The 60,948-nt window shown below is 41.8% G+C and overlaps 3 protein-coding genes across 12 annotated transcripts; 2 read left to right on the forward strand and 1 right to left on the reverse strand.

Annotated features, from left to right (window-relative positions):
• Positions 1-8,244: 8,244 nt before the first annotated feature.
• Positions 8,245-19,078, reverse strand: nudt13 (nudix (nucleoside diphosphate linked moiety X)-type motif 13). 4 transcript variants are annotated; one of them, XM_088323270.1, is made up of 10 exons: positions 18,796-19,078; positions 17,595-17,655; positions 17,416-17,529; positions 17,211-17,353; positions 15,731-15,838; positions 15,554-15,660; positions 15,364-15,489; positions 10,820-10,931; positions 9,662-9,816; positions 8,245-9,175 (listed from the first exon to the last, which is right to left on the reverse strand). In XM_088323270.1, exons 3-10 carry the CDS (start codon positions 17,487-17,489, stop codon positions 8,972-8,974), a joined length of 1,029 nt encoding a protein of 342 aa, XP_088179396.1. In that variant the 5' UTR covers positions 17,490-17,529; positions 17,595-17,655; positions 18,796-19,078; the 3' UTR covers positions 8,245-8,971. The 4 variants fall into 4 exon arrangements, with proteins under 4 accessions (XP_088179396.1, XP_088179395.1, XP_088179397.1 ...); XM_088323269.1 differs by having other exon boundaries at positions 17,595-17,686; XM_088323271.1 differs by lacking the exon at positions 17,595-17,655 and having other exon boundaries at positions 18,764-19,078.
• LOC148346851 (ribonuclease P protein subunit p30-like) lies at positions 18,903-37,995 on the forward strand. Of its 6 annotated transcripts, none has more exons than XM_088323273.1 (12): positions 18,903-19,198; positions 19,354-19,412; positions 19,482-19,538; positions 23,312-23,377; positions 25,457-25,528; positions 25,602-25,691; positions 33,126-33,242; positions 33,336-33,365; positions 34,752-34,789; positions 35,742-35,821; positions 37,040-37,123; positions 37,189-37,995. In XM_088323273.1, exons 1-12 carry the CDS (start codon positions 19,084-19,086, stop codon positions 37,251-37,253), a joined length of 873 nt encoding a protein of 290 aa, XP_088179399.1. In that variant the 5' UTR covers positions 18,903-19,083; the 3' UTR covers positions 37,254-37,995. The 6 variants fall into 6 exon arrangements, with proteins under 6 accessions (XP_088179399.1, XP_088179401.1, XP_088179400.1 ...); XM_088323272.1 differs by having other exon boundaries at positions 18,914-19,198; positions 19,479-19,538; XM_088323276.1 differs by having other exon boundaries at positions 19,121-19,270; positions 19,479-19,538.
• Positions 37,996-48,330: 10,335 nt separating this feature from the next.
• LOC148346852 (uncharacterized) lies at positions 48,331-60,308 on the forward strand. Of its 2 annotated transcripts, none has more exons than XM_088323266.1 (5): positions 48,331-48,686; positions 52,563-52,704; positions 52,860-52,912; positions 52,976-53,063; positions 56,184-60,303. In XM_088323266.1, exons 1-5 carry the CDS (start codon positions 48,528-48,530, stop codon positions 56,930-56,932), a joined length of 1,191 nt encoding a protein of 396 aa, XP_088179392.1. In that variant the 5' UTR covers positions 48,331-48,527; the 3' UTR covers positions 56,933-60,303. The 2 variants fall into 2 exon arrangements, with proteins under 2 accessions (XP_088179392.1, XP_088179393.1); XM_088323267.1 differs by having other exon boundaries at positions 48,539-48,686; positions 52,802-52,912; positions 56,184-60,308.
• Positions 60,309-60,948: the final 640 nt, after the last annotated feature.

Genomic DNA, 60,948 nt, shown 5'->3' on the forward strand with positions numbered 1-60,948 from the left:
GACCCACAGTGTTAAATATGTTGAAATGACATCTGAGCCCTTTGGTTTTACCTGTGGTGTTCTGCAGGGTTCAGTACTTGGCCTTCTTCTTTACATGCTTCCATTAAGTGATATTATTCGCAAGTATAATATCAGTTTCCATTGCTACAAAGATGGCACTCAACTATATCTTCCGATGGAGACATCTTCCACACTAAACTATGGAAATTTGGAGGCCTGCCTCACTGAGATAAAAGAATGGATGTCACTCAACTTCTTGCCCCTTAACTCTGAAAAGACAAATGCTAGTTATGGGTCCATCTAAATGCCGTGACTTGTTCTCAAAAACGTCTCGAAACATTGACAAATATAATATCACCCAGAGTGACTCAGTCAAAGATTTAAGTGTCATATTTGACCTCGATCTGTCCTTTAAAACACACGTTAAGAATATTACTCGAACAGCTTTTTTCCATCTTTGCAATATTGCTAAAATTCGCCCTATACTGTCTCAATCGGATGCAGAGATTATAATTCATGCGTTTGTTACCTCCCGTCTCGATTACTGTAATGCACTACTCTCTGGTCTTCCGAAATCCAAAATCAAGAGCCTTCAGCTGGTACAAAATGCTGCAACGAGGCTTTTAACTAAGACAAGAAAGTTTGATCACATAACCCTGATTTTAGCTAACCTGCATTGGGTCCCTGTTAGCTTAGGATGCAATTTTAAGGTTCTGCTGGTAGTATACAAAATCATGCATGGACTAGCTCCCTCATATCTTTCAGATTTAATTTCATCCTATGTTCCGGTCCGGAGTCTTTGCTCTGAAAACGCTGGTCTACTAGTGATCCCAAGAGCCAAGAAGAGATCCGCAGGTTTGAGAGTGTTCTCCATTCGGGCCCAGTCCTGTGGAATGCTCTTCCCCCTGAGATTCGATCTGTAACCTCAGTGGAAATGTTTAAATCTAAACTTAAAACACACTTCTATTCTATAGCATATGACTAACCTACATTTTATGTTGACAATATCTGTGTATTATTTGCCCTCATGTAGGTTTAAGATGAGGGGATGTGTCATAATAGTCTGTAGTTTGCAATAGGCTTTGATCTGTGCAACCCATAGAGACTCTGTGATTAAGGGCTATACAAATAAACATGACTTGTCTTGACTTGAAGCCTTTGAGGAATATGGACAGCTTTAGTCTCTTTCGAAAGGTAAGAGCCCGAAGTTTACAACACAAAAACTTTTGCAAAAGTGTATTTTACTTTTGTGTACGTGTTTGTCTTGCGACCCCTGTTGAGGGATGTGACCAGGGTAGATAGTAGATCGATAGATAGATAGTATTTTACCTTGGCCAATTTTTAGACATTGTGTAAGTGTTGGAAAAAATAGACTTCTCTTTCCAGAAGTCGGATCAGATAGAACGTCAGGGGGTTAAAGTATTTAAAGAGCACACCTGACGCAGTTTTCAGTAAAGTGGTTTTCCATGCCCCTCGAAGTTGTTTACGTCTCGTCTTTTAAGATCATGTCAACAATCGAAATAGGACTACCATATAGTGAAATAGCCGTTACAAATATAATATCAAATGCGCCAAAAGAAAAGGCGAATAAGGACTGTGTCGCGAAAAATGTGAGCCCTATATTTGACAGCACACGACTCGTGTCTCAATGAGACGGCTCTTGGAAGTGAATAATTAACATAAATTAAAATATTTACAAATGTACAAAAAAAAAATACTTTCCACCTTTTTTATACTTTTCTATACAAATTTAAAGTCTACAATACAGAATCCCTGAAAAAAACAGTGTCATTCGGGAACAAAGGCATAGTTGTGAACTACATGGTCCACCACTGTAGATGGATGGATAGTTTATTCACTGTAATATCAGAGTCTGAAATAACGTCTGCTCGGACGCACAGGACGTGCATCTTTTACGCCGGACGTACAACTTACACAACGTCTCTGCCCAGGTGGCCAACAACTTTTTCAAGAGAGAAAAATATACATACAGGTTATATATATTTCGTTTTTATTTTTTTTCAAATCAAACGTTTGCTTTATTCCGATTTCAAGGTCAAAGAGCCTGCTGTTTTTAGTTAACCAAGCCAAAAGAGATGCTTCTCGAAAAATAGACGGAATTCCCATTACTACAACAAAGGGGTATGCTGGGAGGGGTTGCTCTGTGGAGACTGACACACACATTGTGTGCTATAGGGGGCAGGAGAGTCCACATTTGTTTCCGATGACATACACGATATGAATGAGATAGGATCTGCATTGCCCTGACTGCCACTACTGTGTCAGGACCAGAACGGAGACAGGATCCACTTGCGTTGCGTTTTATTGGAAGAAAGAGAAAGGGTTGCGCCCATGATCCGGTGATTGCTGGACGCGGGAAGCAGGTTGCTCGGATACTCGACTTGTGCTCCAAAGGCAGAAGTGGAGTGATGGAGGTGTCGGAGACGGAAAAACGATTTAGTAGCCAGGACAGGAGAGCAAAAACGTGGTCGGGAGCGAGTCGTAAGCCAGAAATGGAGAGAAGACGTGGTCAGGGACAAAAAGAGGTCGAAAGCCGGGACGGGAGAGTTGACGTGGTCAGGATCAAAAACGGGTCGAAGCCGAGGGACAGACGGGAGCAAAAACGGGACAGGTGGGAGTCAGGGTCGAAAAAGGCTTGCCTAGTGTTAACTGCGGTTCGCAGACGGACTGACAAAAGGGGAAAGACAGGACAGGGTACAAATACTGTTCGGGAGCCTATCAGAACCCGCGTCAGTTGGCGCCAAAGGAGCGGGCACAGCTGAATCCCATCAGTAATCTTGACACACTTCTCCATCCAGTTTTCTTTAGGTGGGCAGAGTGTGTATGTGAGTGGGCACTGACGATCACGTATTATTATATTAACTTCATATAATATACAGTATGTGTTTATGAATAAAACATTTTAAAATAACCTTTGTTGGGAAATGGCAGGGTGGAAAACATTCAGAGATACTACTCAAGAAAGCAAGCTATAATTAGAATTGTATAGCCATGCAGTCATTACGCTGTATACAGCCATTACGCCCGTGGTGAAAATGAGTTAGACACCCTTGCTTTAAGATGCTAAAAATGACTTTTCACGATTTGAACTTTTGCTTTCAACCTTTTGCATTTTCAAGCCCCTAATGGTCACAGTCAATTCAATAAAAGCAAATATTTGAGAATAACCTGTTTTGGGTGTGTAAATAGGCCCCTTAAATTTAAAGAAGGTGCAAAGTTAAAAACACCACAAGATCACCTTCATGGTTGCGAGACAAAAAAAAGAAAGACATGAAGCTCTGGAGGACAGACAAAGAAAAAAGGAAACAAAAATCACGAGAGTGCCAGTGGCTTGAAAACAAAGGTTTACGTCCCATGAGCAAGTCGAAGGCCATTAGAATCCTCAGTGGGACTTCTGCGGCTTGAAGATGCTCCACTTCAAGTCCAGCCCACATGCCAGCTGGATTGCCTCCGTTGTGGAAAACGCATGGATCAACCTGGAGGGACGGGAATTCCAGCTCTTTATCGAAAACCGAGTCTTTCGGTTTGGCAACCCTCAACTCAGGAGCCTCATGTGGCTCTTTAGCACTGTTTACAAATTGAAAACAAACACATGTTTAAGTGATTTCTGATTTTTGTCAGTATATAGTTTGAATCACACTTAGGGACATAATTTGTGATTTGTTGCACAGGCCCGAGGATGGGTGTGTTGGTTTAGTAGAAAAAAATGAGAGAAGAGGAAGCTGCTTGTGACATTTGCGTCTCTTTTTCAAATTCAGCTAATTTCACTAAATAAGCAATCTCTTTTGGCATAGCTCACAAAAAGATCGCTTTCAGTGAGGCTCACTTTAAAGCAGTTGTGGGTCGTTAGGGCCTGCAAAGCCTTTTCTGTTACCCTAAAAAAAAATTGAAATTGTGGATATTACCAGTGTCTGAAACTTATGACAAAAAGTTAGCGAACAGGCAACTTTTCAGAGTTGAGACCGATCCATTTTTTCCCATTTATGAATAAATATACGTGCAGACAAGGTTATATTGATTTTTAAATAGATTTGTTCCATCAAGTGGGTTTTACAATGATCAAACTTAAAGTAAGATAATTTCAAGTCCCTGTTTTGAGCATTTCTTTGGTTATTCGGTATTGAAGTGTTACTGTAGTTGTATAATTTAGCCTTTTGTTTAGTATTTGAGTCAGATTTTTTTTTTTCAGTTCTGAAGGTTTTTTTTTAATAGTTTTACTGTGGTTTTATTTTTGTACTATTTCTGCACTAGTTTTTTGTAGTTCCATAGCATTTCTGTCGTACTATTTTAATTGTATTTCGATGGTATAATCAGTGTCTGAAACTCATGACAAAAACTTACCGGACACCAGGGCAGGCAACTTTTCAGAGCCATAAAGTTGCCTGCCCCGTTTTTCACAACTTGAAACAGAATAAGACGACTAATTGCAAAAAACTCATTGTTGCAAAGTATTAAGGATTGATTCAGAATATATAACAGAACAACACTTTAAAATTAAGTTTATTATAAATCTACTTAGAACATTCATTGCATATATATGACATTGCTGTTTTCCATCTGCCGTCAGTATGTACCTGTATTTACTCATCTTCATTCATGCAATGTTTGCGTTGCGTCGTCTGCTACAAGCCACGTGAACTCCTCTTTCCGCGATGCTTTTAATGTACGTTTACGTTTTGTAGCGTCATAAATTTTGTTAGCTTCTTTTGAATATTTCTTCTGGGGCTGAGGTTTTGGCTTGATTCCTAACCACTTATCCAATCTTCTTGTGTTCTGTGTGTCTACTTTGGGAAATGATATGCAAATGCACGACCTTATAACGCTCAAGATAGTCCGGAAGCACGAAGTTAGTCGATGCAGGCTTCTGATTGGCTGCCGAGTATGCAAGTTGCCAAGTGAACCGAAATTCCGAAATTTCCAAACCGAACGAAGATTTCAAAATATGAATAAAGCAAACGTTTGATTTGAAAAAAAAAATATATATATTTTTTTAATTTTAGTTTTTTTCTTGAAAAGTTGTCGGTCATCCGGCCGGAGACGTTTTGTAAGTTGTATGCCCGATGTATAAGACGCACGCCCCGGGCGTCCGGGTAGACGTTATTTCAGACACTACAATAGGCCAATGCGCCGTATTGAACCAAGGAGTGCACACTTTAAAACAGTGCGCCAAATTGGCGTGGAAATACAAGCGACGTATGGACTGGGAATAGGCCGGTTCAAACCCTCTTAAACTGTTGCTGGATGCGCTGTTGTTGATATTTAACGTGCATAAATGCTATGCCAAAATGGTTTGGGGTAATATTAGCTGTGCGCTCCCATGCATTTGATATGCCCCCTGAGACTCATGTCTGGTCACGCCACTGCTACAGAGAATCCCTCTAATATCACGATGTTACTCAAAAATGTAGGTGTCAATCGTGTTAAAAGTGTTCATAATACGTGCTAATATGGTTAAACAACACGAAAGCAGCATAGACCAAATTACACGAGAAAAGGGGTGAATCTGCTTTTTGGTTCATCCAAGGATGAGAAGAAATGACAACACTCTGCTGACACCTGCTGAAGGAAATGCATTTCTGCAGGAGAGAACGTTATTTTTCACAGCAGCGGCCACGAGGTTTGATACTAAGAGACTGCAATTTCTTACGTCGAGAGTAAAATAGAAACGTCTATGATGTCATTGATAATAGTGATAGCCTCTGATAGGCATTTCAGCTCAATAGAGAACCGGCTCTTTCGGCTTGGCTCACCAAAAAGAGCGGACTCGCACTGATCACTGCATGGCTCTGTGGCTAGGACCTTGGCTCGGCCTCTTGGCTGAGAGCAAGTGTCTCGTTCCCTTGGCTTTGTAGCGTATTATGATTTTACCGATAACGGATAATTGATAAAGAATATAGAACAATAAACCTTACAAAATCCCCCCCCCCCCTTTCGAATCCCGGGTGACTTTTTAGATTGTATTATTGCTTTAATCCATATACTGTATTATCAATAATAATGTAATATTGTATTTTGTTTATGTAACAAGATATATTTTTTTTAAAAATGTAAATCTCATGTAATACAGTGGGACCTTGCTACTTCGCGGTTCAACGTTCGCGGCTTCAGAGCTTCGCGGTCTGTAATGGTTAAAAAATTATTTATTTATTTATTTTTTTGAAGGGGCGTTGCTACTTCGCAGATTTTAACTTTTTGCGTTTTTTTTTCGGCGGAACGTCAGCGGACGCGGGATAAGGCGGCCGGTGATGTGCCCAAATCCGACTCCTATGCAAAATCCTCCCCCCCTCGCGTGAACGCGCATTCTGCTGCGCTTCCAACAAAAGCGATCGTATTCTATATAAAACGCATATTGAAACAATAATGCGAGCTAATTAAAACAATTAAGCGATCGTAGTCGATATAACACGTTTATTTAAACAATAAAGCGCGATCGTATTCTACAAAATGCGGCGGGGGTCACTCCCGGGCCGCGCAATGGAGCGAGTTCGGCGGACGCGACGTCACACGGCGAGACGCGAGAAAAGGCGGCGGGCGTGATCGTCCGACGACCCCAGTAGCGCGACGACAGGCAGCCATCCGCACGCGGCGGGTGAAAGGCGGCGGACGTGCACGGGACCCCCGTAATTGGGGAATCCCCCTCGGCCGACGACCCGAGCACGGTGTTATGCCGAGAAATGCATCCCTGCCGAGAAATGGTTGTAGTAGCAGGAGTGACGTGTGCGCGCTCCCGCGACAGGGGATGCAATTCTCGGCAGGGATGCATTTCTCGGCATAATACCCCCCCCTAACCCCACAGGTCCCCCCAGCTACCCCTTTCCCCCGCGGCCGACAGACGGGCCATCGAGGGCCGTGTAGCGCGCGCGTGGGCGGCTAACAGCGGCCTCCGCGCCAAGCGCCCGACCCGCTCGGCTTGTCAAGCGCCCGACCCGCTCGGCTCGTCGCGGTGTCGTGCGTATCGCGCCCGAAAGTACCCGCGCCGCGGGTTAGGGGCTTGCTCGCGGGAGCGACCGAACGGTACTTACGGTGCGGCGCAAATAAAAACCCTGTCGTAAAGCGGTGCAGATAATGATGAGATTTTTTTTTTTGAAGGTGCGCCGCTACTTCGCTGATTTTCACTTATCGCGGGGGGTTTTGGTCCCCATTAACCGCGATAACCGAGGTCTTACTGTAGTTGTGGTAAAAACAAATGATGTGTGTGAGCAGTGCAACCTTTCCAATATTACATTAGCCATTAATATGTAAAAAACTAACTCGTGTTCCCAGAAAGCCGGCAGAATGTACAGGGGCTTGCGAAACTATTTGGCCCCATTGAAATTTGTAACCTTTTGGCACATTTCAAACTTCAAAAATAAAGATATAAAACTGTAATTTCTTGTGAAGCATCAACAATAAATGGGACACAATCATGAAGTGGAACACACTTTGTTCGATATCTTAAACTTTAAAAAATAAAATAAAAAACAAAGTAGTCGGTGCGGAAAATTATTCAGCGCCTTTTCTTTCAGTGCAGCAAACTCTGTCCGGGAGTTTAGTGAGGATCTCGGAATGATTCAATGAAGATCTAAATGACTAACGATGATAAATGGAATCCACCTGCGTGTAATCTAGTCTCTGCATAAATGCTCCTTGGGATGTTTAAAGCTTGGGAAATCGGTTTGTATCCAAATCCAGCTTTAAACTTCTCCACAACAGTATCCTGGACCTGCCTGGTGTGTTGTTCTTCATGATGCTGTCTGCGCTTTAAACAGACCTCTGAGACTATCACAGTGCAGGTGCATTTATAGTGACTTGATTACACACTGTATTTGTAGATATGAGACAAAGGCTCTGGTATTGTTCTTATTTTATAAATGTTAGCAAATCATCTAACGTCACACAGTGAAATAAAATGTGCTGAAAATATTGATTTTGTCTGGAGAGAGGGTTTGGCAGCTTTGCTGAATTTTGTCTTAAAATATATAGTGGGACTCTCTCAAAAAATCAAATCAAATCAAAATATTTTGATGTAATGCCTCTTTAGGTAAAAAGATTCCCGACCCCAGCTTATACATTTGCCACAACAGCTTGTCAGCCTCTGATTAGCAATGCTGTCCATACAAAAGAAAAAATATGACGCAAGCACTTTGTTCTATTCCATGTTCTTCTAGTCATACATTTCTATTAAATAAAGTTTTTTCAAATATTGGACTATATGAAGCTTGTTTTTAAAAATATATAACACTGTAACAACTGTACCCGTTTATAATGTTAAGGGATGAGAAAATGGACCAATTACAGCACTGGTTTCAAACAGGCAGCCCTGGGGCCAATTGCTACCCCCAGGATGACAGTCTGAGGGCCCCACCTTAATATAAAAGGTTAAAAGGACAGTGTTCTTTGAAAAGAAGATAAATAAGAAAAGTAACAAGAAATTAAAAAAGGAAGGAAAAAAGGACAAAAATGAGATAAGATAGAAGACAAAAAGTAAACAAAAAATTATTTTTCTTTCTCCATTTTCATGTTGCTTTATTTTCACATACTTCTCTTTTTATCCCCGTTTTCCTTTTATGCCTCTTTTTCATATTTTCCCTTCTTTTTGTAAGTCTGAAAAAGGCTAGGTAAAAACGGGAGTAAAAAGGGTGCTTTTTGCTTACTTTCACAGTCTTTGTAGTTTGTAGCCTTCCTTGTATTCTTTTTTTTTTGGTGGCGCTACACATTACAGTGACATCTAGTGGACAATTATAACACACTGTCACTTTTAGAACAGCGGAATATTTTTATGAGCGCTGTTTTGGGGGAAAACCACATTTGGTTCAATCTCACCCGGATCCTATCTTCAAAGGCCCCCAACTCAATTGAGTTTGAGACCCAATGATTTACATGATGACGTTTGTTGGTTATTTTACGGTTTCTGCTCTTGTAAATGTTGCTTTGCCGGGAAGAGATTCCCGCGGATGCAAATGTGGTGCGGTTAAGCCAGCCCGTCCCCTCGCAGACGCTGTCCCTCGATCCACTCAGCAATCAGGTGATGCGCCACAGTGTTTTTTGGCGGCAGCCATGGCGCCTCCTCAGGTGCCGAGCGTCTGCCACGCGGGGCCTTTACATTCAGCGCCACCTTTGTTTCCTCCAAAGTGAACCAACGGGCATCCTGCAGTTCTGTGTGGTCCACGGAAAGCTGCGGGACACAAATTGAAATTATGTATTGACCGTTTTTCCCAGGGATGGTATGATATGCTTTGCTCACAATTGTATACTAAGGTGCCGGTTTGATTTAGATTTTGGTTCTTGATAATTGCGATCCAACAAATATCAGATTTGTTTATCAAAAGGGGTTAAGGTTTCGTATATTATCTCTCTTTGTAAATATCTCAAGTTTCAATGTGGGTGAATGTGGCTTACAGGCAAGTGCGGCTTATGTATGTACAAAATGCTTTTTCCTTTAATAATGTACTAGGTGTGGCTTATAACCAGGTGCGCTCTATAGTCAACATTTTACGATTTATATACGATGAAAATCTTTGAAGTAGCGAAACCATGACAAGTAAACTGTGATACAGCGAGGGGTTAATGTATAGGCTGAAATACGCTTTCAATTACGGCAGGAGGTAAGAAAGGCATAAAAACGACAATCAGGCAAGGGACAGAAGCGTGGGCGTCTAACCTGGGTGTGGGCGGGGTTTACACGGGCGTGGCATCCCAGCATTAAGGAGCTGCGTGGGTACGGCCAGTGCTGCGAGGAGCTGTACAAGATGGCTTCCACTTCCAAGCCCACCTCCTCGGCTACCTCCCTGCACAGTGCCTCCTCTAGGCTCTCGCCTGCAACACATCCATGACCAACTTTCAAAGTTTGCCTGATACCTTACTGCTCCTACGACAAGACTACCAAAATTAAATTTTCTAAGTTGGGATTCAACCAGAATTAACAAGATTTATTCTACTAGGAGAACCGAAAGTAATAAAAGTTATTGTCTGAAAGGCATTTTCTAGACGCTATTGTTGTGGAATGTGGATAATATCTAATGATAAGTATGTAGGCATCTGGTGAAAGTCGTGGGATGACGTTGTTGCAAGAGGTTGCAAGCTGATATGCTGATGAAGCCGGGCAGACGACCTTCACGAGATATCTTAACTTTATTTTAGAACACTATAAAAGCCAATGTTGAACGTCTGGGACTTTGAACGTGTCCCGAATGCAATAATGCGCCTTCCCTTTTTGCCATATCTCCTCTCTGCGTATTTTTTAGGGCGACGCCCAACAACCTGCTCTCCAAAACTATGTTCAAGACTCTTGGTCAAAGTTCCAACCAGTGCATCTAACGCTGACCTGTTTTCTTATCGGAGGAATTTGTGCTGGCGTTTTTATGTGGAGTTTGTGGATACGGCTGAGGAAAATGCCTGATTAACTGAGGTTCTACTTCAACGCCCAATGCCATCTTGGCCAACAGACCACAACGCTCAACAACACCCTGAGCAATCTGAAAACTGACCTTCACAGCAAGTTCAACAAGTTCGAGGTCCTCAACGTCAAAATGGAGAACAACGGCTAATCGACCAGTTTGACTGGTTTTATTGGATCAAGATCGACTTTTGGCTCTTCCAGTAGAAATCTAAAATTAATTAGTGAACACAAATGTTCAAAAATGAGGGTGAGATGTCTCAAAGCAAATGTGAAAGCTAACATGAAATCAACAACAATATGTTAAACATGATAATGCAATTTAATATTTTACAAATTTAAATATTTATCTTGTGTGATGACGAGATGTGATTTTTAAAAAAATGAAAATGTCAATCAATCAAAAAGTCATTGACTACTCACCCATGTCACAGAATCCGGCCAGTGCACTGTAGAGGCCAGGTGGGAAGGAAGCCTGCCTGGCCAACAAGCAGCGTCGTCCGTCTGACACCAGCACGATGACCACCGGCGCCATCTGGAGGACCGGCACAAGACACATTTTCTTTTGCCCCAGCTATATTAAAAACACATCATTTGCAAACAATGTTGGGGCTAAGGAGTTAGGTGCTACCACTACAAACTGGGTTCGTACATCTTTTTCATGGCCAAATTCAAGCACTTTCAACCACTTTTAAGGCAATTTTTTCAAGTACCTTCTAAGGAAGAAATCCAGCCAAACATCGGAAGGTTCTTTTGTTGTTGGCTTTGATGAATAAAATAAAGTCGCTAGCTTACTGCTAGCACATAGTTTGTACAATTTTTATCTAGTCAACTCATGTTTATTTGTACAGCTCTTAATCACAAGGAGTATCAAAGGGCTGCACAGACCAACAGATTATTGAAAACCACATAAAATTATTACATCATCCCTGATCCAAAACCTATAGGAGGCCAAGGAAAAACTCAAAATCCTCAACGTGAGGAAAATGAAGAAACCTTGAGAACGGACTGCACGTGACGTAATCCCCCTTGCAGGATGACCAGGCTGCAAGGGTTGTTGCAAGAACAAATAATACACATATACTGTATCTTAAACGTGGAATATAGGTCATTCATAAGCTAGAGAATAGAAGTTTGTCTTGAGCAGAGATTTAAACAGTTCCACTGAGGTTGCAGATCGAATCTCAATGGGCAGGGCGTTCCACAGCACCGGAGCCCGAATGGAGAGCGCTCTCGAACCTGCGGATTTCTTCTTGCGTCTTGGGATCATTAGTCGACTGGTGTTTTCCGAGTGAAGGCCCCAGCAGTAATATATGTGAAAATTAAATCTGAAAGATATGAAGGAGCGAGTCCAAGCATGACCAACAGAACCTTAAAATCACATCTTAAGCTAACAGGGAGCCAATGCGGCTTAGCTAAAACCGGGGTAATGTGATCCAACTTTCTTGTCTTAGTTAAAAGCCTCGCTACAGCATTTTGTACCAGCTGAAGGCTCTTGATTTTGGACTTCGGGACACCAGATAGTAGTGCATTACAGTAATTGAGACAGGATTTCTATGATCTTTTTGTGTCAGTGGGCTACAAGAAACTTTCATGAATTCTTCCATTTTTCTTCAACAATGCACAGGCAGCTAAAATACGTATTATTTCCTTCCAAACTAGAAAGTGTAATACTAGACCCATCTCATTAGCTGCACCGCTTATCCTCAGTAGGGTCGCGGGGGTGCTGGAGCCCATCTCAGCAATTATCGGGCAGTGGCAGGGGACAACCTGAACTGGTTGCCAGCCAATTGCAGGGCACACGGGGACAGACAACTCACTCGCTCATTCACACCTAGGGACAATTTGGACCGGCCAATTCACCTGAAATGCATGTTTATGGAATGTGGGAGGAAACCGGAGTGCAAGGAGAACATACAAACTCCGCACAGGAAGTCTGGAGCTGGATTTGAACCCACGCAGGAGGATCCCATGACTTGAACTGTGCCGCACATGCGCTAACCACTGCGCCGCCGTGCTGCCAATATTAGACCCAATCTCCACAATTAGACCACCCCTGAATTAGTCATAGAGGGAGATCATTACAGCTAATGAACTGAATCTTAATTGAATGCATCGCACACAGTACTTGTAATGAATTTTTGACTTTGAGCCAAGTATGTTTACTGTTTAAGTGCTTCGTGTAATGGTAGTTTGAAGTCCGTGCAGCTCTTTGAGACTTTTTGTGATTAAAGCCTATACAAATAATCATGACTTGACTTGACAAACACGGGAAGGGCTTTATAGGTTTTGGGTAAAAATGGAGTTAATTGAGGATGAAAAAAAGTGTGTACGAAGCAGAAGAAGGAGCCAAATGATATAGTTTAATGATATTGATTTCTCAGAAGCAGAATGTTTTAAGCTTTCAATCTTGGACACTGACAAACCTTTACTTTTGGTTTTACTTATTTTATTTTTTTACGTGTTTTTCAAAAGATCTGTGTCTTTATTGGTTAAAATGGAATTGCACAGTTGTTGTAGAGTTGTCCCTATCTCCCTCTTTCCCCCCTCTGTCTCTGATGATACCCACCTTGTGAAAAAGCAACCGGGGGCAGAGCCACTGAAGCAGGAAGAAGAAGGTTACAGCACCGTAAACAATGGCAACTCTACTAACTCCCGACATGCACGCGAGTTAAGACCACTGATAATATTGAGATTCTTAAAAGTTTGTAGTACAAAAATGTGTGTAAGATTAAGACAGAGCATAAAAAGTGTAGTTAACTTTTTTTAGGGAAGCACGTTCAGGTAGAGACTGATATATTAGCTTTTATCATAACATTACTTCCTCAAAAAGCCCATGGTTTGTAATTGAGTGCATAAGAAGGCTGAGTGATCAGCTGTTACCATAACATTATTTTTCAATCTGGCTTTAAAGCACGAATGCCCGCCTGATCAACCCAATTTTATGCACTATTATTTTAGGGTTTTAGGAAATATTAGTTATGTAAGTTGTGTTGAAATTCCAATGTATTTACTGTAAAATGTTTCACAGAGCTGTTAAACTTTTATTTGAATTCATAACAGATGTCCTTTGTTTTGTTTTGCATTGTGGAAAAATGTTTACGCCATTTTTTAAAACTTTTCCAGCAAATGAATATTGGCTCCAAATATCGGCCTCCTCTTAATACGAATATTTGATATCGACAGATAGATTTGTATGTCATCTGCATAAAAATGAAAAGAAAGGTTTTGTCTAGCAAAAATTGACCCAAGTGGTAGCATATAAAAAGTGAGTAAAACCATTACATTTCAGCAGAGATTTTGTTATAATCCATCACTGGAGAAACATCTCTTTGACACAATGAAAAGTATGTCAACAAAGACAATGGCTTTCTGGAAAGACATCCTCTGGTCTGATGAGGCAAAGCTTAATTTGTTTGGCCCAGATGGTGTGAAGCAAGTGAGGCGGCAACCAAGTGAGTAGTTAAAAAATGTTTGTGTCGTGCCTAAAGCATACCTGTCAACCTCCACGGCTCCATGTCCGTACAAACAGTCGTATTTTCCCGTATAAAATAATCGTACACTATCTCTTTTTTTTTTCCCTGAATGATGCATGATGGGAAATCCCCAGGCGGCAGACACATGCGATTGAAAAATTTGTTTTTCCGTACAGATTTCCTTGTACGTCGAACTCGTCTTAAATTGCATAAAAAACGTACTTTGTACGGCAAAACCGTACAGGTTGACAGGAATGCTAAAGTCAAGCATGGTGTTGCGAATGTCACGATTTGGTGCTGCATGAGTGCAACTGAAAATGGGAATTTGCATTTCATTAAGGTAAACATTAACTCAAGCATGTACTGTGAAATACTTGATCAGAGAATAATCCTTTTTCAGGAAACTGGGCCGCAGGCCAATCTTTCAGCCTGACAATGACCCCAAATACACTTCTAAGATGACCAAAGCTTTTCTTATGGGGCTATGGTTTAAGAGGATGGACTGGCCAAGCATGTCTCTAGATCTACACCCAATGGAACATCCTTGGGATATCCTCTGGCGGAAGGTGGATAAGCACAAGATCTTGAATATCCCCCAAGTCAGTCATGTTGTCATGGAGGAGTGGGAGAGCAATCCAGAGGCAATTTGTGAGGCTATGGTGAAATTCATGGCCAGGAGGATTAAAAATGGTTATGCAAAATCATGGAGGCCAAACAAAATATTGAATTTCAGGAACTTTTACTTTAGGTGTACTCATTTTTGTTACCGGGGTTTAGCTACTAGTGGCTGTGTTTTTTTTTTTTTAAGAGAAATGTGAAATTAAACAGCTATACAAGCTTTAAATTGACTACTATAAAACATGTAGTTATCAATGCACCATTTCTTTATTGTGCTGATCGTCAATTGCCACAACAGGGGTCTCCAATGATTATCAAACTGAGAGCCACTTTTGTTACCAATTATCGTAAAGGGCACCAAGTATAATCTACATTTCTGAAATAACAACTTATCATCTTATTACTCGTATTAAAACTGTTCTTCTGGCACAGGGGGTAGAGCAATCTTCTTGGGACTGTAAGGTCAGAGGTCCGATTCATGGCTTCTTCAGGTTAACTGCTGAAGTGTGTTTGGGACAAAACACTGAACCCCTAAGACCAGCCATAAGCAGGTAGGTGCTGTGCATGGCTGGCTCCCTTTTGGTGTGTGCGTGTGTATGAATAGGTAAGTGTGGTAGACATTGCATAGAGCTTTGGGAAGTCTTCCGTACCTTGAAAAAAAAGTGCAGTCCATTTACCTTAATGTTATAACTAAGTTGTCACCACGTTAATTATTGAAAGTAGCCTTAAACAGACTAAGTCAACCACTAAAGTAAAAATTTCAATAGAAAATCACAAAAACCCAGCATTGGTGAGCTATTTTCAGTACATGTTTGCGGGCAGCTCAGGTGTTGTTCGGAACCTCTGCTTCAAAACCACTGTCGGCTCCTTTACCGTAGGATAGGAGACGGCCCCAGTGGCGCTGCAGGTCCTGTGACTCCCCGCCTGGTTCCTCCACGTCAGCTTCCCGCTGGCCCCGCAAAACCTGTTGTTCTCGTGCCAACGCAGGAGGGCCTGACCCTGAATGGCCACGAAATGGCATGAGCCGGCCACCAGCTGCGAGAACAGGGTTTGGCAAACGCACCTTCGCCACCAGGGGCGCCTCTGTGTTAGGCAGTAGGAAAAATGACTTCTTCAACTCCAAAAAGGTTCCGTGGCACCACTTTTCAACAGAAGCCCGGTCGAGCTTTCCTGTCACATAAGACAAAATTCAGCAAGAAAAGCAGACACCCTTGTATGTTTGCATGTGAAGTTTTCTCACCCACGTCGAGGCAAAACTGGGCCCGCTGGTCCTCACAGGTGCCCATCAGAACCGAATCCTTCAGCAGCGTCTCATTAGCACCGAGCGACCGCAGCATGGCCCGTGCATCTGAGCACACACGAAAGTCTAATACGGTGGCGGCTGCCCGACTCAGGAATGACAACATGTCGGAGGAACAAGTACCATAATTTCCGCACTATAAGGCGCTTTTGATTACAAGGCACACCTCCAAAAAAATAATCTTTTGTCAGGCATGACAATGATTCAGTCAAGTCATGTTTAGTTTTATAGCCCTTAATTACAAGAAGTCTCAAAGGGATGTATATACGACAGACCAGTGTTGGGCATGTTACATTAATAAAAATAATTATGGGTTTGCTGATTAAAGGCCATCTTCCCCAGTGCCTTTGCCTGACATGCACCCCATATCATTAGGGACTGTGGAAATTTTGAGGTTTTCTTTAGCCAATCCTCTTTTTAAATCTCATCGGAACGGCACCAAACAAAAGTTGCAGCATCATCACCTTGTCCAAAGAAGATTCATGACTCATGACTGAAGATAATCTTAATCCAGTCATCCACAGTCCATTGATTGTAACTCCTTAGCCGATTGCAGTCTTGTTTTTTTGTGTTTAAGCGTCAACGATGGTTTCCTTAAAGCTTTCCCATATGAAAATCCCATTTCTTTAAGGTGATTTTGCACAGTTCTGTCACACACATTGACTCCAATTTCCTCCGATGTCCTCTTTATTTGTCTTGTTCTGCATTTTCCATTTTCACGACATATGGCCTTTAGTTGTTTGTCTTCCCACGCTGTTTGTACTTGGTTTACAGTACACAGCTGACTGTGAACAGCCCACATTTTAGGCAACCATACGAGTAGAGTTGGCCAATTCAAGAAGTTTGACGATTATGTATTTGATCTCAAGGGACATCTCTCTTTTTGGAGCCATGTTTATGCCAATCCACTTAGTCCAGGAACCCTCCAAGGTGTGATAACTGCACTGATTTTAACTGATGACTAACAAGCAGACTTAATTTAAACCCGGAAAAGAAATTGACTGTGTGTGTCCTAATTCTATTCAAAATGCACTGATTGAGTGATTCCATATTTGATTCCCTGCACTTGCTCTATAAAAGGTAACATCTACTGCTATTGCAATGTTTCAGCTTTATTTCTTTTAGTGTTTCTGAATGCCAATATATTGCACTTCAGAAAACCCTTAGAATTGTATCATATTCTGACTATTTTCTACTGAATAAAATGTCTGAGTGAGGGCTTGCCCAAAACTGGAGATTCCATACTTTTTGGTAGGGGTTGTATACTGTATACATTTCCAATTTTATCCACATGTAAGGCGCACCGAGTTACAAGGAAAACTTTCAAATTTCCGGCTAATTTGCGGTTTTTAGGTGAGCTCAATATTTCGGAAAAAATGCCTTTTCTCTTCCAGATAACGACAGAAGCGGCATACTCTACCTGTGTACTCCAGAGGCTTCCCGCTAAAGATTCCTGCATTGGTCCTGCATAGCAAAGGATCAAGCTGATGGAAGAGGAGGAGTCTTGCTGTCACCAGCGCTGCCAAGCAGGCCTCGTCGTCCTGTTGCAGCTTCTTGGCCTCCCTGACCAAACAAGCAGTCAGGCACCATTAAACGGGCCACGCGCCCGCCATCGGTCGGCCAACCTTATCCTGGAGACAAAGCTCGATCGGCGATGCAGCGCCACAAGACGTGAAGACGAGGTCAAAAACTTCAGCATAGCCCCAGAGAAGTCAAGTTGTGTGTTTGACCCTTGTCTCCTGCAATGGAGTGAAATTTTCACGATGTTGTGCAAAAAGGTTTAATTTATCACGTCTTTCCAGACCATGTTGTTTATCTTTGAGGGGTTTGCCTTAACCCCTTTATGTTTCACAGGCAGGGCGTCACTGTTGCGGAGAAGACGTGTCAGAGTGTTACCTTTCAAAAGAGACCAAAACTGTCCATATTTCCCAAACGGTTCGAAAACAGCATTCAATTTACTTTGTGTACCATCTTAGATTGGCTCTCCCTCCCAAAAGTGTTTAAAAAGTATTCCCCTCGTGTTGTCATGGGGTCAGCAGGCGAGCAGATTTTTGGTATGCAGGGTGTTAAGTCCACTCTGCCACAATGGCCCATCAAATGAATGTTCAACGTGAACAGTTCCTATCTGGGGCTATGGATAAATAAATACTTTTGCCAATATCTCAAGCATGTCAACGCCTGCATCGACCAGTCGGCAGAGATGGGAAGCTGCGTCGTTGCTGTTATGGACTTTTTGGACTAGTTTACAGGCTTGAGGTGTCGTTGCTGTCATGCACTTTGTGGACAAATTTCAACATGTTACCTAGTGTTCTCTTTTATTGATGTTTAATATGTTTGTGTACTGTGACTCAATGCTAAATCCATTCCACCCTGGTCATCCTGGAAGGGGGATTATCCCTTGCAAGGCCCCTTCTCAAGGTTTCTTTTTTCCTCATGATGAGGTTTTGAGTTTTTCCTTGCCCGTATGTTGGTTTGAGATGAGGCGATGGTGTAATTGTAATCCCTTGCAGTCATTTGAGACATTTTTGTGATTAAGGGCTATACAAATAAATGTGTCTTGACTTGACCCAACACAAAGGAAAGAATCACATACATATCACATATCATTTGCACATCGTGAATATTTATTATATTCAAAGATTTAACCCCCCAAAAACCTGATCTTTGGACAAGGTGTTAGGTAAAGACTACCGGGTATGTTATACATTTGCAGGTGTACAACATACATTTGTATGTATTTTTGTTTATTAAGTTATTTGACCATCACTTGTATTTTTCCCAAGTAATTATTTGGATGACTACTTTTTACCTCTATTTGAGTCACGTTATTCAGAGGTAACAGTACTTTTACTTGAGCAGAATTGTTGGCTAATCTTCCCACCTCTTTTTCAAACCCAAAGTAGTTTGTGACCTTAGCCAGACGCCCATTTAATTCTTAAAATAAAGACATGCTTCTGTAGTCAAGAAACTCGCCAAAAGAGTACGCTTGGACAGGAAAAACTCACGATCAGACGACTCAAACGGGATTCCTTCAACCTTGTTTTTAACCGTCGTTACTTCTTCTTCTCGCGTTGCAAACAACTCGATGAATTGTTTTCGCCTCCTGCTGGTTAATCACTTCTCTACTATTATTCATAGGTAACGTCAAAAATATACATGATAATCGGTCAAGTTTGTTGGCGGGTTTTCTTTAGCTTCGTCTTGTTTTGCGTTTTCCTGACTCGAGTTTTTAACATTATCCTGAGCTTCATCGTACACAAAAACTCAATTTCCCAGGATACATTTCGGTCCGCATGTTCGGCTCCTCCATCGTCTTAGAAATCATCATGTCGGTCTTCATGGATTTAAACTTGACTTTCTCGCCAGATGTAAACAACATGAGAAAACTCGTCGAAACGGCAGCTCATTGTGAGTCTAAACTGACACTAAACTTAACCCAAATGCTTCGACTTTTAGTCAAGACGATGATTTAAGCTAACAGTAAGCTTGACGCTGCAGTCCATCATGGATCTTTTATTGAGACAACTATGATCTTCAACATTTTGTTTCGGCTTTTCATGCAGTGGGTTTCTCTACAGTAGCCATCAACTACACGTTTGAACCTTCCAACAAGAGAAAAGAAGTGAGTTCACCGTGGTCATATAAAGGCGTGGATTTTTATTTTAAATTGAAATATGTCATCTTTCAGCAGAAGATTCCGTCACCCAAACCTATCAATGAATTCATTGATTGGCTTCCCGCCGTTCAGGTAATTTGGTAGCATGGCTTGGTGCATCCATCCACCCATTATCTGCACCGCTTATCCTCAGTAGGATCGCGGGGGTGCCGGAGCCCATTCCAGCAATCCTTGGGCAGTGGGCAGGGGACACCCTGAACTTGTTGCCAGCCACAGTCATAGAGCACAGAGAGACAGACAACTCACTTGCTCATTCACACCTATGGCAGGGATGTGATTTTTCCGCTAATTCGCGGAATTCCGCTTTTTTTATCTCCAAAAATAAAATTTTAAAATTTCCGATTTTTTAAGTGGTAAAAAATCCGATTTCGTCTCTACAGCATTCCATTTTAGTGTTTCCGTAACGGAAATGAAACGGATCTTGCGATTGGTTATAGTCTCCGTGTTGACCAATAAACGCGCTTGTTATAAAGGCATAGGAGTATGCCATTGTTCATTTCTCACACGTTTTTGCCGGGTGTTTAAAGAAAGATGTCCGTGATCGAACGCAAAGATGCTCCGCGAGTTAAGAAATTGATAAGATCGTAAAAAACAAGTTTCGATGGGACTGGTTAGAGAAGGAATTATCTACAAATGTTGGAAAGAAGACTGTGTCGAATTTGTTCAGTGACTTTATTCGGAAGATCGATCGTGCCGGGAAAGCGCTTTGCATTTTGTGCCATGATACCATTGACTATGGTGGGAGAGGTTTCAAAGCTCTTGAAAGTCACGCAAAGAGCAAAAAACACGTGAAAGAACTCCAGTCAAGAACAACAAATTATTCCATCGCTGGAAGTTTCGGTGCCCAAACGAAAACTCCAAAACTTTACGGCCTCCATCCCTTATTGACATCACAATCGGAAGCGGTAATAGAGAGACGTGATCCACCCCAACAACCTGTACCAGTTGCTGATAGATTCGTGAATTTTGAGGTAGGTGGTAAACTTTTCAAATTTATTTGACAGTTTTCCCCTTTTTTTCGAAAATATTATAACGTAATAAAAATGGCCATAAATATTTAACAACTACAATAATAGATTTTCATGTGTACATTACACCAACACTTTACTGTAGGGCCTATAATTATTGTATTTTCATTGATCAAATATTCAGATACGCTGCTATTAAAAAAATAAATTATAACATTTAAAATATGATTTAGGAAATTTAAAAATAGCTGTCATCGTTGGTCACCAATGTCCTTGATGAGTCAGAGCTGGGGAACTATGATCTCGAGGTGAGAGAATACCAGTTGGACAGTGAGTTGCCAACACCTTTGGACTCAGAGGGGAAGGCAATTGCACTAGATCGTTGGTGGGCTCAAGTCTTTGCTGTTGGAAGATACCCAACCTTGGCCAAGATGGTGAAGGCTCTCATGAGTTGCTTCCATGGGCCGCAAGTAGAGGGGGCTTTCAGTGTCATGGGTGATGTCCTGAACCCCAAAGCATGCAGAATGGACATAGCCACATACAGTTCTATCCAGACTGTGAAATATGCCCTAAGAGCAAGAAAGACCACCTCTGTCAGCCATTTTGGAAGGAAAGACATTCTTATGGATCCTGTGCAGTCCAAACTGTGCCTAAATCTGAGGACATGCTCCAAAAGGTACAGGGAGGAGAAGGATGCAGAAGCAGCTATGTTGTCTGCAAAACGAACAGAACTTGCTGTGAAACAGGACACCCAAATGAGCAAGGCTGCCTCAAGAAGAACCATCAAAGCTGCACAGAAGCAGGCTAGAAAGACCCATTCCAAAGCAATAAAGTCTAGGAGGAAGTAGTGTTTGTGTCATGTGAATGGATTGTGCTCAAGAATGAACACTTGTATATTCCTGTAAATATGTTGAATGTTTCAATGAGTAGAAAATAGAAAACAATATTTGTGATATTAAGTGATGTTATAATTCATCTAGAATGTGACAGAAAATATAAATTTGAGAACTTTGAATGAATTTCATGTTTCTGCATGGCCAGTGATTTAGTAGTTCATTGTGTATGCACATGACTCCGACAGATAACATCTTCTGCTTTAACATAGACATTTGTGGTATGTTCTAATATGAGTTACTTTTCATTTGGTCATGATACAATTATTTGTTCATGAAATTTGAACTCTTCAACATGATTTATGTGTTAACTTAGTAATCACATTAGTTAGATATGATGATATTCTCAGTGATAGTTTTTAAAAGCAAAGGCAGTCCAATGTTTTTTAATGTGACTGATTTTGAGTTGACTTAAACTGTAATTTTATATGGGATAGTTCAATATACATTGAAAATTTATGCTGTTGTTTTGTCTATTTCTTTGTCATCTGAGTGCATTGAAAGTACTTAAAAACACGGATTACCCATGAGCTCCGGGGGGCTTCGCCCCACTTGTCCCCCCACCAGGCCACTGCCCTGGACCTAGCTGGGTGCCCGCGGCCCCCAGACCCCCGGCTAATTTTCAGATAAGTTCACTTTGGTCAAATCACATCCCTGCTATGGACAATTTGGACCAGCCAATTAACCTGAAACACATGTTTTTGGAGTGTGGGAGGAAACCGGAGTGCCGGGAGGAAACCCACGCAAGCACGGGGAGAACATGCAAACTCCACACAAGAGGTTCGATCTCATGACCTCAGAACTGTGCCGCACACGCGCTTACCACTGCGAAGAAATCTCTTCGATATTGGCGATAACACGTCACCCCCGTTTATGCCAAACCAACACCTTTCGGTACATATCTGAGTAGTAAAAATTCAAGCGCCTTATCAGCGTGATTCAGTCGTAATGTCTCTCAGTGAAAGCTTAATTTATTTTGAATTTGTACTTTCCGCTGCCAACATTTTTAACATAGCAAGCACACCGGTCTTTGCTTGTCTCCCTCCAAGTGCTCCGGGAAGAGATTTTTGTTTGTCTCTTTAAAATAATTGAGAAGCACTGTAATAGCCCGGACGGACAACTGTACTGGTTCCAGGCTTGATGAGTGTTACTGTTATTAGAGGAAACACGTGCGTCAAAATTATTTTAACAATACCCAGTAATTTTATGAAAAATGGACAAGACAATTGACAACATTTAACATAAGTTGTAGGAAAATAACACCTTTACTTGGTTTAATGTGTTGGATGAGACATTCTAAATTGGGTCAATCTTGGTTTAATAACCCTGTTTTAATTTTCTTTTAAATTTAATGACCAATCATCTACTCACTTTGACTATTAAAACTATTTTCAGTTGCAAAATTTACTTTTATCCGCACCGATAGGATTTTATAATCAACCTAAATTGAGTCAAAACGAAGGTTTTGGTTGAAAAGGAGATAATTGTCTTTTCAAGCAACGTCTTGCTATGATAATCGCAGGTCCTGTCTGTCGTTTACGCTGGCGCGCATGTTCTGCGTGGTAGCGGCACTCACTGTGATGTCATTTTTATTATTATTAAAACTTAATTGAAACAAGGGATTACAAATCTTTGTTCGCTCATTAAAATAATTGATTTTATCTGATGTGTTTCCAATTTTTTAAATATCATAGCTTCTCTTTATTTACTTTTAATGTGTGTTACATAGAGCTCGCAGGTTCGATCTTCGGACATCTGAAAATTCATTAGGAAGTGAAAGCACAAGACCCATTCAAAACACTCGAGCAAGTCCACCAAAAGAACTTTACCAGCCAACACATGGCACACTTAGGTTCTCTATAAAGGAGGACTTTCAAGCAAGTGTCCAACAGTCAAGCGTGGACATTGTTTACAAGGATACAATTGATTTTTACTGGTACCTGGAATGTGAAACAATTTGTAAATACTTTTGCGTGTGTGGCAGGGTCGTTCCCGACCAATTCGAGTGCTGAACAGACTGACGATGGTGCTAGCCGAGCCCAGTTACTTTGTAAGTCCAACTTATGTTTCTCGCGCACGTGTTAAAATTCAGGGTGTCACAAAATTAAAATCACATTGTAGAAGATGATAACTTACTGTAATTGTTTTATTCTTTCTTCATAGACTGAACTAATTGAACCGAGTGATGGCCGCCAGACTTGACTTTAATTCATTTTAAAATGCTCCTGGAAGTATGAAAACCCAATTTAAATTAAAAGTTAAAAATTAACACGGTGGTCTAGCCCCACATTTGGATTCTCAGGTCCCCAGTAGATGCAATTGGGTCTTTTGATTGAACTGTTTACATTGAAGGTGGCCTCATTACTCCACACAATCTTAGTGATGAATTCCATCTTTGTTTCAATGTTTCCAAATACCACTCCGGTCTGAATGATCGCCATTAACTCTTTCAGTGCCATAACGTATGAATACGCTTTCAGTGGCATTGTCCTTGTGTGCCAAAACATAAAAAACGTTTTTTTTTTTTTTTTTTAAACCATTAAGGATTTGGCACTGCTGATCAGTGAGTATCAAGCCTCTGAATGTGGCTTTGATAAGAACTTTGTCAACACTTAGTGCCTAGTTTCTTTCCTGTGTCCACCGTATGGCAGTGTGTAAGTGCCGGCCCATATGCCGAGTAAACGCAGTGTGATGATAAAAGCGAATATCTTAAGTACAAAAAGTTAACACTTCAAAGCTCTATTCTTTTTAAATAAGAATATACGTTGACGTTCTTCCAGAAGACTTTTTATAGACGACCAGAAGAGTCCCATCAGCTTCTTAGTAACTCCTTTTAGTGGTTCTTTGTTAAAGGGGCTGGACGGAATTTGAAACTCTGTTATTCCCTGCCGCCATCTCCTGGCTTAAAGTCATGATCAGGCTACACGATTTCAGAAAAAAAAGGATTGCAATTTCAATAAGATTTTCTACTTTAAAACGAACGTGCATTTTCTGTGGTAGTTTCTTACCCTCTTGTCTTCCTTGAGTACAAATGACCCACCACTGTGTTGTTAAAAACCCAGGAAAATCCTCTTGAAGTATATTTTATTTAACTTTAAATGTTATGACTTTTCCTAGATTTTCTCAAACAATAAAAATATTTTTTAATTACATTTCCATATAATTGTATAAAAAAGTACAAAGTGTTCCTTAAAAAGAAGAAAACGCGAGGGTTAATCATATTGACGTGCTTTAACCTTAAGAAAACAGTTCATTCTTCTGGAGAGCTTTATTATAAGTTCTTAAAAAAAACAATGCAGTGTCTTGTGATTACACAATCGCAATACGTCACATCGCCATATCAATTAGATTTTGGTTAACTGTGCAACCCTAGTCACAGCTTTACTCAGCTCGTTCATAATGCAAGTGCAAGTATGTGCATTTTTGAGACACACTCGAATAAACTCTTCTTTTTTTATCTTTCTTGTGGTCTCGGTTGGTGTTTGGACTTTAATAGAAGCAGGCCTTTTTTTTTAGTTTCACTGTTTTTATGCTACACTGAAAAGAAATTTCAAGGAATGAGCATGACATCCTCCCGGCTCTTTTTCCTCAAGCCTATTGTTTTTGACCAAACAGCTTTGTCAAAGGTAAGATTAAAGCAGATAGGCGCCATGGAAAATAAGGGCATTGTAAGCACATACTTACCTTTAAACTCCCTCCTCAATTTTTTTTGCACTTCTACTGCCTTTTCATGCTTCCACTTTTAGAATAAATTTCTTCTCTTCAAAGTTAAGTCTGGCTGCCATCACCAGGTTCATTGTGTTTTGTCTATTAGATAGACAGATAGATAGATAGATACTTTATTCACCCCCGAAGGGAAATTCACATTTCCAGCAGCATCCCTGAGCTGAGAACAATACAATAATAAAGCAAAAAGAATACAATATACAAATACCCAGTGTGACGTGCAAATACCCACTGTAGCATGTTATATAGAATAACTAAATAGTGCTACACAGAATATATATTGCAATAAGATTCGGTAATTTTAAGAAAGAATACATTTCTGTGTTATCAGCTGCTAAAATATATTTAAATGTGCGTTTTTTGGGACACCCTTAATACTCAAGAAAACTCTTTTTGTGTGCAGAGGCCCAATCCGAAGTTGTATTCAGACTTTGACCTACTGGCAATCCAACCAACCACGGAGAAAGCTTTTCACGTAAGATGCACAAAATGAAAGAGACCAGTAAGAGAAGCGCTCATTTGGTATTGTTCGGTTTGTCCGGCCGCAGGTGGCATGTACACAGTGGGACGTGGACATCATCAGTGTGCCCATGACGGAAAAGCTGGCATTCTTCTTCAAGAAAGCTCCAGTCAATGCGGTGACGTTTGAGATCTATCCAACACGCACACACATTCCACTTGAGATGAGACGATAAGGAGAGAAGACATCAATGGATTTTGAGCTTGCAAGGAGAACTGGGATAGAAGCCTTCAGATTAGAAAGTACCGCCCTAAAGAGTGTGGAAATCAGACAACAGCAAAATGATTGCCTGATAATGAAAAACAATGAACAAAGGTGTGCAATAACAGTCAAAGTAACAGACTGGCTGCAAATGAATTCCCCCTTTTAGGTGTCAAATTTTAAAAACATAATAAACTTACCAACTTGACTTAGTGCAGTGCTTCTAAATTAATTTCTTTCACGTCCCCCCTCAGAGGAAGAAATCATCTCTTTTTTACTGATCACATAATATTGGTAAGGACAATACAATGATTTCTTGATTTTGGTGGTAACATGTGACTTCTGTTCATGCCAAGTCTATATCTCTTGGCGCAGTTTGAAAAAAGTCTTAAGCGGTTTAACGTGATTGGGTTGTCAAGTCTTAAAATGACAGCTTAATGTATTTGGCTTTGTGCTGTCCGCTGCCAACATTTTTAAAATAGCAAGAACAACAGTCTTTGTTCGTCTCTCACGGTGTTGTTCCCAGTAAAGTAGTACGTACGCTTCGTCAAACTTCCTCGTCTTAGCTGTTGGGAGACTTTTGTTGGACTCTTAACCCTGTCCCTTTCGCCTGTCTCAACATCTGTGTTAACCCCTTAAAGCAGGCTGTTGGAACGTTAATAAAGTCATGCCTTCCCAATGTCAGTAGTCAATGAAAGCTTAAACTCTTGGGGTTCAAGACGCGATGACAATTTCAAAATATACTCTTCAAAGAAACCTCAAGATTAGTTTAAAACAGGATACCTGAAAACTATAAAGCCGGCGTAACTCACCCAAAAGTGCTGCGAACTACTACTCCTGACACGATTTCTCGAAAATATAGTGTAGTTATGATTAAGGAAGTCCAGTAAATCCAACAGTGTAAAATATTTACCCCAAAACACGATACCGACATATTTAAAAAAACAAATCAGCCTCAAACCATTCCTGCAGTGTTTGACGATCTTTGTTGTAATCCATCTGTTTGGCTCCTTTACTCCCCTGTAAAAATAGACACACGTCAGATTATTTTGATACTTCCGTTACCCTCAACCTGCTTGGCCAATTGCAAGCTTTTTTCGCAGTCCTTAGCCTGTGACAACCCATCAGAGCCTGTATTGAAAATAAATAAATAAACGTCATTACAAATTCGGCTTCAAAAGTCTTTGGCTAATAGTGACTGATTCAGATGTGGATTGACACATTGGTTAGCCATTGAAATTCCCAATGTAAATAGAATAGAATAGAATATATCTTTATTGTCATTGTTACAAAATGGGTTGAACATATTATAACAACGAAATTGTACGTGGCACTCCAGTTATACATTTAACAGTGAGGATAAAACAAAAAGATAAAGGGACAAAGAAGATGAGGTTATAATTTACACAATATAAAGGAACAAAGAAGAAAAAGGTTATAATTAACACAATATTCACACAAGAAATATGGGCATGTAGGATGTTACATACAGTTTTGGGATCGTATTAGTGCAATATGTGTTAGTGCAAAAATAGTCAACATTGTGCAAAGTGAGCATGGGGAAGAAACTGTCTCTGAGTCTGTTTGTTTTTGTTTTGTGTGACCTGTAGCGTCTGCCGGAAGGCAGGAGGTCAAAGAGGTGGTGGCCGGGGTGAGAGAAGTCCTTGATGATGTTTTTTGCTCTGCTGAGGTAGAGAGAGCAGGCAATTTCCTCCAGACTGGGTAGAGAGCAATATGAGAGCAATAGAGAGAAATATGTACACATTTACAGTGTGTATTAAAATCAGAGCTGAAAGCCAATCGTGATTCATTATTATTATTACGCCAAGTGTGCACAATCATCAATTGACTTCTATAAAAAGAAGTTAAACATTTCCAACTCTTTTTTTTAATTTCTCAAAATGGGTTATAGTAAAATAGTAAAAGCTTTAAGGCTGTGAAGTGGTCATCTCCAAATGGCAACTTCTGGAAACGCCTCGACATACCATAACAAATGTGTACAATACAATGTTAAGTTCTTCAGATTGTGGTCGAATTTGACAAGGAAATAGGTTAGCCATTATCTTACCTGTTTTACACCGAAACTGCTCATGCTACACTCGTGAGAAGGCATTTGATTGGGGGGGAAAAAAAAAAAGAAAATCAGGCGACAAAGAAAACCTTGTACTACTGTGTGTCCTACTCTATCCATCCATTATCTGCACCGCTTATCCTCAGTCGGGTCACGGGGGTGCCGGATCCCATCCCAGCCATCTTCGGGCAGTGGGCAGGGGACACCCTGAACTGGTTGCTGGCCAGTCGCAGGGCACACAGGGACAGACAAGCCGCTCGCTCATTCATACCTAGGGACAATTCAGACCGGACATGCATGTTTTTGGAATGCGGGAGGAAACCCACGCAAGCACGGGGAGAACATGCAAACTCCACACAGTAGCTTAAATCCCATGACCTCAGAACTGTGCCGCACACGAGCTAACCAATGCGCCGCCGTGCTGCCCGTGTTCCTACTCACATTACTCAATTTTTAGTAGCATTTGCAGTATATATAGTGTTACTTTTCAAGAGACCATAACAGTACATATTCTCTACCTTTCAAGTACAGCATTCAATTTACTTTGGGTACCTCTTGAATTGGGATTTGAGGCAGATTTTACTGTAAGGGGTTAAATATTGTTTTTATCGGGTTATCAAGTGTTCGTTTTACCTCTGAAAAGTGATGGGACCCTGGGCCTCGCATGTTCCAAAATCTATGGGTCCCAACAGATATCTGTGGGTCCCCAAAATTTAGTGTTGTATTGAAATTGTAAATCGGCGACAAATGTAGAATATAAATCTATATATTCATTCAGTTTTAATCATCACAGTTAATTGGTAATACAAAGCAGTTATCACTTCAAGAGTTTTCAGTTCACAAAAATATTATACATTATACAAAATAATATTGCTGAAATATTAGTCTATATATTAATCAGATTCAGATCTACTTTATTGTCATTCTAGTACACGTGTATACAGAACGAAATGTCGATACATCTGACCCGCACAGTTTCCTTGAATGTACAGATATAAATAAAATGTTGTATTGAGTTGTAGTATTGAGTGCTAATAATATACTAAATAACTATGGCTATGTATAGTATTTTACAGTAGCGCAAATAGTGCAAGAGGAGTAGCTAACCAGATGTGCAAAATGTGTCGTCAGGTAAACAAGTCAGTTAAACAGAACAATAACACTGTAACAATAACGCTGTAAGTACAATAGTGCAGAGAAACAGATGTGCAAGGAGTGGCTAGCTATAAAGAACTCCCAGTAGTGCAAAAAGTCAAACAAAACCCACAGATGTACAGATTAGCAGCAGTTTAGATTCACTGTGTTTGAGTGACCATTTAACAGTCTAATGGCCAGGGGGACAAGACTATTGTGGAACCTGGTGGTCCTGCACCGCACACTGCAGTACCTCTTCCCAGAGGCTAGCAGAGTGAACAGTCCATGATGTGGGTGAGAGGGGTCCCTGATAATGTTCTTAGCTTGGGATAGGCAGCGCTTCTGGCCAATGTCCTGAATGGAGGGAAGAGAAGTCCCGATGATTTTCTCTGCTGTCCTCATCACCCTCCTCACACTACCCCAGTCGGTAGCGCTGCAGCCTCCACACCACACAGAGATACAGCTGGTCAGGATACTCTCTATGGTGCCCCTGTAGAATGTGATGAGGGAGGGTGGGGGCAGGCGGGCTCTCCTCATCCTCCGCAGGAAGTACAGGCGCTGCTGTGCCCTCTTAACCAGTGATGCAGTGTTCACGGACCAGGTGAGTTTGTTTGTGATGTGCACCCCTAGGAACTTGATGCTGCTGACAACCTCCACAGCCTTGTTGTTGATGAAAAGTGGGGCATGGTTGGGCTGTTTTTTTCTGAAGTCGACAATGATCTCTTTAGTTTTGTCAACATTCAGGACCAGGCTGTTGTCCCTGCACCAGCCCACCAACTGCTCCACCTCCTCTCTGTAGGCCAGGTCGTTGTCGTCCCTGATGAGGCCCACCACTGTTGTGTCGTGCGCAAACTTCACGATGTGGTTTATGGCGGACCTAGGGACGCAGTCGTGTGTCATCAGGGTGAACGGCAAGGGGCTCAGGACACAGCCTTGGGGGGAGCCCGTGCTGAGGTTGATGACATCGGAGATGTTCTGACCAATCCGCACTGACTGGGGTCTGTCAGTGAGGAAGTCCAGCAGCCAGTTCCGCAGGGGGGTGTTGAAACCAAGGAGTCTCATTTTGTCTACCAGGTGTTGTGGGATGATGGTGTTGAATGCTGAACTGAAGTCCAGGAACAGCATCCGCACATGGGTGTTCTTCTTCTCTAGGTGTGTCAGGCTCAGGTGAAGCGCAGAGGAGATGGCATCCCCGGTGGAGCGGTTTGTCCGGTAGGCGAACTGAAAGGGGTCGAGTGAGGAGGGGAGACTGGAGGTGATGTGCTCTTTAACCAGTCTCTCAAAGCACTTCATTATGATGGGAGTCAGTGCAACGGGCCGGTAATCGTTGAATGATAAGATCTGGGGTTTCTTTGGCACTGGGATGATGGTGGCAATCTTGAAGCATGATGGTACTGTGGCTTGGTCTAGCGAGGTCTTGAAAATGTCTGTTAGTACACAAGCCAGCTGATCGGCGCACTCCCTAAGGACCCGCCCTGGAATGTTGTCCGGGCCTGGAGCCTTCCGTGTGTTGACCCTTCTCAGGGTCTTCCTCACGTCAGTTAAGTCCAGGTGGAGCGCTCTTTTGTCCTAATTTGGAACCGCTTTCGCTGCAGGGGTGCTATTTTGTGCCTCGAACCTCCCAAAGAAGTTGTTGAGGTCATTCAGAAAGTCCATGCTAGTGTCCTGCACTGGGGCGGTGGTTGGCTTGTATCTGGTGATGGCCTGAATGCCTTTCCACATATCCCTGGTGTTGGTTGTGGTGAGGAAACGGTCCTGGATTTTTTGACTGTGCGATCGCTTTGCTAGTCTGGTAGCACGGTTCAGGTTAGCCCTCGCTGATCTCAGCGCCTCCTCGTCACCAGATTTAAAGGCAAGGTTCCGTACCTTTAGCAGTTTGCGTATCTCAGCAGTCATCCAGGGCTTCTGATTGGCACGGGTGCAGATGGTTTTGGTATTGCTGACGTCTTCTGCGCATTTACTGATGTAGGCTGACACAGACATGGCGTACTCATCTATATTTATTTTGTTGTTGTAAGTGGCAGCCGATTTAAACATGTCCCAATCCGTGCATTCAAAGCAGTCCTGTAGTGCCTCCATTGCCCCCTCAGTCCACACCCTCACCTGCTTCACTGTAGGTTTTTCTCTGGTCAGCAGGGGCTTGTATGCAGGAATTAGCATAACAGAAAGGTGATCTGATGAGCCAAGGTGGGGGCGGGGGGCTGCTCTGTATGCTCCTCTGATGTTTGTGTAGGCCAAGTCTAATGTGTTCCTACCTCTTGTAGCAAAGTTGACATGCTGGTGGAAATGCGGGAGAACTGTTTTCATGTTGGCCTGGTTAAAGTCCCCCGCCGCAATGAAAATGCACTCGGTGTAAGCATGCTGCAGTTCACTCACAGTTCGGTAGAGAACGTCCATTGCCTCCTTAGTATTAGCGCTGGGTGGCACGTACACGGCAGTAATGATGGTAGCACTAAACTCCCTCGGTAGGTAGTAGGGTCTGCAGATCACCGTCAAAAGTTCAATGTCTCGTGAGCAGTGATTCGAGATTATCTTAGCATTTCTACACCAGTTGTTGTTGGTATAAATGCATAGTCCGCCACCCCTGCTCTTACCGGTGAGCTCGCCGCTTCTATCAGCGCGGAAAGCAGTTAGCCCCACAATGCTAACAGCGTCATCCGGGATAGATGAGTTTAGCCATGTCTCAGTCAGAATTAAAGCGCAACAGTTCGTCATCTTGCGGTTCGATGTAAGTTCCACTTGTAAATGGTCCAGTTTGTTGTCCAGGGAGCGGACGTTGGATAGGAAAATGGATGGTAGAGGCGTTTTGAAGGGTTTAGCCTTCAGCCTAGCCGTTAGCCCGGCCCGACAACCTCGTTTCCTCCCCCGGTCACAGCGCTTCCTCCTGCCACTTTTCTTCGCTGCTTTGTAGGCCGCTGGGTCTTGTTGACGTAGCACTCCAGAGTGATCGTAGAAATGAGCGTTGGATTTCTGGATGTTCGCATATCCAGCAAAAAACTGCGATTGTATATTAATCTGCAGTTAGAGTTGTCTTTGTTCGCCCTCAAAAACTGAGTCGAGGACTGGGGTTTTTGACCAAAATGTGAGAAACTGTTGGGAGCAGATGCAGCCGCAGCCGTACAGGGCGCCGCCATTTTGCATTTTATGCAGTTTTAATCAACACAGGTAATTGGTAATACAAGGCAGTTATCACTTCAAGTTTTAGTTCATATATTCTTCATGGTTTGCTGTCCCGCCACAGTTGTAATGCCTTCTCAAGGACCAATTGCAGCAACGGAATTTCCATAGCTAATTTGTGGTTTTCATTGTCGTGGTGCCGATCGAATGTGCTCTTCTGAAAGTTCGTATTGCGAAATGATTTATGCAATCCAGTTTTTTTGTCACGCTGGGTACACGCATCACAGAACATGTAGCCTCCATTATCATCCTCCTCATAGCGTAACCAGGAATATAATTGAGTCCATTTTGGCAGAAAAGTCCTTTTCTTGCTAGGAGTATTCTTTTTTTTTTTTTTTTTTCGTCGAATCTTTCGCTTCAACACACGTGCTTTCCTTGCCGGAATTATTGCCGTTGTCACTCTCTGCATTATGTTTCGACTTATTACTGACACTGATAAATGACCAATTTTGTGTTGATTTTTACCTAATACTGTTTTTTCGGAGGCATACTTAACTTTCACTCGACGACAAGCACCACAACAATGACGTAATCTCGAAGCAACAAAATCTCGTTTGCCGAGATCGGCGTGCAGACGAAACCTTGAACCGCGAGACCAAAACAACAATGGCGGATCTGCCTGACGAAAAGTTTGGAGTGCGATAAATCTTTGTCAAAAAAAATGTAATCGGGTAATGATGTCAATTTTGTGTCAAAAAAGTTGCGTCCTGGGGACGCACGTTGATTCAACACTATGCGTCCCCAGCACAAATGATGCGTCTAGGACGCGGGGACGCGGGCAAACAAGAACACTGGGTTATTTGACGGTCAGCTACACTTCATTTCTCCACTCCATACTCAAGTTACTCTGTGCTTGATGTACTGCATGGAGGCTAAATGTAGACAAAACACTCTTCCTATGAGAACGCCACCCTCGTATAGTGGAGGTGCAGTTGAACTTAATGTATGTATGTGTGTGCGTGTGCGCAGGCGGTGCAAAGGGGGCTTGCCTTGGAATGGGTGTACGCCCCCGCTATTCGAGATGCCACCATGAGGCGCTACACCATCGCCAACGCAGTGAACCTTGTGCAGGCGTGCAAAGGCAAGGTGAGAACGTTTCTGCGCTGTCAAATCACACCACCAATACTCGAATGACGGTGAATGACTGCCGCCCTCCCTCCCTCACTTGTCGTCTTTTAGAGCTTGCTGTTGTCAAGTGCTGCGGCCAAGGTGAGGAGCCCGCCGTTTACCGTATTTTTCAGATATATGTCCCTCCGCAGCAAAAAAATGCATAACTCAGAAGGAAAAAAGAAGTACAAGTCGCACCGCAGTATAAGTCCCATTTTGGGGGGATATTTATTTGATAAAACCCATCACCAAAAACATACATGTCATTTTCAAAGGCAGTAAAAATAAATGAGAGTAACGGCGTGAATAGGTTTTCACGGTTAATTTCAGTAAGGACTTAACATATTAAGAGTTATTCCGATAACTGTAAGATGAATAACATTTTTACCAAACTATAATTTTCACTCAACCAGCTCGGTGGACTTGGGGGTAGGGCGTCCGCCCCGAGACTGGTAGGTTGCTGGTTCTAGCCTCAGCCGGGTCATACCTAAAGACTTGCCACATTGGTACCCATTGCCTCCCTGCTTGGTGCTCGGCATTAGGGGTTGGAATTGGGGGAGTTTGGTCACCTAATGACTCCCAACGAAAAGTTGCAACTCATCAGTTGGGTGGAGCGAGGGGGCTGGGAATCCCCTGCTCTATATCAATCTCCTAGAAAGAGTCAAAATGTGAATGTGTTCGTGACTCTAGCAACATCCCACTTGGGGGATAGGTCTCATACACATATACACAGATATATATTAAAAAAAATGCTCTCAAAAACATTGACTCGAATTAAATCTCACCCAATGCTGCTTTCGTCTTCCGCTTCTAAGTCGCTTAGGTCATCATCACCCCCACTTTCTGATTTTCACTTTTTTCAGCTTTTAATCTGTAGAATATGATTTCCTTTTTGCTACTATTTTCATTCAGTTGTTTTTATAAATTGTAAAATCCCTTTTGAGCAAGCTGAAAATATTTACTTTGGCGAAATGACGCCTTATCTTCTGATCATTCGCGTCCCGATTGGTAAGAAACGGTGGCGTACTTTCGCCTATGGCATTATTTTCAACTTGCTCCAAAGTGGTTTCTATACAAGGTGCAAATTCTCTTGTGCTTTTTTGTTCTATTATATTTCTCCCAAAAATGAGTTACAAAGTCATTTTAGTGACGTTTGCGAGAGTTATGTAGGCTAAAGGGGAGGGGGTGGGCATTTGTCAGCACAGCAGGGCAAGGATGAAATTATGAACACAGGCATAGAGCGCTCTCTTATCTTTTTTTTGTGAAAATCATATACACACGTGAAATGTTATATACCTGGTAATGAATGATGTGTCACTAATTTCACATTTAAGTTGTAACGGAGTATTATCAAAACCCCCGGCAAAGCTACAGTATAATAAAAAAATATGACTTAAAGTCCAGACAACATGGTAGTTTTTTTTTTTTTTTTAAATCCTGCGTACGTGTGCACCCGCTCTAATTTTTCAAGTGTTTGTGTTTGTTCAGCCTCTGGAGCTGCGAGGACCGCACGACACCATCAACATGTATCCTTGATCCCAGTGCTGCAACTAAGAACTCTTTAAATAGTCGACCTATCACCGACTATTGAAACGATTAGTGGAATAACTGGATAATTATATGTTTTTCTTAATTTTAGCATTCAATTGGGTTAATTATGTGGCAAATCAAACAAGAAAACATTGTACGATGATGAATACATACTGAACGTACTGCGGATTCGTACAAAATTATGACATTAAAATGCCCTGTATGAAACCAGTTAGGCACAGTGCTCGGTCAGAAAAGACATAAACCCATAATTAAACCTCTGTCTATTTATAGGGACGGGCATAAAAATAATAACTTACATCAAGTTAACATTTGTTATTCCTGTCAACCAAGAACGGGCTCATTTACAGTAAGGCTGGTAGCTAGATTTGATCCCATGAGAACTGCGGCAAACGCGCTAAAAACTCATCCGCCATGCCGCCCATAATGCTCAATGTTTTATAGAGAAATATATGCGTATTAAATATACACTGTATTTTATCAACACCGTATTGGCCTGAATGTTACTTGAAGTGAGTTAGACTGTTTTGTTCAACTGTCCGACCTGTTTTCTTTTAAAATGTTCGTGAATCACTGAGATACTGCCATGATACGCAGGGTCTGCTTTGCAAGTCATCTTTTTCCTGACTTGCGCAGGCTAAAATTCTTGCAAATTTTAGAAGTTTCAGTAGGCATGCTTGATGTTGACGTCGCCATTTCTGCTTGTCACCGCTCTAGACAGTAGACGTTGTTGAACATGAACGACTACCAACAGAGATTATAAACATGCAAGATGCCTCACACTGTTAGTTCTCAATGGAATTTATCGTCGACTATTTTTATCATTGATTTAGTCGTTAACTTTAACTAATCGTTGGAGCCCTACTTTATCCTGCCCATGGCTGATCTTGCTCCTGGCTAATGTGCATTTTCCTGACGCCTCCTCAGATGCTCTTTGATAGGCTTATCAGATGAGGCCGCCAGGCGCTCTATTTCCTGCGTGTGTCGCTCCCTTTTAATGCATGCAGGTAGGTGCACAAAGAGAGCAAAGTACGGAGATCCCTTGGTTTTTGCAGTTAATTGGGACCAGAACCATCCGCAAAAAGAGACAATCTGCAAAGTAGCGTCATATCTTCTACTTACGAACCATCGTTCATAAGTTGAATTTGTTCGTAAGTCTGTTAAGGCTTGTATAAGTAACCTGTATTGTTTTGTTCTAAAAAATAAATGTTTCATAAAATAGCTCTATAAAGAGAATAAAGTTAAGTTTAACTTACTTGTGGAAGATGCGCTTCAAGAGGTCCACTCCCGTGGTAAAAAATGGCCAAAAAAAAAGCATTCTGACCATTTTCTCAACCGCATCATGCTTTCTTATACCACTTTCATTTAAAAAAAAAAAAAAACGGCTTGCCACTTTACACCAACAATATGGAATGGATACATGAGATACTAAACAATAAAAACATCAAAGTTCTTTGCGTGCTAGACATACAGTACATCTAGTACTGTATGTTTACACCTGAACTATGAAGTAAAAGTTGTTTGGGGTGTCTGCTGGGTGACCTCTCACAGCACCACCACAAGCCCTTTGAGTCTCCTTTTATGTGTAGCTACTGCATCTATGTCCTGTGCTGTTTCTCTATCAATTCGCTTGTTAACTTGTTCGATCATGCCCCCTGCCCTTCCTCCTTGTAATTTTGCCGGTAGCGGCAGAAAGAAGCACTATAGTAATGTCCTGTACTTGGAAAAAGGTGCACACAATACAAAATCTAACTTAACAGCAATGCCCGGATATTTTTCAAAATCCCGAAAAAATGTTCGTATCTACCATTTTACGTAAGTCGAACGGTCGTAAGTTGGAGAGCGTCTGTAGTCCAATTTAATTGATGGATTTGTTTTCAATAAAACAAGCAGCTAACAGCTAGAGACCGCTATCCTTCCTAGTATGTTTTAATTTGGAGATGTTGACTAAGTATGCCCACTGTGGCTGTTTGACTGACAGCAGCCTATCATAATCGCGCATGCAGACAGTCACGCCCACCCAATACACACATACAACTTTCACCATGCAACACTTGCTCCGTGTTTTCTCTGACGATAATGAACGATATTTCGATATCAATGACAATTAAATTGTAGATCCGCAAATGAGTTAACCATTGGTAACAAAACCGCGAAGTAGCAAGGGATCTCTGAATGCACACTGTCTGCATCAGTCAAAAGTTAAACTGTTTTGGTCGCGGCAGAAACCAGGAAGACGGCGGGTGGAGTCATTTTTACCAAGAGGACCGGGGGTGGCATCCCCGACCCGCAGGAGGACCTCCCCCCTCGTACGTGATGTCAGGTTGGATTCTGGGAGGGGGCAAAACAAATTCAAAGATGTTTTCTTCTTCAGAAGGACACGCGGGCGATGATGACGTACCTCCTGCCAAGCGGCTCAAAAGTCAGCTGACAAACTGAGGACAAGATCCCTATGATATCTCAAGTGTAATTAAGGGGCACTGTAACTCACAGCCTTTTTACATTGTTGCAGAATGTATGGAATTAATACAAAGTCTTCCTCTATATATTTTTAGGGTTAGTACGGGTGCTTGAAATGTGGGAAAATGCTTGAATTTTAATGGTGTGTTTCCAATGTCAGGAAAATGTTGGGTGAAGTGCTCGAAAATGCGTGACATACTACGCTTTAAACAAGTAAAAGTTAAATAGTGAAGTTGGGTATAAAAGGGGGAATTCAGCAAGAACATCTCTCTCTCTAACTCTCAATGGTTTCCCCAGTCTTGAGGAACCTGCAACAGAGCCAACAATATCTTAAAAGACTCTTTCAACTTGGCAACCACTTATTTGACCTGCTGCCCACTGGCCTTAAAGAGACATTTAAAAATGCTATAATTTTTCAGTGCTTGGGCATCCCCTAATACGAGCTAGTTCCGCCCATAGTCTTGTGTCAAGAATTTTGGTTGTTGTTGGAATTTAAAAAACATTAAATTTCTTTTTTAATCTGTAGGCATTTTTAAGGGAGGAAAGAAGTGGTCTAACACATGGGCGTAACCAGACTGTTTTGGGGAGCACCCTCAAATTGAACCCAAGCTCTGCATTTTGTATTTTGAAAACTTTTCCTCACTGAAGTACAGGACAGTCTTAATTATGATGAAAAACGCTAGATAGAAAATGTTACAAATAAACAAAAATGTAAACAACGCAGCGTCGTAAGTACTCCACTGCTTAGAAATTGTTCAGTCCATTTGATTCCTAACACCACTCTTTGGCCCAATCCCATTCCTCTCACTTGGCCCTGACAACCCTCCAGTGAGGTCCCTCCATAGGGAAGTCCCCTCGGTGAGTGGAGTGCAAAGTGAAGATTGTCCCCTAAGAAATTGGACGGTACTTGCAAGGTTCCACCGAAGTCCAGTAGATGGCAGTAATACGAATTGGCTGGAGACCTAAGTGATGTATTGGCCTACGTCACATGTAAACAACTTGAGTCTCAACCTAATGTGTTGGTTGTTGAGTCAGTGCAACGTTAAAAATGCCCGGTACAGCTGTGTTACTACCGATTGCCTGGAAGCCCATCACCTTTTCCGTGTCTCCAATCAACGGAGGAGAAATGCGCGATATTGAAGACTGCTTCGGCGCTATGTAGCACTGATTCATCTTTACAAGGTACGTCTACTTGTTAAAAAAAAATGACCCGTTTGGTCAAATACAGTAAGGGTTAACGTACAACGCACGTTCACATAATACCCTATGTTTGTGTAGACATAAATGACAACCTACTTATTAGTATCCTAATGCCATTTTATGACATATAGTAGGGGTCTTTAATGTGTGACACAATGAAAAGTAAACAAACACAAGAACAGTCCACCTGACCCTTAAGCTGACATGATCGTCACCAAACTTCCCTGTAGGACCCAAACACCTTAGTTCAAAAGGAATTTAATTCAAAAGAGTTGTCATTGGATATAAAAAAAAAAAAAGATCATTTCTACATTTTTTCATGATGCATACCTAACAGTAAAAGCTGTCTTTTTCTTTTTTATGCCCATATTTATGTCCAAATTGTTTATCTCATCTGTTGTGTTCCAGAGTGGCCATCCCATAAGCATGGACAGGAATGTTCCCATCCTGTGCTTATGGTTCGATGAGGAGTCAGAACTCATTCAGGACTTAAGGTTGAGCAAGAAGGTCATGTGGGCCGGAGCTGCTGAAGAGGGAACAGGACCATGTCCTACCGTGTGGTGTCACGGGTCTTCAGGGATCCCTGGTTCACCGTACACAGAATTGTCCACAGTTAATATGGAATACATTGCCCAAAAGCCATGTTTCAGGCTCTGGAAGTCAGACCCACATTTGCATCCTGTGCTTTTCTGCATTACTATTCAATAAACGTCTTTATTTTGAGTAAAGCCTTGGTGGTTTATTTCATAATGATGTGAGATACTGTGTGTGAACTATTTGACTGTTGGACAGAAAACAACTACAAATCACTCTGGGTTAAATAATAGTTTACTTTCAGAAAAACAAACTCACATTGGGCCGAAATACATAATGGTAAATAAATAATGTGTCACAAAATGTAACAAAAATATTCCAATACTTCCATAAAACTGGAAAACACAAACTGGAACTTCAATGAATTCTTAATAAAATATTTTCCTTTTATAAAACAAAAGGAAACATTGCAGAAATGTCACAGTTCTGGAAATTTGTCCACGAGCTTCCCAAAAAGAATCAGGAACTGCTCAGTTTTGGCCTCAGTTTCTTCGTGCCTTTTCTTCACTCTGGCAGACTCCTCTTTCAAAAGGTCAAGGAGTGTATTGTGCTTCCTTTTTTTTCTGGGTGATTTGGCGTTTGGCGCCGGAATGGAAGATGCCGACGACGTGCCCGGTGGTGTGGATGGTGTGGTAGCTGTGATGGTGGCCAGCTCTTCCACGGGACGTTCTACATTGGCCTTTAGGTTGGGTGGAAAAAACAAGAATTACTTAATGCTGGTTATTGTACAAAAACAACTGTGTATAGGATGCTGAACAAGTTGATGTGAGACAGGAAATTATAGGTTGTGTTCTGGAAAATGATTTGATAGTGAATAGATGCACAAACCTGACATATTATTCTTATGGCTTCTATTGGCCAGCATCTCATATGCTTTAGAATTGTCTCTACATTTGGACAGCATTTTGAGAAGGTAATTAGTTTATTTAATATATGTGTACAGAGAAGGCAGTGGACTATGTGATAGTTGTTAGTTTAATCCGTATTTCCAAGTGAAATCCGTATTTCCACGTGAGACATTACTCATGATGCATGATGAAAACTAATGCATTCTGATCTCACATGAAAGAATCATATTGTAAATGAAACACGACACCTGAAATTGTGTGCAGTAAACAAGCGCATATATCCAGAACGTTACTGTGTCTATGCTGCTTTAGCGACTGGCCATGCAGATGTAAAAGCACAACTCGTTTAAGATAAAAACAGGCATAGGCCGAACCGTGATTTTCTGCAGTTATCCAACTCTACTATTTGGAGTGTGAAGAGTAGTTTGCAGCTCCCTCGGTAAATTTGCAGTATAAAGTAGCGATTTTGCAATGTTCACGTTTTGCGCGAAAATATTATTTTCTATTGCATTTACGTCTATGTAACGACCCTCTTTCATGCACGACACAAGGTTTCACAGTCACTCGGTTTATTGCCTGCATTCAGTAAACAAAACAATACAAAAAATCAGGGCATCTGTTCACGACTGCAATTATCTTCAGCACATACAAATTCACTGAAGCTACGGCAAGCAGACAACATGCGAGCACATTAATAATGAAACTTAAATAATAACAATGAACATAACTTTCCCAGGTACCTGCATTCAGTAAACAAAACAATACAAAAATCGGGGCATCTGTTCACGACTGCAATTATCTAAAACGTTAAAGATACAAAAAAACGGGTCATCACTCAACAGGCCGCACCTCATGGCGTGTTTGCATCAAAACATGTTGCATCATCGTTTCAAGCTGTATTACTTTACTTCTTATTTAGTGCTTTTTTTTAATAGACATCATTTAGCACAACTTATATATCTTTATATACAAAAATAATTTGCGAAAGCAGCTCATATATCTAGCAAAATATGCATTTTTTTATCCAACTGATTGGGCACATCTTACTGTGGTGTCGTGTAATACACTCCCCTTCCTGCGGTGTCGCTGTATACTAATGTGCAGCCTTGTACTTGTGCTTGAGAACTACAGAGGAAGAAGTTAAGTAAACACTCTATGAATGTACCGTCCGTGCCTGTCTTGAATGAAATGAAATGTAATGATGAATGAAATGATCTGCATTTATATAGCGCTTTTCAAGTCAATGGCCCAATCCCATTTCTCTCACTCGGCCCTGAGGACCCTAGAGTGAGGTCCCTCGAAGAGGAGTGTCCTCCGCGAGTTGAGTGCAAAGTGGAGATTGTTTGGACAAGACTTGCAAGGTTCCACCCCTGTCCAGGAGATGGCGGTAATATTAATTGGCTGTAGACCTCAGTGACGTATTGGTCTACGTCACATGTAAACAACTCGAGTCTCAACCTGTAGTGTGTCAGTTGGAGAGTTCGTGCAACGTTAAAAATGCCCGCTACTGCTGTGTTATTACCGATTGCCTGAAAGCTCATCATCTTTTCCGTGTCTCCAATCAACGGAGGAGAAATGTGCTATACTGAAGACAGCTTCGGCGCTATAAAGTGCTGATTCATCTTTACAAGGTACGTACACTCATTAAAAAAATGACCCGTTCGGTCAAATACAGTAAGAGTTAACATACAATGCACGTTCACATAATACCCTATGTTTGTGTAGACATAAATGGCAATCTACTTATTAGTATTTTAATGCCATTTTATGACATATAGTAGGGGTCTTGAATCTGTGACATGACGAAACGTAAACAAACACAAGAACAGTCCACCTGACCCTTTAGCTGACATAATATCGTCACCAAATTTCCCTGTACGACCCAAAAACCTTAGTTCATAAGGAATTTAATTCAAAAGAGTTGTCATTGAATATAAAAAGGTCATTTCAACATTTTTTCATGATGCTTACATCACAGTTAAAGCGGTCTTTTTCTTTTCTATGCCCACATTTATGTCTAAATTGTTTGTTATCTATTGTGTTCCAGAGTGGCTGTCCCATAAGCGTGGACAGGTTGGACAGGAATGTTCCCATCCTGTGCTTATGGTTGGATGTGGAGTCAGAACTCATTCAGGACTTAAGGTTGAGCAAGAAGGTTATGTGGGCCCTGCAGGAGCTGCTAAAGAGTGAACAGGGCCATGGCTGGAGGTCCTGATCTACGTGTACTGGCTCACATTGGGCCAAAATACATAATAGTAAATAGATAATGTGTCACAAATTTTAACAAAAATATACCAATACTTCCATAAAGCTGGAAACACAAACTGGAACTTCATTGAGTTCTTAATAAAAATAAAAAAAATTCCTTTTATAAAACAAAGGGAAACATTGCAGAGATGTCACTGTTCTGGAAATTTGTCCACGAGCTTCCCAAAAAGGACGGGAACCGCTCAGTTTTGGCCACAGTTTCTTCGAGCCTTTTCCTCGCTCCGGCAGACTCCGCTTTCAAAAAGTCAAGGAGTGTATCGTGCTTCCTTTTTTTTCTGGGTGATTTGGGGTTTGGCGCCGGATTAGAAGGTGCCAACGACGTGCCCGGTGGTGTGGATGGCGTGGTAGCTGTGATGGTGACCAGCTCTTCCACGGGACGTTCTACAGTGGCCTTTAGGTTGGGTGGAAAAAACAAGAATTACTTAATGCTGATGTATTGTACAAAACAACTGTGTATAGGATGCTCAACAAGTTGATATGAGACAGGAAATTATAGGATGTGTTCTGGATAATTATTTGATAGTGAATAGATACAAAAAAATGACATGTTATTCTTATGGCTGTAAGAGCCTTCTATTGGCCAGCATCACATATGCTTTAGAATTGTCTCCACATTTGGACAACATTTTGAGAAGGTAATTAGTTTACTTAATATGTGTTTACAGAGAAGGCAGTGGACTGTGTGATAGTAATTTGTTTCAACTGTATTTCCACGTGAAATTCGGAGACATTACTCATAATGCATGATGAAAACTAATGCATTCTGATCTCACATGAAAGAATCATATTGTAAATAAAACACGACACCCGAAATTGTGTGCAGTAAACAAGGGCTTATGTCCAGAACGGTATTCTGACTATGCTCCATGTAGATGTATAAGCACGACTCGTTTAAGATAAAAACAGGGATGGGCTGAACCGTGATTTTCTGCACAGTTATCCTACTTTACAGTTTGTAGCGTGAAGATTTTTTTTGCCAGCTCCCTTGGTAGATTAGTGCACTTCGTAAAGTAGCGATTTTGCAATGTTCGCGTTTTAACGCGAAAATACGATTTTCTATTGCATTTACGTCTAACTAAGATATCTCAATACATTTTGTTGCAAATACATGCGGTGGTTGTGGAAAACTACTTACATTTGTGCGGTTCCTTTTCGGGCATGTTTGTTGATATTGAGAATTCGTAAAGCCTTCTGGGTAGTCACTTCGCTGCCAAGTGAGGTCGAGAGCCCCCTCGGTCTTGAAGTGGTTACGACATGGTTTGAGGGCACTTCTGCCTCGGTCTTGAGAGTATCGGGACACACCCCATTTTCACGTGAACGCGCAAACCGAGTGACTAGGGCACATAGCGAGTGAAAGTGCGAAGAATGGGACTCAGCCATTACTTCCCAAAGCGCTTTACATTGTGCTTCACATTTCCCAATAGCGGCCGTGATGTGTGCAGCCATGTAAGGCGCTAACCTGCTTATTGGGGGTAATTGGGGGTTCAATGTCTTACCCAAGGACACTTCGACATGTAACACGGACAAGCCGGGATTCGAACTGGGATCCCTTAATCCTAAAACGATCGCTCTACCTCCTGAGCTACTGCCGCCCCCTACATCTACTACAACCCTACTACATACACAACATATTGGCAACGAGGATGACTTGTATCAGAATCTCACAACCCCCTGTTTTGCTTGAAACCCCGGGTGAGCCTACGATGTTGTACACCACGTGGATTCAGATGTTCGAAAATTACATGCTAGCATTGACTGCAAACGACATGCCGGACAGACGAAAACGCGCACTACTGCTGCACTGTTTAGGCACAGAAGGGCAGAGATTTTTTCTTTCCCTTCCCGACACTGGCACTTCTTACAAATCCGCCTGTGATGCGCTAAAAACTTTCTTTGTACCGAAGATGAATGTCGTGGGCGAGACCACTGTTCAGTTCATTGCAGCATTGAGGGACTTAATTACTAACTGTGACTTTGGCACGTTTGCTGATGATATGATTAGGGATCAATTCATTGAGAAGATGTCCTCTGCGAGGATCAGAGAACACTTGCTGTTGGAAACGGACTTAGAACTTGACAAAGCGATTACTTTTGCTACACAAATCGAATCCGCTATGGCAGAAGCTAAGGTTATTGCTCCTGTGCACGTGCGCGACGCTCCTGTGAAGTTCGTGCAACAAAGAGATAGAAGGAATCGGAGCAGCACACATACACAGCGCTCTTCTCAACACAAAACCTGCTACCGTTGTGGCTCCAACTCTCATCTAGCTAGCAAATGACCCCAAATGCCCTGCTAAAAATGCAACCAATGTGAAAAAAATTGGACATTTTAGTAAAGTGTGCCGCAGCGAAATTCCTACTCGATCAGTGAGAGAAGTTACTGTCCCAGACCTTACTGTGTGTCATGTAGCCCCTACAGCTGCAGTCCCAAAGCGCCTTACGTGTACAGTTGCTCTCCATGCGAATGATGAACAGTCAATTACTACTGACCTGCTTGTGGACACTGGTTCAGCAGTCTCAATTCTGCCAGAGAGAATTTACAGACATTCATTCATGCACGTGCCTCTCTCAAAGCCTACTGTATGCCTGGTGACCTACATGAAGAAGCCAATTCCAGTGTTGGGCTGTCTTCAACTTACTGCTACATACTGCAACCAGAGTGCACATACTGATTTCTACATAGTTCCTGACGGTACTCCACTACTGGGAATGGACCTGTTCACTGCACTTCCCCTTCACATACAAGATGGGCAGATTGCAACACCTGCTGCATCGGAGATGAGTCACACCGTCAACTCTACAAATGCTTTAGGCGTTGCTACAGGTTTTATACACAAAGTTAAAGTAAGTGCTGACGTGCCTCCAGCCCAGCAAAAGCTACGCAGACTCCCATATGCCGTCCGTGACAAGGTGTCGGAGGAGCTGACGAAACTGGAAACTAATACAAAACCAGGACATGAGAATGTTACTGCAGATTGCTTGTCACGTTTGCCTCTCCCCATCACAGACGACCACGAGGAGATGGAGTTGAAGATGGTGGCTGCTGTGTCTCCTGATTTTGCTGCAGTCACTGCTGATGAGCTCTCCAGTGCGTGTGAGGAATGTCTGGTGCTGCAGAAGGTGCGACACTACATGCAGAAGGGATGGCCTCGTACTGCAAAAGGCCTTGACCCCCCTCATCGTGCCATACTTCCGTGTGCAAAATGAGCTTGCCGTGCAGAACAGTGTCATTGTGCGTGGCACTCATCCTGTTGTGATACCACAACAGCTACAGAAAAAAATGATCCAACTTGCTCATGCTACACACCAAGGGATCGTCCGCACAAAACAAAGACTGAGAGACTTGTACTGGTGGCCTGGAATGGATTCTCACGTTGAGCTCGCCATCAAATCATGCCCAACCTGCTTGCAGCATGACAAAACCGCAACCACACGTACTGCTCCGTTACAGCCTGTGCCTACCCCAACTGCTGCCTGGGAAAAGGTTGCTGTGGACATTGTTGGTCCTATTCACTCCGCGCCTGCTGATTGCCGCTTCGCCATCACCCTCATTGACTATTACAGGCGATGGCCTGAGATTGCCTTCTGCTCAAATGTTACTTCTGCCTCTGTTATGACTTTTCTTTCCATTGTATTTAGCACAGAAGGTAATCCACAGGAAATTGTTTCAGACAATGGCCCTCAGTTCGTGTCGACCGAGTTTGAAGCATTTCTTAGTGACGGAAACATCACACACCGTCGCAGCTCTGTGTACTACCCACAGGCCAACGGTGAAATTGAGAGTTTCAACAGTCTTCAAGGACTGTCCACAAACAGCCAACATCGAAGGTAGACTACTGAAAGCCTTCTTTACTGAGTTTTTACACACTTACAGAGCCACACCACATGCCGTGACTTCAGTGTCCCCCGCTGAACTGTTGCATGTTAGACCACTAAATACAAAGCTTCACATCACAGGTCTTCACTCCATGCGCCCCACTGCTGACAAAGGCAACATGCTACAAAACGTACAGAACAAATAACAGAAGTCAAAACAATACACTGACAAACGTCGTGTTGCAAAATCACCCAGCTTCCAGATTGGCTCTGCGGTTCGCATCCGCAAACCTGAATCATTGCCAAAGGACACTCAAAGTTCACCAAGCCACTGACAGTGGTAGCCCAAAAGGGTCCAGCCACTTATCTGCTGTCTGATGGAAAGGTGTGGAATGCTTTCCACCTTGCCCATACTTCCACCTGTCCTGCTGCTTCAGCGCCACAGCCTGCTGATGCTGATGCTTGCCTCCTGCCAAGCAACCAAGGTGCTGAGCCACCTGAACCTGAAACTGTGCCCTCACCACATCCCTCTCCAAGTGCACCGAGAATACGACATGCTCCTGCATGGCTTCAAGATTACGTGACTTAAAAAAAAAAAAGATACAGAAAAGATGTGATGTTAAAAAGAAAAAAAAAAGACATGATAAATGTTCATTGTTTTAAAAAAATGTTTATGATGTGATCCTCATACAGTCTGCTTACGTTTACAAGGTTTACACACTTTTGCTTACCGATATTGACAGTATAGTTCCTTACAATATTGCTTACCTTTGATAAATATTTACCTCTAATCTGGTAATGAATATTGAAATGTATGTTTTCTATAAGCTCATACTTACTAAGAGTTATTGCGTATTTCAGATTAATGCTACTGTTTGTGTCCTATTCTAACAAAAAGGGAATATGTGGTGTCGTGTAATACACTCCCCTTACTGCGGTGTCGCTGTATATTAATGTGCAGCCTTGTACTTGTGCTTGAGAACTACCGAGGAAGAAGTTAAGTAAACACTCTATGAATGTACCGTCCGTGGCTGTCTTGAATCTACTACAACCCTACTACAACCCTACTACATACACAACACTTACGTTCAGTGCATACAAATTCACTGAAGCTACGGCAAGCGCTGAAGCCCATAAAGTGCCAAACGAAAAAGACAATCGCAGACGCCCATGACTTAACAACTGAATGAGGTACAGGAATATTAACAGTAATACAACAAAAACACAGATTTTGTGAGAATTCAAAAAAACATTCAAAACAATCAAATTTCAACTCTGTTACATCTAACTAGGGTATCTCAATATCTTTCGTTGCAAATACATGCGTAGTTGTGGAAAACTACATTTTTGCGGTTCCTTTCCAGCCATGTTTGTTGATAGAGAATTCGCAAATCCTTCTGGGTAGTCACTTCACTCCAAGTGAGGTACCGACCTCCCTCGATCTGAAGTGGTTATGTCATGGGTTGAGGGCACTTCTCCCTCGGTCTTGAGAGTATTGGGACACATCCCATTTTCACGTGAACGCGCAAAACCGAGTGACTAGAGCAGATAGCGAGTGAAAGTGAGAAGAATGGGACGCAGCCTAAAATCTACTTTAAGCTAAAAGGTGCATCCTGCAATATTTGAACACTAGATGGTCTTGTCACTAGATGGTACAGTATTGTCTAATGCGAACAGAGCAACTGTGATTATTGTTTGTTCGCTGTTATTAGTGAAAGTGTCATGAGGATCTAGACACGTCGACATGTGACGGTATTGCAGTACCTCCGGGAACGGTGCATTCGCAATGATCGCAGCAAGGCTTTAAGGCTAGGACCTTAGCTTGACCTTTTGGCTGAGAGTAAGAGTCCCGGCTCCTAGGCTTTGTAGCGTATTATGAACTGACCGATAACGGATAATGGATAATGAATAACGAAGATAGAACAATAACCCTTAAAAATCCCTCCCCCCATCCCAGCATGAAATGACCGATAATGGATAATGAATAACGAAGATAGATCAATAACCCTTAAAAATCCCTTCCCCCCCCCCCCCCCCCCCCCCCCCACAGAGCACAGCGTAGCATACGAGGGATGGATTCCACTATGTAAAATAAATACAAATGTATCTACCTATGGAAATCCATCAAAATGAACATTAATACAAAAGTTCATGTATTTTTGCCGATTATTCAAACCAATGTTTTTTTTAATGCCGAATGAAGGCTTTTTTGTACCACTAAGGCGCTAAATATTACAAACTGTCCCTGTAAGTGAAATAGAAAAAACACAGCCAGACACCCTAGCTCTGAACCTAAAATCGCCCCTTGTCTGTCGCATAAAAACGGTAGTGTTGGTGAGGAGTACGTTAAGCAATTTTCGATTCCAGAACTAATGCTAGCCAAAAGGTGGCGCTAATGACAAAATAGACGCCGACAGTCGTTTAACCCCCCACGAAGAAGAGCCCAACACTCAAGCCCACCAATGACCAAAATCTACTGTCAATTCAGCAATCCCGTCTGAAGTCACAATTATTAATCCAAATCAAGATGTGCGCCGACGTCGAAGCTCAGCTAGCCACTGTCATGGAGGCTTTCGTGCTCGCTGCCGTGGCTGAGGTCCATAAACGGCAGGAGAAGAGACGAGACGGTCCCGTTAAGCAATTGACGAAGGCGGTCAGCGAGCGCAGAGAGAACAGCGAGAAGCTGGTGAGCAATGTGGTCACTCGGTCTGGATTGTTGTATAGAGGTAGAGTGGTGAAAACGCTCCATATTTCATTAACTTGAACAAATTCTCCCCTCAAAGTCTTAAAGTTGCATGTTAAATAATTTCAGAAAATTCTGAGCGATTTGTAATCGATTGTAATTATTTTAATGATCGTTCCTCTATCGCTCATAGGCAACACAACCCGTTGGATAAGGGGCCGGTTTAGGCACGTTACAAGTAAATAGTGATTGTTACTCACTACTTCTACCAAAAAGTAACCGAGTTGGTAACTGAATTACTCTTATGGTAAAAGTAACTAGTTACCAGGGAAAGTAACTATTTCCATCCATTATCTGCACCAATTATCCTCAGTAGGGTCGCGGGCAGTAACTATTTCCTTTTCTTTAAAAATAATTTGTATGTCAAAGAATTGAAAATTTTCCGAGCAGTAATCGAGTCAGTTGAATAGTTGATCAGAAAGGTAACTGTGTTATAGATGGTGTGAAATTACACCTCACCAGCAACAGATTTATCCTACTCTTGAAGTGCAACAAAATTAAACAGTAAACACTACCATAAAATAACATCCATCCATTATCCGCTTAGTAGGGTCGCAGGGGTGCTAGAGGCCATCCCAGCTATCTTCCGGCAGTGGGCAGGGGACACGCTGATCTGGTTGCCCGGAATTCGGGAGGAAACCCACGCAAGCATGGGGAGAACATCCAAACTATGCACAGTAAGGCTGGGGGCTGGATTTGATCCATTGACTTCAGAACTGTGCTAACCAAGCATCCGCTGTGCTGCCCACATAAAATAACAATCAGTAAACAATATATAGTGAGTTTAATAAGTTACATCTAACCCTCACAACCTGAGAGAACTGGTCAAGTAGACATTGCCATCTGAACTTACAACTGAAATATTTTTTTCACAATAAAAGTTGGTAGTAAAACAATATGAAGCGAGTTTCATTCTGTACCATAAATCAGTCTCAAGTCCGACAACTGGTAGACATATGCTACCATACTTTAAGTTTCTTAGAACGAGTAAACAATTCAACAATAAAATACACAACAAAGGACAGGTATGACAGATGAACAGAGGAGAGTAGACTTTCTTTGGCAGTTTTTTCAATTTATTCAAAGTGACAAAAAGTGACCAAAAGCATACCATGTTACCGTATTTTCCGCACTATAAGGCGAACCGTGTTATAAGGCGCACCTTCAATGAATGATATAATGATACAATGATACATTTTTGTGATTAAGGGCTATATAAATAAATTTGACTTGACTTGGCTACAGTAGAGGCTGTAGTTACGTTAGATGCTAAAGGGAATGTCAACAAAACAGTCAGATAGGTCAGTCAAACTTTATTAATAGATAACAAACAAGCTTTCCACAACTCCATTCACTCCCAAAATGAATAAACAGCTGTTTTATTATTTTCTCTGAGGTAAAGCATTTTCGTGACACATCTTTAACATCATTGAACAACAGCAAGGCATAACATTTTACTTTTCCTCCATTTACCGTTTCCCAAATGTTCAGCCCTGCGGCTTATTCAGTGAAGCAGCTTATTTATGGAATTTTTCTGACGGCCACCAGCAGCGCTGGAATATAGAAGGTAAAATTAAGACCAGTAGAATATGTGCGCCAAGAAAGACTGTAACCTCTTAAGTCTAAGCATATACTTTTTGTAAAGTCAGGATATGTTTCGATAATGAGGAAGATGCTCTTGATGGCTGTAGTTATGAGGAGGAAGTTGAAGACGATCTGCCGCGAACTTCTCCATTACGCAATACTTTATCTCCACAGGCATGTTTGATACGTAGCGAGCGTGATCCTACTAGCGTGTTGGTACCTTTCAAAGGCACGGTTTGGGATTATTATTATTATTATTATTATTATTATTAAAGCTTTGAAAACTCTCTCGGGGAACTGTCATTCTTCGTAAATATGTGTAACCATCTATAATATGTATTTGCAACTGTATATTTTTGTAATGTATTTATTTTAGTGATGTATTCTGTTATGTGTTCTACGGACGAATCAAAACGAAGGGGCGGAGCACACGCGGGCTAATGGGAAATGTGGTAAAGCTGAGTTACCAGTAGACCTGTCTGTTGTCGCACCGGACAATAGTGGATATATATTTTTCCCACCCTTAACTTTGGAAATATACATTTTGTTTCCTTGGATTACTTTCAACGGGACCTGGACTTTACAAGTCTGCATCATACGACAATTACGAGTATCATTTGCCACTTATGATGTCAACTGTGGTTCTAGAATTGTGCACTATCTATGAGGTTGCAATAGTGGCACTTACAGCATGGTCTGGGTTAAGCTTGTGACTGTGTTGCAAGCTTAAGTGTGCGGCTTGAAAAAGTACAAAAGTGGCAAATCACTCAAAAAGTGGTGGGTGCGGCTTATAATCAGGTGCGCTCTATAGTCCGGAATTTATGGTAGTCTACACGCAAAAAAACGTCTGATACTGTTATGGTAAATTAAACGTGAGTGCAATCGCAATATAGTGACACTCGTAATGTGCAAAACACTAACAAGTGCAAAACAATTACAATAAAGCAATAACATAATAACTGTATAATAATAATAATAATAATAATTTCCTTGTATTGTCATTCTGTGTAACAATGTACACAGAACGAAATGTCGATTGCGATCACTAGTAGACTATAATATCTTAGTAGATCAGCTGGAAAAATGGATTTGTCTCTCAGGAACTGTCCTTTCATGGTTCAGATCCTTGCTCTCAGATCGGTTGCATTGTGTTAGATACAGTGATATGACCTCTGAGCCTTTAGGTATCACTTGTGGAGTTTCACCAAGTTCAGCACTGGGTCCCCTTCTCTTTAGCATTTTTATGCTTCCGTCAGGTGATAAAATTCGCAAGTATAATATCACGGATGCTAAGAATATACAGTGGAACCTCGGTTTTCGAACGCCTCTCAGTTCGAACAAATCAGTTCTCGACCAAAAATTTCGAGAAATTCTTGCTTTGCTTTTCGTTCAAAAAATCGGAGTTCGAACGCCGGTACGCTAGGGGCGACGCTGAGCGGTGTACGAGTGTAGATTGCCCCCACCCCTCGTGAAGAACTGTTGTCACGGCAACGCGCACTCCCTTTCTGTTTTCGTTTTTCAAAAGCGGTGAAGGGAGTGTTTTAACCCCTAATTATGCCTCGGAAGAAGGTCTGTGCAAGCAGCAAAGTTGCTACAGGTGAAAAAAGAAGGGTAATGCGTACAACTATTGCATTTAAGAAATAAATAATAGCAAAATATGAAGAAGATGTGCGAGTTTCCCTTCTTTCAGGAATACAGCATGGCTTCTGCCGACCGGTAAGAAATCCTATTCATAATTATTTTCTTTATCCTTTAACTGCTCACCACTTGTTGTGGGGACCCGGGTGCTAAATGACGTGTAAACGACCTGATTTTTTTATTTTTACACGTTCATGTTAGCGTAATCTTTCGTACGGAAGAGTACGCTAACGCGAACGTACGATTAGCCTTGGTTAGCTTTACATTAAATATTCAAGATAAACATTCAGGGTGTTGGACCTGATTAAAACAATTTTACATCAATTTTAATGGGAAAAATCGGCTTCGGTGATCGTACAAATCTGTTTTCGTACAAAGAAATGGAACGGATTATGGTCGAGAACCGAGGTTCCACTGTAATTCATACAATTGTTACCTCCCATCTTGATTACTGTAATGCACTATTCTCCAGTCTCCCGAAGCCTAGCATCAAACGCCTGCAGCTGGTACAAATGCAACTGCTTGTGGATATCCTGAGGCGCAGTTTTCATATTTGTACTCATGTCAGCACTGACACGATGCTAACATCCATCGCAGATGGACCTAGCCATGGCGTTGGAGATGCTCGCCAACAAGGCTCTGATAAAGATCGTCGGCATCGTGGATCAGTTCAAGCCCCGACCGGCTGGTGATGCGTCCCGGATGCCCACCGTCAGCATTCTCCAGAAGGCCCGCTCAGGTACGTCGTGAGCAAGGGTGTAGGTTTGATTTTGGCATTGATGCAGATATAGTGCCCTTGAAAGTCCTTAAAAATGCTTTAAATTGGCCATGAAAAGGTCTATGAACCCTGTCGCATCCAACCAAAAGTCAGATGTGGTCCATCTTCCCTTGCAGAGGCAGAGCGCTTGTGTGGCGCGTCTCCCCTAGACACTACCGTGCCCGCTGGGGTAAATCCTCTACTGCTAGCGTATCCCGCTTTGGTGCCCTGTGTAACGCATTTTTGGAAACAGGTCCAGCCGGCGGATGAGAAGTCAGCCATCTTGGCCATCAAAGGGGAGCAGAGACAAGCGGTCATGGACACTATCACTGACTGTGGAGGTCTGAACGAACAATAGCCCAATCTTTTTTTTTTTTACTTTTGCAAGTATGGTAAGGATAATCCATAAATGAGAAAAGTATTTCATAAGAGATTAATTTAGCTTTATCTCTAGAGAATTTTTTTAAAGGAAAACGACTATTAAATGAACACCATGATCAGCCTATTTACTGGACTGTCTCAGAAAATTAGAATATTGTGATAAAGTTCTTTATTTTCTGTAATGCAATTAAAAAAACAAAAATGTCATACATTCTGGATTCATTACACATCAACTGAACTATTTCAAGCCTTTTATTATTTGAATATTGCTGATTTTGGCTTACAGCTGAAAAAAACTCAAAAATCCTATCTCAAAATATTAGAATACTTCCTCAGACCAAGTAAAAAAATAATTTTATAACAGCAAAACTAAATCAAACATTTGAAAATGTCCATTGATGCACTCAGTACTTGGTTGGGAATCCTTTTGCACGGATTACTGCATCAATCCGGCGTGGCATGGAGGCAATCAGCCTGTGGCATTGCTGAGGTGTTATTGATGCCCAGGATGCTTCGATAGCGGCCTTCAGCTCATTTGCATTTGTAGGTCTGGTGTCTTTCATCTTCTTCTTAACTATACCCCACAAATTCTCAATGGGGTTCAGGTCAGGGGAATTAGCAGGCCAATCAAGGACAGTGATGCCATGGTCAGTGCACCAGTTACTGGTGGTTTTGGCACTGTGGGCAGGTGCCAGATCATGCTGGAAAATGAAATCCTCATCTCCATAGAGCTTTTCAGCAGATGGAAGCATGTAGTGCTCTAAAATCTCTCGGTACACAGTTGCATTTACTCTGGACTTGATGAAACACAGTGGACCAACACCAGCAGCTGACATGGCTCCCCAAACCATTGCTGATTGTGGGAACTTCACACTGGATTTCAAGCAACTTGGATTTTGCTCCTCTCCAGCCTTTCTCCAGACTCTGGCGCCTTGACTTCCAAATGAAATGCAAAACTTGCTTTCGTCTGAAAAGAGGACTTTGGACCACTCTGCAACTGTCCAGTGCTTCTTCTCCATAGCCCAAGTCAGACGCTTCTTCCGTTGTCTTGAGTTCAGAAGTGGCTTGACCATGGGAATACGGCTATTGTAGCCCATTTCCCGGACACGTCTGTGAACTGTGGCTTTTGATTCCTGGACTCCAGCTTCAGCCCACTGTCTTTGAAGCTCCCCCAAATTCTGGAAGCGGCTCTTCTTCACAATTTTGTTAAGGCTGCGGTCATCTCTCTTGGTTGTGCAGCGTTTCCGGCCACATTTTTCCCTTCCAACAGACTTTTTGTGGATATGCTTTGAAACTGCACTCTGTGAACAGCCTGCTCTTTGAGAAATTTCTTTTTGTGTCTTACCCTCCTGATGGAGGGTATCAATGATGGTCCTCTGGACAGCAGACAGATCAGCAGTCTTCCCCATACTTGTGATTTAGTTTACTGAACCAAGCTGAGTGTTTTTAAGGCTCAGGAAACCCTCGCAAGGTGTTTCGAGTTAATTAGATGATTCAGGTGATTAGTTGAATAGCCTACTTGTATACTTTTTCATGATATTCTAATATTTTGAGATAGGATTTTTGAGTTTTCTTAAGCTGTATGCCAAATTCAGCAATATTCAAATAATAAAAGGCTTGAAATAGTTCAGTTGATGTGTAATGAATCCAGAATGTATGACATTTTTGATTTTTTAATTGCATTACAGAAAATAAAGAACTTTATCACAATATTCTAATTTTCTGAGACAGTCCAGTATATATTTATTCCTAGCATTTTTTTGTAAATGTATAAAAAAAGGAAAGTTAAGGTACCTTACTCTTACCCCTTGATGTTATAAAAACACAAAAGTAGAAATAAGTACTTAAGACAAATAATAAACCCCATTGAGGGATGTTGATGGTCATCATAAACAATAGTAAAGCAAATAAATCACACGGTACAAATCTTAAAATATAATAAATAAAACACTTTAAGACGATGTGTTTAAACCGTTTTTGAGCAGAGGTCCACTTTTTTCGATCGTCCGTCTGTTGAAAATGTTTAGAATTTCATTCCACGAACCGGGTTTTTTTTTTTTTTTTTTTTTTTTTTAATTGTTAATCACAATTCTGTGCGTTACCGAAATGGTCAATAGCGTCAACATTGCTTCGACTCTTAAGTACTGGTAAACCGTTGCGCCCCCACCCCTTGGATGAAGGAAATCTTCTCGCATTGGATGAATACCTTTTACTCTTACGTGGGTCATATAATTCTGAAGTAACAGTACTTGAGTAAAAATGTTTGGCTATTCTACCCAACTCTGATTTGACTATTATTGCATTTTGTCGACTAATCATTGCAGCCCTAGTTGAGTGTAGGGACAGGGTTCAAACAGGTTCTTGAAATCCTTAAATGCTTGAATTCTAATGTCTGTTTTTTTCAAGGTTTGAAAAATAGTAAAATTTTAGGTGAACTTAGGCTAGGGTTAAAAGGTAGGATTTGGGCTACAAATGAGTGTTTGAAACTTATTTTATGGTTCCAAAATTCAATTAGGGCTAGGGTTAGAAACTAAAATGTAGGGGGGGGGAAATGTTGTTAGGATATTATACTAAATTTAGAGTTTTGAAATGCGTTTGGGGCTAGGGTTACAGCTAGAGTTAGGTGTAGTCCTCGGTTAGGAACTAGGGATCCAAAATATTTTTAGAGCTAGGGTTACAATTTAAAATGGGGTTTAGGGTAAGAGGAGCTAGGGCGCCCAAATTAGGCTTCAAATAAAGGTTTTAAACTTATTTTATGGTTTCAAAATAGAATTGGGGCTAGGGTTTGAAATTAAGGTTTAGGCTCCTTATTATGCCGTTAGACTAAATTTAGGGTTCTGAAATAGGGTTAGGACTATGGTTACAGTTTAGGTGGAGGCTTAGGGTTACAATTCAGGTTTTAAGTCCCTTGTTAGGGTTCTTAACTGAATGTTGGGTTCCAGAATAGGTTTAGAGCTAGGGTTACAGTTTGAAACTGAGTTAGGGCTATGGTTTGGGCATGGTTTCAAACCTATTTTAGGGTTCCTAAATAATGTTGGGGCTAGAGTTGGGCAATAAGTGTAATCTTTGTCTCATGGCAGCTTGCGAACTGGATGAGGCCCTGATGGAGAGTAACACTCAGCAACCTGGCCGGCTGGATAGCGGTGATGTGGATGAGAAGCCCTTCTCCTGCGAGCTCTGCAGTCGCCGCTTCACCCGCAGACAAAACCTCCAGCGACACACGAGCAGCCACAATGGCGGCAAGGCCTTCTGTTGCCGCCAGTGTGGGAAAAGCTTCACGCGTGCTGTCACTCTCAGGACCCACCAGTTGATCCACACGGGCCAGAAGCCTCTCAAGTGCCAGCTGTGCCCAAAAACCTTCCGGCACGCTGCCAACCTGAAGAACCACCAGCGCCTCCACAGCGGGTTAAGGCCCTTCGCCTGCGACCTCTGCGCCAAGACCTTTCGGCAAGCCGTCAACTTGAAGGTCCACCGGCGGGTGCACACTGGCGAGCGCCCGTTCACATGCCACTCATGCGGCAAGAGTTTTAGCCAGCAGAGCAGCCTGGCTACGCACGGGCGAACGCATTCATCCGAACGGCCTTTTAACTGCCACTTCTGCAGCAAGACCTTCAACAACGGCAACAGCCTGAAAATGCACCTGCGCGTGCACACGGGTGAGCGACCCTACGCCTGTGACATCTGCGCCAAGACTTTTGTCCAAGGCAGTCACCTGCGCACCCATAAAACTCACGTGCACGCCGGCCGCAAGCTCTTCATCTGCGATAAGTGCGGAAAGGCCTACGCCAACGGACGCAACCTCAAGGCACATAAGTGCGGGTACGCTTGACGGTGCGCACCCGCTCTAAGCTCTTGATCTGTGAAAAGCTCAGGCAAGGGGTCTCCAAACTTTTTCCTGAGAGGGCTATATGATGTTTTTCATCTGAAGAACAGGAGTTTGCAACAGGAAAAGTGTGACGATTTCAGGAAGCCACCATCAAAAAGACACTTTCATACGTCAAAATTGAAGCTTGAGGCAAAATGATAACTGCTCATACAAAGACAGTCCAAAAGAACGTTGTCATCATGTTGTGTGTTTTTGTGCCAAATGCATCTAAAGCAGGGGTGGGCAAACTTTTTGACTTGAGGGCCACAATGAGTTCTAAAATTTGACAGAGGTGCCAAGCCAAGAACAGATGTATTAAGTGTTATATAATTTACATACAGGATTTGACCTATTAATGATTAATTTAATTACATTTCAGTTGAACAAACACAGCAGGAAAACTCACCATCAGTTTCAGTGGGAACAGTGTTGTTGATCTCTCTGTTTTGTCAGTGCATCAAAGTCTGGAGTAAGTTTTGTTGTGGCGATTCTCAGGATAATTCCGAGGTGTTGGTTAGTTATCCTGGATCTGTAACGGGCTTTGTTCATGTTCATAACACTGAATGTCTGCTAACATACATAGGTCGAGCCAAACAAGGCCAGCATCTTCTGTGCCGTCCTCCGTAAGTTTGGAAAGGTGGTTTCGTTCAGTTAAGCATAAAAGTAGTTAAGTTTAAGAGTGTTGAACTTTTCCTTCAAGGTGGCGTCAGACTGAATATCGATCAGTTCCAATTGCACTTTGTGTTATTGTTTCAGGGTCTTGTGAGAAGGGACAAGACACGAGCTGAAGTGACTAATCAATGTTTTCAAAATCAGAGAACCGGCGACTGAATTCTCTGTGCAGCTCATCCAGTGATATGCTATATTTCTTTGCATATCACATCGCCTCTTTCTGAGTGTCAAGTGTGGCGAAATAAGTGAAGGATGAGTTTGCAACTTGTCCGGAGAATATGAGCTTGGATTTGAATGCTGTAATATTTTTGTAAATGTCGTGCACAAACTGATCTTTCCCCTGCAGTTTCACATTCAGCTCCTACAAGTGTGAAAATACGTCCACAGCAAACGCAAAATCACAAAGCCAGTTTTGGTCTTGTAGCTCAGGAAATCTGTAAGATTTCTCATTGAACTCTAAAAATGCGCCTTTAGATTCTAAAGATTGGACTATAGAACTCTGCAAGGTATCTTGTTAATTTCTTAGTGTCAGCTAAACAGGCATGCAATGCAATCGTTGGGCATTATTTTGTATGCCCAACTATTGATTTCAATGAGTGCCTGTTTTTATTTTCGACCCACGCAGTGTTTACAAGGCTACACGCTAACAGTTATTTAAATCTTGAGAAAAAAAACAAGATACTTTGGTGATATAATAAGTAATATAGACTCAATAGCAACAATCACACGTTCATTTCTGATATGAAGCATGCCGCAAACCAGAGATTTTTGATGAATGTTACGATGCATTCTTTTCGCTTTAATTCATTAACAAGTCTCTTTCTCTGATCAGGATTGTCCGCTGGGATCTTGTAAAACTTCAATTTACGATTTTGACACTTAACATGAAGACAACTAGCAGCTACAACAGCGTTGTTTTCCTCTGTCTTCTAATCAGCACAAGTAGTTTTTTTGCTTCTAGGCTAACCCCACCCACTAGATACGCCACAATGTTTAGAAAAATGAAAGGGTCTATAACCCTTCTGAATTCTTCACAGAACTAAAGAAAAAAATTGCATATACTCCACCTCCTGGTTAATTGTGTATCGCCCATCCTGGCAAATTTCACATTGTGACACCAGCGAAAAATACCTGTTGTGGACAACCGTTTTGTAATATTTTGATTGATTATTTATAATCTTTTAAATTACAGATGAGACACAATACAACAATGATGTATGCCAAAGGATAAAGTCTATTTGTAATGTGATTCGATGAGAAGGAACTTAGTTTGCTGTGTTTTTATCTACCCATTTGTCAATCCGGTTTGAACAAATTTATTGACACTAATAACAGAAAACAGTGTGAGGTTTGAACAACCCCTCTTGACAATCTCAACAGCAATCAAGCACATTCACAATATTATATTTCAATATGACATTTAACAGAAAACATAATGTGAGGTTTGAACAACCATCTTAACAGCCAAGCATATTCACAATTCCGTCATGTTCGGCAACACGACGTTTTAACATTTTTTTCTGACATTTTTAACATCTTTGTTGGTGTCTTTTTTTGGTATGAACAAATTTATTGACACTAATAGCAGCAAACAAACAATGAGAGGTTTGAACAACCCTTCTCAAAAATCTTAATAGCAATCAAGCATATTCACAATTACGTTATATAACATCTTTGTTAGGGTCAATAAATCCGTCCAGGCCAAAGTCGATTGTTTTTCGGTCTGAACAAATCCACCGACACCAACAGCAGCAAAACAAAAACGACAATCTCAACAGCAAACAAGCATATTCACATTTGTGTTATACCTGACAATATGACGTTTTAACATTTTTTCATGACATTTTCAACATCAATTAAACAATTTCAGAGTTATTATCTTTTAACAGTAGTTAACCAACGTGTAAAGGGCAATACTATTGTGCAAGGGCATAGCTCTGCCATCCCACCCTCCCAAGCAGCATCCTCCAGTCCTTTGTGTGGGTCTTCTCCCTTCTTACTTCTACTTTCCACAACCAGGCCGTTGCTGCCGGGACCCCCACAGTGTAGCTCCGGCTCCCCCCTCCGGGTGGGTGCAGACGATTCTTCTTTATGGCTGCGTCCTAGGCCCTCCGCTCGCAGATTGTATGGTATCTGCAGCCATTTGAAGCACAGCCACGGGGCGGATCTGCCTGCACCTCCATACCAGCAGATTTCTGGAGGTCCAGATGGCGTCCTTGATGGAGGCGAGAGTGAGCCAGTCCCAGGCAAAGTCGTTCCGTGACCTCGACCGACTCACCCCGTAAAGCACGTACTGTGCGTCAGGGACCTCCCCTGCTGGCAAGTCCGGGAATTTTCCTTGTTGGTCGGCCATTGTCCACAAGTCCTCGGCAGCGCTGCACTCACAAAAAGGTCCCTCATACTCAGTCCAGGCTAGAAAGATCGCTTTGAAATGATGAATAGAATAATAAATTAACCATGTACTGATAAATGTTTACCTAAAACTGCACGTCATGTTTTAAATAAAAAAAGATGACTTGTAGCATGGTACAAGAAATTGATTGTGCACAATGTTAAACAATTAAACACGCATCATTCTGCATACCATCAGGAAATTGAGCTTCTCTTCAGTCAGACTTCCTGTTTGTTTTGTTATTGCAAGTTTAAATGTCATTAAAGCAGCTTTCGTTGGCACCTTTGACACTCCGCCTACGACTCCCGTCTCTGTCCGCTACATTGGTGACCCCGAAGTGATCAATGTAGCGGGCAGAGACGGGAGTCGTCGGCGGAGTGTTAAACAAAGGTGCCAACGAAAGCTGCTTTAATGACATTTAAACTTGCAATAACAAAACAAACACGAGAGTGGCTCGAGCCGGCCGAAGTCCCCCTAGGAACTCGCTAACTAAACAATGGTTCCGTGGGTGAATTATGTAAAACCATTCATTAGCGATGTTTAATACATCTTTTCAGACCGACCGACGATACCAATGTACAAATCTGCCAGAAATATTTGATAGCATTATAGAAACATTCGATTTTCTCCTCAAAACGGCAAGCTACGATTCCTGAGCTACCAAGTACTAGAAATATTCTGCAGTTTACCATTCCCGTTTTAAGCAAACTACAAAATACGCATTTTCTTTGAAATCTACGAACATTGAAAAATGAAATCAAGCAATGCTTATTTTTTCCTTTAGATGGTGGTCTTAGTTCAAATACAAAGACTAGCTGATCACAGTTTCAGTGCATATTTAAGGAGCGCCATCAATTTCTCAAGTGCTTTATGAAAGCCGTCACTATTTACATTTTAATCACTAAATCTGTTGATT

This window comes from Urocampus carinirostris, chromosome 19 (assembly GCF_059441175.1).
Source record: "Urocampus carinirostris isolate Australia breed hairy pipefish chromosome 19, RoL_Ucar_1.0, whole genome shotgun sequence".
Lineage (NCBI taxonomy): Eukaryota > Metazoa > Chordata > Actinopteri > Syngnathiformes > Syngnathidae > Urocampus > Urocampus carinirostris.

What these genes read in the sequence shown, in the direction of transcription:
- nudt13 (XM_088323270.1), bottom strand. Translation starts at nt 17,489, where the DNA reads ATGCTGAAGTTTTTGACCTCGTCTTCACGTCTTGTGGCGCTGCATCGC. An exon ending in GGCCGGATTCTGTGACATGG is followed by an intron (nt 9,817 to 10,819) that starts GTGAGTAGTCAA and finishes GATGTGTTGCAG; the next exon opens with GCGAGAGCCTAGAGGAGGCA. An exon ending in TAAACCCCGCCCACACCCAG is followed by an intron (nt 9,176 to 9,661) that starts GTTAGACGCCCA and finishes TGTGTCCCGCAG; the next exon opens with CTTTCCGTGGACCACACAGA.
- LOC148346852 (XM_088323266.1), top strand. Translation starts at nt 48,528, where the DNA reads ATGTGCGCCGACGTCGAAGCTCAGCTAGCCACTGTCATGGAGGCTTTC. An exon ending in GAGAGAACAGCGAGAAGCTG is followed by an intron (nt 48,687 to 52,562) that starts GTGAGCAATGTG and finishes CATCCATCGCAG; the next exon opens with ATGGACCTAGCCATGGCGTT. An exon ending in TCTCCAGAAGGCCCGCTCAG is followed by an intron (nt 52,705 to 52,859) that starts GTACGTCGTGAG and finishes CTTCCCTTGCAG; the next exon opens with AGGCAGAGCGCTTGTGTGGC.
- LOC148346851 (XM_088323272.1), top strand. Translation starts at nt 19,084, where the DNA reads ATGTTCGGCTCCTCCATCGTCTTAGAAATCATCATGTCGGTCTTCATG. An exon ending in TGCAGGCGTGCAAAGGCAAG is followed by an intron (nt 33,243 to 33,335) that starts GTGAGAACGTTT and finishes GTCGTCTTTTAG; the next exon opens with AGCTTGCTGTTGTCAAGTGC. An exon ending in CTCCCTTTTAATGCATGCAG is followed by an intron (nt 35,822 to 37,039) that starts GTAGGTGCACAA and finishes TGGTCGCGGCAG; the next exon opens with AAACCAGGAAGACGGCGGGT.